We start from the raw sequence: 72,089 nt of genomic DNA on the forward strand, positions 1-72,089 counted from the left end.
CTGGCCTCGCACATTGGTCAGGGTCAGCCTATTCAGTCTTATTAATTTCGTCGGGATACCGAATTCTCTCATGGCCGTGTATAGTTTTACCCTGGCTATGCTATCATAGGCGGCTTTAAAGTCGATGAACAGATGGTGCAACTGTTGTCCATATTCCAACAGTTTTTCCGTCGCCTGATCTGTTGCTGATTTTCCTGGAGTGAAGCCTCTTTGGTATGGGCCAATGATGTTCTGGGCGTATGGGGCTATCCGGCCTAGCAATTCGGCTGTAATTCCATCGGCTCCTGGCGACTTATGATTTTTTAGCCGATGAATTGCACGGACTGTTTCTCCTAAACTTGGTGGTGGCAGTATTTGTCCGTCGTCTTCAGTTGGCGAGACCTCCAACTCGCCGATGTTCTGGTTGTTCAGTAGCTCATCAAAGTACTCAACCCATCGCTCTAATATTCCCATTCTGTCGGAAATCAGATTTCCCTCTTTGTCTCGGTAGGATGAGCATCGAGGTGTATAAGGCTGCATCCTGCTGACTTGTTGGTAAAACTTACGCGCCTGGTGCGGTTGCTCCCTGTACTTTTCTAGTTCACAGACTTGTTGGTTCTCCCAGACTTCCTTTTTCCGTCTGTGAAGTCGCTTCTCCGTTCGACGGAGTTCGTGATAAGTCTCTGCGCGTGCCCGCGTTCTTTGAAAATGCAACATTACTCGGTATGCGGCATTCTTCCGTTCCGTTGCTAGCTTACATTCATCGTCAAACCAGCCGTTCCGACTCCTTTTGCGGCTGGGGCCAAGTATATTTGTGGCCGTATCCATGATAACGTTCTTCAGGTGATTGTGAAGATCATTTGTTGATGCTTCATCTCCAGGTCCTCTGTTGACTGCGATTATTGCGGCATCCATTTCCCTCTTATAGGTGTCGCGGAGGGTTGTGTTGTGGATGGCTTCAGGGTTCACTCTCACCTGATTGTCAGAGGGGATTCTAGGTGGTATTGTTATTCGAGCTCGGAGCACCATGCCAACGAGATAGTGATTCGAGTCTATATTGGGCCCCCTATATGTTCTGACATCCATCAAGGCTGAGAGGTGGCGGCGTTCGATCAACACGTGGTCAATTTGGTTGAAAGTGGTCCCGTCTGGAGAGGCCCACGTATGTTTGTGGACCGCTTTCTGCGCAAACCAGGTACTTCCAACAACCATCTCGTGTGACCCTGCTAATTGAATAGTCCGCAGTCCGTTATCATTTGTTTTTTCGTGTAAGCTATGGGAGCCAACGTATCGCCTGAATACGGGCTCCTTCCCTACTTGGCTGATAAAATCCCCAAGTATGATTTTGATATCATATCTGGGACAGGCTTCGAGGGTTCGTTCTACTGCCTCGTAGAAGGTATCCTTCTCCGACTCTGCAGTCTCCTCTGTAGGGGCATGAACGTTTATGAGGCTTATATTTCTAAACTGCCTGTTTTCAAGGCCGATAACAGCAGGTTTCATTTTTTGGCTGACTAAGAAACCTACTCCGAGCACATGGTTTACTGGATGACCGCTATAATATATGGTGTAGTGGCTCTTCTCCAGGAAACCGGTCCCTGTCCATCGCATCTCATGCAACGCTGTTATATCAGCCCTATATTGGGACAGGGTATCGGCTAGCTGCTTATCAGCTTCATCTCTGTACAGGGAGCGCACGTTCCATGAGAAAATGCGCAAATCGTTGTTCCTTTGTCGTTGCCGGGTCCGTCGTTTTAAAATCCGTCCTATCCGAGGCTCCTGTTTTGGCTTCGTAACAAGTTGTTTTCCGTGTAGAGTTGTCAGCCCTACCCAACCCCCAACCTGGAGGACCAGTTGGTACAATTTGTCCCGTTTTTAGGCGCGGGAGACTCGCTTTCATCCTTCTCCGTCTGCAGCTTTTCGTCAAGAAAGAGCTCCCAGCGGTCACCACGTGGAGGTGGAAATAGGGTTTGGTGGTAGAGCTGTTGGTGTTGGTTCAGCAGGCATTTCCCAGGTTTTATGCTCCATCGTGGGTACCAATCCACGTTTCGCCCCGGGACCTATACTACCCTTTGACCACCAACCAACTTTGTCACCTCTCTCATATGTGACGCTGGCGGTGGATGGCTCTCCTGACCGAGTGATGGCTTCCTTCAAAGTGACGTATTCCCACGACTTCGATGCTAGCGTCCAATCTTCTTTTTGACCACAGGTGGTCTTCGTTAAGCCTTATCAGAGGATTAAGCTTTCTTGAAAATGTTTCGCCCGCCCGCCTGCCTCGCCGAATTTAAATGATTCTGACAACTTTACACTGTTTTATAAAAATATAAGGGGTTTAAGGACCAAGCTGTCGAATTTCAAACTGTCTGCCTAAGCATTCCAACATCACGTCATCTGCATTTCTGAAATCTGGTTGGATGGCAGGATTTTAGAATCCGAGCTCCTCGAAGGTTACACTGTCGTTCGTTGTGACAGAGACTGCGCTGCGCTTGGTAAGACAACCGGCAGAGGTGCCCTAATAACTGTTAAGTCCCCTCTCTGTACCGAAATAATCATTTCTTCCTCCTCCTCTACCTACGATTCTGTCCCCATAGGAGTCATTCCGCCAAACGTATGCCCCTTTGTCATGTCGGGTGTATATTTTCCCTGCTTTCTCTGTACGAGAATTTCTTCGACAGATTATCAGAGGTCCTATTCGTTTTGTTCTCCTCACTTCCTTTCATCCCCTGTGGCGACCATGTTCCCATGTTCTCCTGGCCTTCGCTCTCTCCCTAATAACTGCACTCATCCTTTCCTTCCTTTATCCACTTTCATGTACACCTGTGCTGCTGTCCAATTTAACTTTTCTAGAAACCACTTAGATCGAACTCTTGACCTTTTCCTCTCTAACCTACTTGTGCCTTACCTTTCCCAATCCCCTCGTGCCCCGTCTCACGTTGCCCCTGACGCCCATTATCCTGCTCTCGAGTTCGATGCTCCGATATCCCGACTTCACTCTCCTTTCGCGAACAAGCCTACCAAGGGGAACTTCGAAGGTCTGAAATCAGCCCTGGCGGTAATCAACTGAGTTCCACTCCACTCTCCATTAATCCACTCAACACCTTCTATACCATTTTATCTGATAATCTTCCCTGTTACGCCCCCTCCTCTCTTAAGTGCTTATGCTCTTACCCTGTCTGGTTCACCACTGAAGTCCGCAACAAACTTCGTCAAAAACACACTGCGAGGAAGAACTACCTGTCTGCATAGAACCTATGTTGATTTGTTTTCTTTAAAAACTCTGCGTTCCTCGGTCCAATCTTTAAAACGTAAGTACAGAAGCGAATATTTGACAAGTGTTGAAGACCCACTAGAGCGCGGAAACCTCAAATCTTTCTGGTCCCATATTCGCAACTTCCGCAGTCCTGTCCAGCTAACCCTTCCGTCCATTAAATTCTCTGGCTCTTCAGCTAACTCCCCCCAACTATCTTGTGATTTACTCTGCCGCTATTTTTCTTCAGTCTATGTTCCCCCTTCTTTCTTCGCCTGTACCCTGCCCCACATCGCTTGCCACTCCCTTTCTTACCCCTCTCCTTGATGCCAATGTCGATCCTGGCGACGATGGTCTTTCAAACCTCTTTTTGCTCAAAACTAGTCAGTCCAAGTCTCTTCCCCTATCTCTTATTTTTAACAAAAGCCTCGCAAAGAATCATTTTCCTGGCTTGTGGAAAGAGGCTCTCACCATCCCCATTCACAAAAGTGGCGATTGTACGCTTGCGAAGAATTACCGTCCCATTTCTCTCTTCTCTTCCTTCCTTTCAAAATCTTGGAAAGATATGTCGGTGACTGGTTGTCCGCCCACTTTGACCACCACATAGTGAAAGAGCAACAAGGCTTTGTTAAGAGTAAGTCCACTGCCTCCAACCTGCTTGACTTTACCAACTTTGTCGCCAAATGTCTAAATTTACTTTAAGAAATGCATACAATTTATACTGATTTCGCAAAAGCCTTCAACTCCGTGAATCACAAGATACTTCTATCCAAACTAGCGTACTCATACCACTTGTGTTATGGCTTGCCTCTTACTTTTTGAAGCGATCCTGCCGCGTCTTTTTCGATGGCTGTACTTCTCGCTCCTTCTCTCCCACCTCTGGCGACCCACAGGGACCCTTTGTTATTTTTATTTTCTATCAATGACCTTCCTCCTCTCCCCACTTATCCCTGTTTGCTCTGCGCCCTCGATCTTAAGCTGTTTTCCGTTATATCGTCGCCTATGGACAGTGTTTGCCTTCAATCTAGCCTAGACACTCTGGTTCGCTGGTGCTCGCTAGACGTCAGAAAGTGTCACTGTTATGTGCTGCTCGCTTAAATCCTCAACCAATTCCTTCTCCGAGTCTCTTAACAGACATTCCTTATCTTACTTAAATTCCATTCAAGACCTCGGAGTCACTTTCGACAATAAGCTCCGCTTTGATACCTTCTCGAGGCATCAATCGAGCCGTAAAATTGTCAGGCTTTATACTTCGCTCCTCCTCTGATTTTGGCTCCATTCAACCCTCCTTAACTCTCTTCAATTCCCTCAGGAGGAATACCTTCGAGTACAGCTCCGTGAACTGGTCACCTTCCCTCTTCATTAAGAAAAGCGTCCCTCATGTGGACTGCTCTTCCCGTCTCCGCTTTCTGAACCTCCCCTTCATACAACAGCGTAGATCCTATCGGGATTTATGCACATTTTTTAAACTTTTCTCAGGTCTGATGGAATGCTCCGCCGCTAACGACATCGCCTGCCGTCCTGCGTCTTATAACACACGTAACGCAGACATTTTCAACGTGCTCTTCGCAGAGCTCGAAGTCTACTTCCATTCTCCGACACCTAGTCTTTGCCGAAATGCCCCAATGCGATATTCTTAGCAGAGAGGGGGGGGGGGGGGGGTCCACGGTTTCCTAGGCAATGTCTAGTTTGGCGCCGAACTTAGTGACGAACCGAAGATGCCCCTCTGAAAGATTTTAATCTGCATGGCGAAGATCTGCTTGCATAAAAACAAATTCTTTCACTCCCTGCGCCTCCAAAACTCCGGGATCCCCATGGACAGCTGCATCGTGCTCAAGGCGGAGGAACCCCAGGTGAACAGTTGACCTTTTCTACTTCACTGGAAAGGGAGAGGAGGGACTGGAGAACGTGGGCTACAGAGTGCGATTCGAACTCGAAAACGCAAAGGTCACAGTGCACCGGGAGACAATTTATACTCAGTCGACGGCGCCGACGATCGTTAGAGGAAATGAAGATCGAGGGTCTGTTGAGGACAGTCGAATCTCCCACCGGAGTTTATATGGCTCACGACCGATCAGCTCTCCCAGAAATCTATCATTGAAGCGAGAAAAGCCAACAGGCTGCAATGCCAATGGAGGCGTACGCTTTAGGGCAGTTCAGGAAACAACGAAAGAGATGCAGTACACCAACCCACTTCCCCAGCTCGGGGTGTTGTGATATTTGCGAGGTACCTACTAACTGACGATGGGGCTTTTAGAATGGAGGATTGGAGAGTCTCGGGTCAGAGATTTTTTTCAGATGATAACCAGATACTTATTAGTGCGGATCTCATTGTAGAGGTGCCATACCCTCTCAAAGGTGCAGGTTTGGCGAAGTTATCAAGACCAAACCATTTGGATTATGCGTGTCCGTAAAATCGACTATACGGTGACAGCCCGCAATGTGTGCTTCAAACCCTTTTCCCTATGGCACCTGTTATCGTCTGTCTTTTCACCCACATGACCATCAAGACTGCCTGCAATGATGAAATAGTTATCAGGGGGCACGTCACAGGTTCTTGCATCGAGAAATTCGCAGACGGCATCTTTCTCGACATCAGGTCAACCTGTCTGGGTGCTTACGTGGTGAAGAAGTAAATAATGCGATCAGTTGATATAATGGTGAGCTTCATGAATCGGTCATCAAATCGTTCGATTTCTTTAATGGTGTCACGGATACCCTCTGAGATGACGATGCCAACACCGTATTGAGTGTGTGGGCTACCAAAATGGAGAAGTTTATATCCATTTGTACCGCGTTCGCGTTCTGTGTCGCAGCTTTTGGTACCATACCATCGGGTTTTTTGTAGAGTGCAGACAACAATGCACCCTTTGCGAAGGGCTCTTGCGGTCTTTCCAGTAAGAGTGGCAATATTTAGCGTGCAGACACGTATTTGTTCTACTCGGACTATTGGCTTTGGAATGACGATGTTGAAATGAAGGTCCGTGGAACGAAACGCCTCTATCAAAGGTTTTTTTAACGATAAAACGCGGGCAAATTGATAAGAATGGCAACCGGGAAGGAAAGAAAACGATCGCTGTTACCCGAGCGATCCATTGCAAAAATCTATACGATAAACTAGACACTCGGATGGGGAACTGTAACGAGTTGTTAAAAGCCGACACCAAAGCACACAAGATATCGATCACTTCTGCTGCGTCAATGACAAGAACGGTACCTGATTGCGAGAATATTTCAAGCAAATCTCAATGGAAGAATTTGTTCATTATCCACTTTCTGAAAGATTGCTGACATTTGAATCCATTCCAAGTGTCAGCGCGACTGTGAAATCGGGGAAGGCAACAGGACTTAACATCTGATCTCTAGAAAGCAAAGATCTGGAACCCAACACAACGGCACAGTGAATTCTTCAATCGGATGATTCAGGGAGGTAGAAGGTCATCCAACTGCTGTACTTCGATCCGAAAAGTAAAGTTCGAAGTGTGGTGGGTGTACCGAAACAGCAGTGACTTGCCAAAAATTGGGCATTTCAAATTTCTCGGGTCAATGCTATCAGCCAATAGAGAACTGCATTATGAAATTACTTCACGCATTAACGCAACCTGGATGAAGTAGCGTTCCACTACTGGCGTTCTTGGTGATCGACATATCAACGAACGTCTCAAATCTAGAATTTACGGCAACGTCGTCCGTCCTGCCGCTCTCTATTGTTCTGAATGTGATAATAAACGGCGTCTTGCGGCACCGATCGTGGAAAAACTTTGAGAGGCGTCTTCGATGGTACGGTCACGTAATTCGTACTAACAAGAATTTACTTGCCAAGATTGTTTTGAACATCGAAGTCGATGGTAAGAGACCAAAAGGCCGGTCGAAACAATGGTTACTTGGATACGTTGGATGGTGATTATAGTCGTCGCGGCTACATCCTGATAGGGGCCTTCGAAAATATAAATTTCGCAACTTATCACGACGAGCCGACCCAGGGTTGTAAACGCGACAAAAGCTAAAGAAAAAGAAGAGGATACCAGGCTTTGTGCTTGAACAATGTGCCACCAATGACGAGGTGATAGAAGTTACAGAAATCCACAAACCTTGCAGCATTATCGTTCTGGTCGACAAGACAGTACTTCTCCAACACATGTCCGAGTAAAGGGTTAGATTATTATTATTTATATGAAAGACCAACCTTGACACTTTAAACGTGATCATTTTAGAATTAAATTTTTTGAAAGTGTCTTCGCGGTGGACATTGTTACTAAAAAACTACCAAACCAATTAACACCAAATTTATGCTCTTATTTATAATGATAATAGCTAGCCGCTGAACGACGGATTTTCAATAATATATCTATGAATCACCATACTGGAAAGTTGGTGGAAATCCTGTTATTAACCAAGTTGTAGTAGGTTAGAATTACCCCTTTCTTGTCAAATGACTGCTCCCTAAGTGATAATATGTCAGTATCACATAGGATAGAATACCGGGCATATTCAACGCTCCCCTCTTTCATAAAAAATCCACAAAATCTGTCCCACCTATCTAGCTTCTTTAAAGAATAACTGAAATACAATTTTTTCAAACCCAAAATGTGCATTTATAAAATTTATCTTATGGCCGTTCACTACAAGTTTTGGGTTCGACGGCTTCTCATTCTTGAGGTCAACTATTTCTACTAGAGTCTGCATTTTGAAGAGCTTTACAGATTTAATTATAATATGCAATGAATTAATAGCTCGGAAGCTGACCGAAGTGATCGATGTATCTTGACTTATATTTGCTTGACAAAACAAATAATTTTAACTCGCGGGAAAATTGTTAGCATATCACGGCTCCTAATGCAGCCTCGCTTACTTTTCAGGCAAGTCGGCGGGAACGACATCTGAAGCAGAGTCACTCTGGCGAGGCACAATTTCTTCATCGTTTACCAGACCTTGATCTTCCTCCTTGTCAATGAGAACTTTATCTGATTGCTCATCATGCTTCATGTCAAGTAAATTATCTTCAAGTTCGATAATAGGCGCCTTCCAGTTTTGCTGAATGGAATTCGATACAGCAGCTGTTTGTTCTAGCGGAGGATTCACATTGGGGGAATTAGTGACGGGACCTGGTGCAGTGATCTATGCGAAAAATTTTTAAGGCGACCCATAAATGTATGTCTAAAATTTATCAAAGATTTACCGAGGCTACGCCCATCATTAACATGGCTATGGCGAAAAAAAATGCGGCCATAAGCACAGAGTTGGTTAATAGGATCTTCACAGTTTTCAGGCAGATATAGACTATCCAAAATGGCAATGAAATTATTGAACAAATTACCGAAGCAGCCATTTTTCCACGAAAATTTTTCCGAATATTTAGCCGTACGAGAATTTGTTACTTTTAAAAATAAACGCCTACCCCCTGGAAATTGACATTAAATTTGAACGAATTTCGGAAATTTTCGGCATTTCACCGCGTTTGAATATCAACATGCTCATGGAGTAGTTCGTTTTATTGATCGATTTGACATTATTCGGCCAATGAAAATTCACACTACCATATATGCACATACATATATGAAGCAAAGAAAACGCCAAAATTCACAAATTGGAAAAACTGATGGTTTGCACAGGAAAGTTTTTTACATTAGTAATTCCTTTCCTTTAAACGCGTTGGTGCATTTACATCGGCAGCGTATATTTACGCGTATCAAGCATCATCGGCTGGCTGGCATGCATTCGTTAACCTTGCTCGTCCAAGATAATCATTAACTTCTTTGCTGAACCGAACCAGCTATTGCAACGCAGGCTTCCCACAGACTTCGAAATGGAAATTACAAAAAAGCCGTCTGTCGATTGCATAAATCAATGAGATGAATAAGCATATACAACAATTTAGTCGGAGCAATATCACCATCGCGCAAACAGAGCGCAACGTTGTCTCATTAATGAGGCGAAAGTGTTAAAGAACGATGGAGATTGAGCACCTCGCAATAGACGCACTCGTGCCCAGACATATGTCCGCATATGCAATGCACAAAGGCTGCTGGAGCTGGTTGCCCCGTTTCCCTGACGCAACCTACCCAAAAATTTAATTTCTTCTCAAGATGAATGTAGGTATCCATTCAAGAAAAACTGAGATGAAAGCGACCGCGGCTTTCGAAATTGACCTTGAGTCTACCTTTCGCTGACACAATCTCCATGCTGGCTTTTGGATATACTATACTTACATACTTACGCATTTCTGATACGGTTAACTGGAGATGAAACACGTACGCCTTTTACATGTCTTTTATTTAATTTTACATCTACTCATTTCTACGAAACACATGTGTGTATGTATATCTACGGTAGGTACGCAATAATACGAAAACCATTCTTCCATTTGAATATAACTTCAATTCCTTAAAATTCTTTAATGTAATGTATCTACCTTCATAAGTCATGGATTCTGGTAAGTATTAGTCGCATTGCACTACGAACTACTTTGTCTCATAAATATAAATAATTTGGTAGCAAACTCCTACATACTTGGCATCTAGACTTACATATTTACTTAAGGTTTGCTTATTCCTAGCATTAACTATTGTTAAGGGTATATGAGTATAAATATATCATAGAAACACGTTAATAGTTGTTTGATGCATAACCTAGATCACCCAGAAACTTAAACCTTGAAATATGTTCTGTAGTCCACTTTGGACCTTATCGATCCTCGGTGGCTTGATCGGGCATCGGTACTTCACTTGAGTGATGCCCAAATTCCGGATGAGTTCCATCACCGTATTTTGCAATTGTGCGCCGTACAAGGTCCTTAGAAGGCTGCTTCAAATCGTACGCCCAACCCATTTTGGCAAACAGGTCAATCCACAAAGTCGTGATGTTCAGAGAGTAGTTACCGAGTTCCGCGGCCTTGTAATCCCACGGAAAGACATGATGGTAGTTATGCCAGCCTTCACCCATAGCAACGATGGAAACTGCAATGCTTTCACTTGGTTTTATTCGCCTGAAAGAAATGGAATGGTTTTCTTCAGAAAATCTTGGTATGAATTCGGACATAGTATATACACAGAATTGATGAACTTGCTAGTTAACGAAGTTCTGTGAAGAGAGGTTATGTCACTTTTCGAAACTGATCTTATTTCTAACGTCCTGTGAAGTATAGGGGCCGAATTTGGAAAAAAACACGACGATGCATCTATATGAAATCTAGGCCTCTAAATACACTAAAATCGCTCCAAATCGAATCTTCATTTCCCAGGAAGAAAGAGAATGAAGTAATTAACCAAATTCAAATTCACAGCTCCATGTACGTTCTTCATATATGTATATGTCGATGTACATACATTTAATGCATGTACATAAAATATAATTCGAAGGCTCCTTACTCGAATAGTTAAATGAAAGCAAACAATATATGGTATTTATTAATAACAAAAAATGCCAATCTTGTATGAAAATCTCTACATTTTTAAGATAACCTGTTATTTTTGTCTGAGGAGCTTATTTCTCACTTTTGTCAAAAAAAAAATCTATTCAGTGTTAAGAGTTTGCTACGGTTGTTTTCAAAAGATCTAAGTATCTTCTTAAAGAAACTGTTTTTACTTACATTTTCAGCAGTCGAATTTTAAGACAATATTAAAACAAATATGGCCGGATAGCTGAGTGGTTAGAGCACAAGGCTGCCGTACGGAAGGTCGCGGTGCAAATCTCACTGGTGGCAGTTGGATTTTTATCGTGATTTGACGACGGATACCAGTCGGCTCAGCTGTGAATGAGTACCTGAGTAATCAGGGTAATAATCTCGGGCGGGCGCAGTGCTGACCACATTGCCTTCTAAGGTAGTAATACTGTAATCCACAATGTACCGTTACGGTCTTGATTGAAGTGCTCTAACACACTTCAAGGCCCTGATCCAATATGGATTTATGATTATTATTATTAAAGAAAATATTTTATTTTACGTCAGTCATCCACCGCTTCGTGATTGCTGTACTTAATCCAGGTGGATTTTTTCATAGATCTCACGGCTTCTTTTGATTCGCTATAGCTAACCGCCGCATTTTTTACATAAAATTAACACAAAACCTTTATACCCGAAGCGCGAGCTTCCGGTATTTCGACTTGTTTCTTTTTCTTCAGCCTTTGTCGCGTTCACAAGCGGGGTTGGCTCGTCGTAATCGGTTTCGCCATTTGGCTCTATCAAATGCCTGATCTGGGTGCAATCTCGAGGCTTTTAAATCCCCGTTCAGCGTATCAAGCCACCGTGGTTTCGGCCTGCCTTTTGGTCGTTTACCATCGACTTCGATCTTCAGACCAATCTTGACAAGTGAATTCTCGTTAGCAAAAATTGCATGACCATACCATCGAAGATGCCTCTCTCGCAATTTTTCCATAACGATCGCGGATATTCTCATTTCGGATGTGATCAAAACGCATCACGCCACTAGTCCAACGCATCTTCGTCTCCATTACCACCGCATAGAAAATGTTTTGTGGATTAAACTTCCTCATTATCGTATCTTATTCTGAACATATACCCAGCTAGTGAATTATGGCCAGTCAGAATGCCCAGAATACTTCTGCAAGTCTTCTTGCTTTTCGACAGGATAAACTTTGCAGTATGTTTGTTTGGTTCTGGCAGGAAAAGTTTGGTATGTCTAACAGCATTAAGGCTCAGCCAGCTGTCATTATGGGAAGCTTGTTCCCAGTTTTTGATAGAAACCTTAGCCAATGCTATTGACACCCCAATTGCTGGTTCCGGTACGGGCATGGGAGAAATTGAAACCTCTTTTGCTAAAGCATTCGAGATTTCATTTCCCTCTACACCACAATGACCGGTATCCAGAGTAATTCCACCGTATTGAATTTAGAAACGAACGATTTTTGAAGTGATCAAAGTACTACTCAAAGCTCTCAATGTAGCTTGACTATCGCTACAGATTGCGATACGCCTGCCCTTCAACCGCTCGTCAATCATCCAGGTTTGCCGCTCTTAGGATCATATACACTTCATTCTGAAAGACCGTTGCATATTGCCCCAAGGGAAAATCCCACTTCTCGTTTTTATTCAAGAGGTAGAATCCGCCTCCAGAACCCTGTTCTCTTTTTGAGTTATCGGTGTAGAAAACGTTAGTATATTCTGACAGGCATTCTTCTGGTTCGTCACAGTTTTCTCTTTGTTCCATGATAACGTCATATCTTCTATCAAACAGATGTATGGGGACCCGAGAATCAGAAGGCATTGCGAAAACTGGATTCAGTTCTCCCAATGACTCTTCCAATGCTCTGTGTCCCCAAGTATATTGTTTCCCCATAGACCTAATCGAATTATTCTATGAGCTGCTCTCATGGCAGTGCTCTGAATAAATAAATCCAAGGGTTGCAAATTGAGTAATGCATTCAGAGCTGCGCCGGATGTGGTGCTCATGGCGCCAGTGATACCCAGAAACACAGTTCTTTGCAGTGTGGCGAGTTTATAGCAGAAACTCTTTTGTTTCACGTTAACCCACGACACTGCGGATGCATAAGCGAACATACCTGACGCCTAAGTCCCCATGTCGAGGTAAAGATCCGCCTATACAGCCCATAAGCTGTGAGAGCTCATTTCATCTTTATCTCAACATGTTTGTTCCAAAGAAGCTTCTTGTCTAGAATAACTCCCAGATATTTCACTTGTTCGGAAAGTTGAAGGATTGTACCCCTCATCTCTGGAAGGCAAAGACCATTCAGTTTCCTCCTTTTTGGTAAATAATGCCATTGTGGTTTTATTTGGATTTACTGAAAGTCCATGCCTGAGACACCAACTGTCAATCAACGTTGTGTATTTCTACATATCATTCAACCAACAGCCACCACAGCCACGTCATCTGCATAAGCTGGAATATGTATTGGAAATTTTTGCAGTTCGCATAGTAGTGAGTTGATCAGTATACTCCACGAAAGTGGCGATAGCATACCTCCTTGAGGGCAGCCTTTCATCGCTTCTCTTGTTAAGTAGCGATCAACACTCCCTTCAGCACAGAGCAATCTCCACGTCAGTAAAACGGAGATTCACTTTATTAAAGTATCGTCAACACCATGCTCTCTGGTGGCATCACGGAGCTTTTGGAAGGGCGCACAGTCAAAAGCCCCTTCAATGTCCACGTACACCACCATCGCGTACTCGCCTTTCAGAATTGTGTCCTCTATCTTTGAAACCAAAGAATAAGAGAGAGAGGGGGAAATAGGTGCTAAGGAGAATTGACATTTAGTACCAGGTTTTCTCAGTCTCTCGTAATCTTGTAGAATAGCCTTTTTCGTCTTCCCGTTCAACAGCGGGGCGACTCGTCTTTATCGGTTTCACTATTTTGCTCGGCCACCTGGATGCAGTCGCGAGGCCTTCAAATTACCATCGAACGTTTCGACCGACCTTTTGGTTCCTTTTCATCGACTTCTATGTTCAGATCAATCTCGGCAACAGAATTCTTGTTAGCGCGAATTACATAAAAATCCCATCGAAAGCGCATTTTTTACACGATTAGTGCAATCCCATATCATTCGCCGATGTCCTCATTTCGGATGTGATCGACGCCATTAGCCCAGCGCAACATCTCTGTCTGCATTACCACGAAATGCTGTTAATTGCGTTTTATAGTCGGCCAATACTTAGAACCAGAAGGCAACACGGGGCACAACAGTGCGGTGAATTTTCAATTTGAGACGTTCACTGAGAGACCGCTTGCTTGATGAGCACCCAAAGAAACATAAAGCGGTTTTAATATATGTCCGCCTAACTCTGAACTTTATTTTTCAGATCATAGTGAAGCAATTTAACCCAGCACACGAGTGCTTCTGGCATTAGGTCACGGTCAAATACCTCCTCTAGGTCCAGAAATGCTATATAAAAAGAGCGACGCCTTTCACGGTGTTTCTCCATGAGTAACCGCACAGCGTGTATTGCGTCAGTGTTGTTCCACAGTTCTTTACAAACCCGGTTTGACTGATGGTTATTTGAACGATGTCGCAAAGACGATTGGGTTTAAAAATCTTGAGACAGCAACCGGGCCAGCCAGTAATTTTTAGAAAAAGACAATGTTTTCAAATCCCGAAAAACTAAGATGGAGATATTGTACGTAGGTATTCAGGATAAAAACACTCAAAATATTATAGACAGACATGCAAACAATTTCATATGCGAAGCGATCCAGAACCGTAGAGAGAAAATCCGGGCCCGAGGTGAAAATCATCCATAGAAGCTTTGCCAGCAGCGAAAATTCTGCTAATAGGTTAATATATAAAAAGCTAGAGATTTAAGTAAAATAAATTAGTATAGAGCCTGCACTGAAGAAGGGCACATGTTGTGTTCGAAACACGTGTTTGCAATTTTCAAGAAATATATCCATAGTATAATCGGAAACTCCTTTTAATAGTTCTATTTTAACGAACTATAGAAAACAAGTCGGAATACCGGAAGCTCGGTGCTTCAGGTATAAAGGTTTTGTGTTCATCTTCTGTGACCAACTCTCTATGGACGTTTTTCTATTCATACTAAGTATGTAGAGTGCAAAATATTCCATCATATATTGCGCAAAAATTGATCTAACGCATTTCTACTAGGCATGGGCGTTTCTGTTGTTTTTGAAAAACGTTAATTAACAGTTTTTTCAAGAAAAATAACAGTTAAAAACAACAGTTGGAAAATAACAGTTGAAAAATAACGACTAGCTAATCGTTTCGATGCGATGCGTTTTTAGTTTTAACAGAAAACGTTTCTTTCCACTCGTTATCGTTAACAGTTGATTTTGTCATACGTTAAATGTTATACGTTACCGCTTCATTTTCATGTTTTATTTAGGCAGAAAAATGTACCTGTTGTTTTAAAATTGAAAAAACGATTAATTCGTTTTTGATGAAGAAACTGTTATTTTTAACAGTTTGGTTATTTTTTGCCCATCTCTAATTTCTACGTTATTCTCTGCACATTTCCATCTAATTGGACACCACCCGGAAATTTTATTGGCATATACGTATACACACACATGGGTGTCTCTAATAATTGATACTGATATTCAAATAACTAAAAAAAAAAACCAAAGAAGAAAAGCCAAAGTGTCTCCATGGACCCCGCCTTTCATATAAGTTTATTCAATGCATATGACGATGACGTCATACACGTCCTAGAATGCAATAAATTTACATGAAATGCAACAATTTGACTTCCGATAACTTTGTTAATAATAGTTCGATTGCGTTCAAACTTTCCACAATTGTGTCTTATATTATCAGCTACACTGTTGCCATTTTATACTTCTAGGATGAACTTAAGGAGGGCTTTCGAATAAATTTTTAAAACACGGTAATATACTATTATTATTATATCTCATAGGTGGGTGGGTACGTCCTGAGAATGGGACATGTTTCACTTTTTGGAGTACACATTTTGACCCCTCATTCCACTATGTTTCATTTAATATCAGAAATAAGATCAGAGTACTAATCGAGCCCTTTCAATTGATACCCCACATGACTATACTCTGAAAAAAAATTTACACCCCCCTTTCGCCCCCTTCAAACTTACCACAAAATGGCACCACTGACTCCTTGTATGTTGTAAGTGTGTAAGTGAGGCAATATTTTGAATATGCACTTATGTATAAATGGAAGACTATACACCCAAATTTCTTTACGTAAGAAAAATATAAAACCTTTTAAACGCGATGCGTCCAGCGTCCGAATTTTTGATTTGTTTAGCTAATAAGTTCGATGTGACAAATTCAAGCAATAAAATTCGTTTCCACATATATATGGCTGCCATTCATCTTTTAGTGTGGCGTAGCGCGTCAACCACGCCTACACGCCATCGAACACGGTTCGCTGAAATGTGCTTCAATCCCTTCCTTGATTTCGCTACGTGCAGTGCTCTTAGAGCAACCCACTCGTCGGCCAATTTGGGAGAATAGGCGGCTCCACTACATGGCGTAGACAGTAATAAAATTGTCGGCACTTTTGCCTTCTGATCACAACGTTGACGGGTAATTGGCCTATGACCTGACCAAGTTCTTTGTTCGAAATGTATGGTGGGTGTATGAGAGTGCCGCCATATATAGCAGCGAAGGCTTGAATCTTTTGAATGACAGTGGTAGCCACTTTCCATATGCAACCCCCATATACATAGTAACACAGGAAGGACATAGCACATGACGGACACAACCAAATCTTGTGTGTTGAGATAACTGCACTTGTAAATTTTAGGCATTTAGGCGAATTTTGTTGGTGTTTATCGTCAGTCTGACGCTGCTTGCCTCTCTTTCCAAATGCAAATTTATTTGGCCAAGGTGGAATGTCACTAGCGTAGTCGAAGTGTTTGACAAAGCAACATGAAGAACAGCACCGACAATAAAAAGAAATAATATCGGCGTCAAACTGCAACCCTGGCGGACTTCGTTTTCGCTCTGAGTTTGTACCTCGATGCAGCAGAAGTAACTCATCAGACGTTGCCTCACCTCTGCCTTGGGAGCAGCGTGACCGAAAATGGCGACATCATAAACTGTTTTTAATAGCCAAAGGTCTTAGTTGTAAGGTTAGTCCCTATCCGAGGCGTTGGCGTATGGTCATCTGGCGTATGAAACCATCACGGTTCCAATCGGGCTTTGGGTCGTTGCCGGTCGATTTCAATGGTCAGACTAATCTTACCTAGTGAGTTCTTTACACGGTTGCCGTAAATCCCCATTTGGAGCACAGTTCACTTACACGCCACGACTACGCGTCTTCGTAATCGGTTCCTGGCCATGTGCTTCTCGTCAGCGCGATTTACATAACCATGACATCGGAGACGTTTCTCTCGCAGATTTCCATGACGAGTGCAACCCCATATTAATATAGGATGTCTTCAAACGTGATCATCCCGTGTTACGAGACACATTCACGCAATATCTCCATCTCCATTATAACGAGGCGACATTCATTGTTTCTGGTAATTGGCTAGCACTTAGAATTACAGAGGGTGAACTATACTGCGCCAGATTTTGAATTTGAGATATTCATTGACGCGTCGATCGTAAAGTTGTGGAGCACCACTTGCTTTAATCGTTCGGTGCTGGGCTAGTCGTTGTCACTAACAGTGATAGTGTCAGTTTCATTGAGGCCGGTCATCAAAATCTTCCTTTATTTAAGATTCACCCGCAAGCCGAGCTGTAGGAGGTGATCATTTCACTTTTGGGTTTTACCCGAGATCAGCTCAGATCAGAAAAATATGATCCGCATAAAGTAATATGTAGGGTGCTGGGTGCTGAATGTCATGGAATTTGATGTACCTTTCACACTTTTTTTGTCTCCAATTTATCCTAGCGCACGAGCAAACCTCGCACCTTGTCAGAATGTGTTAACTCTGGAACCGCAAAACATCCGTAACGATTTGTCTGCTTCATTAAAAAAATCGATGGCAGTACGTACTCCGAAGGTGACGAATATCTTTGCTTTCCACTGTTACTTCAGTATAGAATTGAACAACATAAGCTTTAAAAAACATAGTATTATATGATTATTAGTATGGCTTGGTGGTCAAAGGGTAGTATAGTTCCCAGGGCGAAACGTGGATTGGTATCCACGTTGGAGCATAAAACCTGGGAAATGTCTGCTCAATCAACACCAGCAGCTCTACTACCAAACCCTATCTCCAGCTCCACGTGGTGATCGCTAGGAGCTCTTTCTTAACGAAAAGCTGCAGACGGAGAAGGACGAAAGCGACTCTCCCGCGCATAAAAACGGGGTAAATTGTACCAACTGGTCCTCCAGTTAGAGGTTGGATAGGGCTGACAACCCTACACAGAAAACCAACGTTACGTAACCACAACAGGAGCCTCGGACTGGACGGATAACACAACGACAAATCCGCCAACGACAACGGAATAACGATTTGCGCATTTTCTTATGGAACGTGCGCTCTCTGTACAAAGATGGAGCTGCCAAGCAACTAGCCGATATCCTGTCTCAAAATAGGGCTGATATAACAGCGTTACAGGAGATGCGTTCGACAGGGACCGGTTTCCTGGAGAAGAGTCGCTACACCACATTATAGCGGCCATTCAGCAAATCATGTGCTCGGGGTAGGTTTCTTAGTCAGCCAAAAAATAAAACCTGCCGTTAACGGCTTTGAAAACATAAGGGAACGAGGCAGTAGAACGAACTCCCGAAGCCTGTCCCAGATATGATATCAAAATCATACTTGGGGATTTTAACAGCCAAATAGGAACGAAGCCCGTATTCAGGCGATACGTTGGTTCCCAGAGCTTACATCAAAATACAAATGATAATGGACTCCGGATTATCTAATTAGCAGTGTCACACGAAATGGTTGTTGGAAGTACCTGATTTGCGCGGAAAGCGGTCCACAAACATACGTGGGCCTCTCCAGACGGGACCACTTTCAGCCAAATTGACCATGATGAATGTGAGAACATATAGGGGGGCCAATATGGAGTCGGATCACTATCTCGTTGGCATAGCGCTACGAGCTCCAATAACAACACCAGCCGGAATTCTCTCTGACAATCAGGTGAGAGTTAACACTGAAGCCATCCACAATACAGCCCTCCGCAACACCTATAAGAGGGAAATGGATACCGCAATAACCGCAGTCAGCAGAGATGCAGGAGATGAAGCATCAACAAATGATCTTTACAACCACCTGAAGAACGTCATCATAAATACGGTCACAAACATACTGGGCCCCAGCCGCAAAAAGAGTCGGAAAGGCTGGTGTGACGATGAATGTAAGCTAGCAACGGAACGGAAGAATGCTGCATACCGAGTAATGTTGCATTCTCGACGGATGCGGGCACGGGCGGTGACTTATCACGAACTCCGGCGAGCGGAGTAGCGACTTCACAGACGGAAAAAGGAAACCTGGGAAAACCAACAGGTCTGTGAACTCGAAAAGTACAGGGAGCAACCGCACCAGGCGCAGAAGTTTTACCAACAAGTCAGGAAGATGAAGCCTTACAGCCCTCGATGTTCATCCTATCGAGACGAAAAGGGAAGTCTGATTTCCGACGGAATTGGAGCGATGGGTTGAGTATTTTAATGAACTACTGAACAACCAGAACATCGATGGGTTGGAGGACCCGCCAACTAATGACGACCGACAAACACTGCCACCACCAAGTATGGAAGGAACAGTCCGTGCAATTCATCGGCTTAAAAACCATAAGTTGCCAGGAGCCGATGGAATTACAGCCGAATTGGTTAAATATGGAGGCGACCAATTATACAAAGTGGTTCATCAACTTGTGCTCAAGGTATAGGGCAGCGAATCAATGCCTGACGACTGGCAAAGAGGCATTATCTGCCTCATACATAGAAAGGGAGATATCTCACAGTGCAGCAATTATAGAGGTATCACGTTGCTGAGTTCCATCTACAAAATATTCTCTGCTATCTTGCTAGGCTGGATAGCCCCATACGCTCAGAACATCATTGGCCCATACCAAAGATGCTCACTCCAGGTAAATCAGCAACAGATCAGATTTTCTCTCTGCGGCAAACGATGGAAAAACTGTTGCACCATCCTATGATAACATAGCCAGGGTAAAACTGTACACGGCCATGAGAGAATCGGTATCCCAATGAAATTGATAAGACTGACTAGGCTGACCCTGACCAATGTGCTTGGTCTGATAAAAGCAGCAGGATCACTTTCAAGACCATTCGATGTCAACAACGGTCTAAAAACATCATGGGAAGAACGACCCGAGACATACAAACTGCCTTCATCCAGATCGAACAGGCCGCGCGAGATCTTGCGCTGCACATCAATGGAGGCAAGATAGAATATATGGTGGCAACGTCAGGCGCCAAAAACCAACGAACCAATAACATCAAACCGCACTGTTCAAACGGGAAGAATAAAGATAGGAGACTACAGCTTTGAGATCGTTGATAATTTCTCCTATCTAGGGTTGAAAATCACAACCGATAACAGCTATAACGATCAAATCTGGGCACGGTTGTTGGAAGCCAACAGAGCCTATTTCAGCTTACAAAAACTGTTTCGCTCGATATGTCCCACTATATGGTCAAAGCTCTTACTGTACAAGACTATGATCTTGCCAGTCCTTATGTATTCCTCGGAGACTTGGGCTCTTAGTAAGAAAAATTGCGAACTTTTGGCCGCGTTCGAGAGAAGAATCCTTTTAGGGATATAGAATTGGTGGATCTCGGCACAAAACCGGGGTGTCTAGAGTTCCTTGTTAAGGCAGGCATAGGCCGGATACCGGTTGTTGCGCCGTTGATGATGATGATTGCACGCCTAGCTTATCCTATACGCCAATACTTTTGAGGCGTGCCAAAAAGAAAGAATATTTTGTTTCCAGTGGAAAAAACAGCAGTTACATGGCTTCACAAACCCAGAAAACCGTTTGACTACACAGCATCATATCGCTGGATCTGGTCACTCATCGTCGAAACTGGCAATGTCCTGCAGAAGCGCTAATATAGGTTTTGGCGCGTCTACTTCAGGGCGGGTGGGGGTGAACCTGGCATACTAGGTTTTGATGTGTGTTGTGCTCTGTTGGTGTTGACTGTCAAAAATACATGCAACTTTGCAAACTGGAATCGAATTAAAGATGAATTGGCTAAAATATATAGATATTCCTGAATGAAAAAGAACGCTCTGGCATAGGATGGATGGGGATCCAAGAGAGTACACCTTCGCCACTGAACCTTCTACTGCAGAAATTGAAATATAACACAGTGCTTGTGCTTCTCGCAATTGCTGCATTGTTGGGTAGGGCCGGGCTATACAGAAATACTTTATAAACATGATCCATAGAAAAAATCATCGTGAAAGTGGAAGGCAGTAGACATGGTGATATCTCAACCGGCTTTCAAATACCTGACAATGACCTGAATGAAGAGTATTCTTGCAAAAAGGCAGCCAATACCAATGTGGCACTTGCAATATTGTTGTCGAGTGTCCGCTGACGGAAGTACAGTGGGCGATTACGCAAATAGGTGGGTTCGCCTACCGTCTGGTGGCTCTGAGGCTACTGGCGGCAAGCATAATTCTTTACGCGAAAAATGAGTTTGCTGCAGATGGTGCATATTTGAACCGCTTTGAATTGGATGATTCCTTGAATTATTATGGTACATATTTAAAAAAATTGGCAGGCGAAAGGAGAAGTCTAAAACGAAGTGATGAAAATCAACCCAGAGAATGTAACTGAGAAGTTCTTCGGCTCGAAGGAGAACTAGTTATTGTAAAGGTTCAAGACGAGCTGTTGATGTACACATAAAGGCGTACTGGCAACCGACCGCACAAAATAACACCTAAACGAACTGCTGAAAGTTGCTCCACTTTGAATAATATATCATATATTTATGTATGTACATAATTATAATGCTTATATTAATAAGTACACTATTTTCAAATTTAAATTCAAATAACAACCAGTAAACTCATTTGAAATCACATTAACATTTCGACAACAATTTGATTACAATTGATCTGACCACAATTTGAAATATAAGTTGCCTATTCATGGAGAAACAAAAGGTAAATCACGTGTCCGTTTTACCGCTACTGTACAATCTGTACATTTTACAATTATTGTTAGAGCTGTTAAGTCCTATTTTCACTGCTAGAATTGATATTTTTATAGCTCTAATAAATCCAATGAGTAAATTTTTTTCGTGCTAATAATTGCTCCACCATTTCCAATATTAACTTATTGAGATACTTCAAACCAGGCGGTGTTACTCGCGTGTGAACATTATTTTGCTCTGTCGAGAATAGCATGGGGGCCGTAGAGAAAAAACCCCGCCCGAAGTGAAAACTGTGTGGGCTCCGGATTAAAATTATACGTGTGATTTCCACCAACTTAGCAGGATCATGCTCTATATCATAGCCTATAGAACTGCACAATTTCATGACTCTAGGATGGACTTAAGGGGGGTTCTGCAGTCAGTTACTAAAAATCATAGTTATATACTATTATTAACTTTATTTGAGTAGTTATCAGTATGAAGGGTATTTCGGAGCCTAAGCGCCATTACGTGGCACCATCCTGATTATTTTCATTTCAGCCACATGTGAAAAAAAATGTTAGCTCCCATAATCGAAAGCCACAAAGGCCGCGTATTGGAGTCCCTGCAGTGGGCATAATGTATGATGGAATGCTTAGCTTTCGCATGCCAAAAGAAGCAGGAAAAACAATACTGTCAAAATTCGGATCGATGCGATAATTAGATACATGACGGTAGTGATCGTCGCCAAGCTGAGCTTCAAGGGGCATTTGAAGAAAGGTGAGTTCGGCATACGGGCAAATCATCCTGAGCGTATGCAGTGCATATGGGAAGTTTCAGGCAATATGTATCATTGCAGGAATAATTCCCTTAGATCTTCTAGCAAGTGAGGCGCACTGCCTCTACTAGAGAAGGAGGGAAATGTGACTGCAAGCTTCCAAAAAGCCATAAAGACGGAGCTGTATGTGTGGAAAAGTCCTGTGGATCCATCCAATGATTCCATGCGTCAAGAGATGGGTCGAGCCAAAATACAGAAAACTGAATTACTATCTAACATAGTTCCTTCCTCTTCAATCGCTTGCGAGTGAAAAATTTTGCGCATTTACTATGGTGTTAGTGTCGAGTATGTGATGCTTGGGATGGGAAAACATATATAGGAAAATCAGTTAGACGTCATCGACGCTCGCGTCAGTTAGCTACCTTGTATTACATGCAAAAAGGTAGAAGTTGGGGAGTTAAACAGTGGAGCCAAAGTCAACACTGGCCTACTGGAAAGACCGCAACGAACAGACATCCTTTCTGAACAAGCAGGGATCAGCAAAAGTTGAGCTGAGATCAGTATATTAGACGTCAAAAAACACACAGTCCTCAGTGACGCAGGTGCTAAATGGTATCATCAGCATTATCTGAAGGAAGGCCTGAAAGCAGAAGAGGCCTCCAACAAGGCTCCGGACAGCGGAGATTAGCCCACATGAGGAGGACGCTCTCAAAACATCCAAACTTGAACCCAAGAAGAGCAGGAACACTGCGGAATAACTTAGAACTATATTCCTTAAATTACCAGGCTAAAAAGGAGCCGAATTGCTATGGGCTACTTCCCAGGAAATGCCATCGGGACCCTACCGAAGCTAGTCTCTAAACTGGTGAAGTTTTGTACAAGAAGGAGTTAGCGCTTCTCCTCGACTGCGATGCCGAAGGCCAGCACGAAGTCTGGCAAACAGCGAGATCAATCGAAGAGGCGATTACCTTCTTCAATTTATTCTTAGCAATGAGTTAGAAATATATAATATAGGGCCACTCCAACAATCGTGACCAGCAATAGACAAGAGGCACTAGACATAACTCTAGAGAATATTCGGAATGGTCAAGAATTGAAAGGTGTCCGATGAGCCCTCTATATCAGAACACAGCATAATCAGATTCGACATTACCCTCAATGTCGAAATAAAAAGAACAAAATGAGAGGTTAGATATTGTCTTCTATTTGTAGTGAATAAAATAAAATTGTATTTTGGTGTAAGCTACTGGTCTATCAATAATAAGAGATCCCAGGCGAACGGATTGGAATTCCTATGCAGAGTACCTGATCAAAAAAATGGCTCATGTACAAATGGACGGTGAGGAGGAGGAGAATCCTAGCTAGAATGAGGAGTAGAACAAACCACAGAAACAACTAGGCTATATACAAAGCTTTAGCCAAAAACAGGGCAATATTTGCTGTCTGTCTAAAGAAGGAAGATGGGACATTTACCGAGAATGAGGCGGACAGGGTATATCTGCTTTTCCGATTTCATTTCCCGGGACTCTACCCTACAACGGAAGGCGACAACATTCTTTCTGGCACCCCAACAGCCAACAGAAGGGAGCTGCTAACTTGTAAACCAGGAATGCTGGAGTGAATGTCATCTTCACAGCACTACTCCAGACATGCTTACAAATCATCTTAGGGTAAGGGGCAGCATAGCCTTGACATACATACGATGGAGCCGGCAAAAGTGTTCCTCATTCCAAAAGCAGATAAAAAAGATCATTTTCGGCCTAAATTTTTCAGACCGATTTGCTTAACATTGCTCCTACTCAAAACGGTGGAGACGGCCAACGGACAACTATATTCGATCTAGCGCTCTAGTATCCAATCCCGTACATTGTGTCATTAGGCTTACCGGGCAGGACGGTCAATCGAAACTGCCGTGTATTAACTGACCGATGTATTACGGTATGCTATAGAAACAACAAATAACAAGAAAGTAGGCAGATAGAGATAACGACAGGTACAAATTCCATTGTCATGAATACTCCTCAAGATTTTCCACAGAGTGGGGTGTTACCACCATTTATGTAGAGCATGCTAGCGGATGAACTCCTAGGAGGGCTAATAAATACTGGAATACAAGTCCAGGGTTCCGCTGACGACATTGTTTCAATTTGTATAGGCGAATATGAGGATACCCTATGTGATAGAATCCAAACTGGACTAAAAATTACTAGTAGTAAATAGGATTGTACCCTGCACTACTTACTGCAATAATAAGGCCAACGATTACGTATTGGGCGGTAAACTGGGTAGAAAGAACTGAACTCAACACAGCAGCCAGGGAGTGTGAACACGCTCGGTTCGCCCGATAATGTCTGATTACTCTGGGTCCCAGGCCATGTTGGGTTAGAAGACAATGAGACGGAGGATAAACTTCCCAGGAAGGGCGCAAGGACGCCTCTACATGGACCAGACCCTCTGTGGAATCGCATATGACTTTGAAAAATTAACAGGCACGACTGAGGGAAATATGTCGTGTATATAAAAGAGGTTGTTTGGGCTCTTGGAATTCGATTTATCGATAGTTGGAATGAAAGTCATTGTGCGAGTATCAAGTAATGGTCTTTTTGAGGCTGATCCCAGCAAGATTTTACTATATTATAAGCTTTCATAAGAAGACTCATCAAAATTACCAGGCAAATGTTTGAGCTATAAATAATATGAAAAATCAGGTATGTATATCCCTGTTAAAATACATTGAGTTGAAAAGAAAGTCAGGTAACTATTATAGAAGCCCGATGCTTCACGTATGGCACGTTTTTGATTTTCTTATGTGAAAACCTTAAATGAAACTTGTTCATAATTGAAAATTTATTCGTGCGCTATATTTGAATAACTATTTAAACAACAAATTTGTTCTGGAAAGTAATTTTTGACAATAGTCCACTTCCGTTAGTATCTACTTCATAGTGAAAGTTAAACAGTATTTAGCAATAGTGCAGAAAACTGGGTGCTCGACGCTTCAGGTATCAGAGGTTTTGTGCATTTCTTAATTAAGAATATTTGCGTTTGTATCGGTTTAGAAGTACTGAGACTGAGACCTTTTAATTGATATCCCACATGACGATATTTAATGAAAAGAATTCTTATACTCGTCCTTCAACTGAACTTTACACATTTCCAACCTTCACACAAAATTTTGGCGCGGAGTAGGTAAGGAAAGTGCAGTGACTTCGTGTCCCCCCATTACTCCCTAAGGAAGGTACCACTACACTTGGGAACTAGGTATAAAATGCAAACCGATAACTGGCGGGAGCCGTCTGATTTGGTGACTGAATCGGGATCCCCTAATGGGCAGCCCGGCGTCGAAACCGCTAATCGTGGGGTGGTTCGATTTCTAGGTGCCATGGTGACTAGCAGCATGGCTCCGTCCGCTGTGCCGGTTTCGCCACAATCTGTGGCGATCACTTCAGCAGGTTGGCTTAGGCAGCGTATGAAATGGACTGAGGACTGGTTGCACTAGGGATTCGTCGAGCGTTTCCCGCAATACGCCCATGCGAATTTACTTCATTACTCGCAGCGACACAATCCCGGTCATCATCAGCGAGCGTGTTCGGACCAGAAACTGGTGACCAAGAGTCGATATGGCAGAGGCGCTGGGATCAACAAATAACACCTCACTGCGGGCAACAGTTTCAGCACACTCTTTTCACCATCCGGCTGAAATTTCCGCTGAAGTTCGGGACGAATTCCGAAGAGCGTGTATAGAAATACTGAACATGGATCCTTTGGATATACCTGGAATTTCGAGGCTTTATGCCTCTCCAGCAATTACGAGAATTTTACCTTCAATTATTGATGAGATTCCATCTCAAATGTGTCGTTGATGCAACTACAATCACACGCAGTTGCGGCTGTCAGACCGTGCAGGTCTGAAGATTCGTTTTCGCGTTATTGGTTTAAGTGATCGAAGAGATCCACAATGGGAAATTCTTCTAGAGCGTCGAGGTGACTCACTGTGGCAGGACATTGCTAGGCTGACCAAATTAGCACAGGTGAATAATAAAGTCTAGAGGGTTTACCGGAACTGAAGTTCTGAACACATTAAAGCAGAAATTTTCTGTCTGCAGTCAGATACGACGGTATGGTGAAAGTCACTCCGGACGTATTCGGAATGCAACGTATGTGAGGAATCAGCGGGGTTTTTTTAGATCACTCATGTGATCAACATGTTAAGTGGATTACTGCTGAAGGTCGATGCATTATGTCGGGTATGAATTTTGCGGATGGGTTCGACGAACCATAAACAGCTCGAAGAACTGGAGGGGTCGTGGTCAAATTCATAACGTTCATTATCAGTGCAAGGGTCAATGCGCACGCCCAGGTCAACAACATTCTATCCGAGGAACAGGAGGGCTGCTGAATCGGATCAATGGGTTGCAAGGATCAACTCATTATCGACTCGGTAGTTGTAGGATAGGCAACTAGAAGCCAAAGAAATTTCACAGTCTGGTTCAAATCATGCAGTATATGTGTTCGATGTCCAGGAGGAGTTCTTGACGGATTCCCCACAAGCTTACTACCGGCCGGCCACCACCATTTTGGGCCTTGAAGTGTTCACTATAAAAGTACGGAACCTTATAGGTGCCAATGTGGTTAGCAGTCTAAACACTATTAATTTATTGCTAAAAGCTTGTAGGAGGGGCTAAGAACGTCTACGACGGAAACGAGTTCTGAACCATATTCAGGTTCAAAGTCAAACCCTAGGCTGAATGTTTTGAGTTCCTTGAAAATACGGAGGGGTTAGTAATTGAACGTTGTAAGTATAAGCATTCCCCGACCCGGTTGAGAAACCGTCATGGTGGAATGATATAAGTTTGCTTAAACTGGTTAAACTTACTTCTGTTGACAATCGAGATAGCTGCTTGTGCGAAATAAAAGAAAAGACGAACAAGCAAACATCCTCACCAATTTAAACAAGTTGGGATACCAGAAGTGTAAGAATGTACATACATTATACATATATTGCCATTCACTCTAAAAATATTCTTTTTCTAACCATGCGTGGGGCTGATTAACAAGAAAATTATATAAAGCTAAATAATTTACAATTTGTTAGATTACTTATTGTGACAATGTAAATTTCGATTTGCTATAACTTTGCTGCTAACAGCACGATTCCAATCAAACTTTCTATTATTGTTTATACACATGTTAAATTTCGTACTTTCACGGCGTACCTACGTTTTCCTGTGAATTTCCAAAATATGGTAATCGAGCATTATTAACTTTACTTAGCAGGGGGGATTACTTTGATGACTAAATTTTATAAACAGTACAGATGAAAAAGGAAACAAGTGATTTTCCAAATATGCCAATCAAATCCAAAATACATACTTGCGGAAAAGGAAGAACCGTGTAATTATTTCAACTAATTTAATCGCTAACAACACCGCAAGAACACAGCACTATAATGGTTTTTTTCAGATTTTTCGATTGGATAGGTTCCGAGAACGAAACTTACTTCACTTTATGGTAAGTATATTTTGAGCCCTAGCTTCTCTATTTCTAAACCAATGTTAATACCCCACATGGCCATATTCTGAGAAAAAAAAGTTATCCACCCCTGTTTTGCATGCATGCGGAGCCCCCACTTAAACTCAACGCAAAGTCGTGCCATTTGTTGTTGCACCCAAAGGACTTCACAGACTGCAAATTCCCATCAAATTCCGTGCCAATAGCTTCGGCCGTTCTCGAGTAACTGGCTGTAGCAGACAGACGGACAAAGAGACAGACAGACAATTGAAATTCAAATTCTACCATTTCTCAACTATAACTTACTTGTCGTATGGTCTTGTTCCCCACATATGCGCTGCACTGTTAACAGACCATGTAAAATTCAAGCTGAATGTGTACCGCAAAACCATCTCAGTCATCATCGCCCAATACCAAGAATCATTGAAGAAGTATACTGGAACTATGACTGGTAACACGAAGCAAAACAGCAATTTCAGGGGTATGAAGTATTTTTGATGAAATTGCACAACAGGGTCACTCAAAATGTCGCTCATGTCCAATTGCCGACCACGCCGGAGAACTTCCGGATGTTTATGCATCATCAACCACCCAACATGCGCAAAGAAAAATCCCCGTTTCGAGTTGTGTGGATCAGCGTCTGTCTCGGAGAACTTGTGATGGACACGATGGTCTCGAACCCATTCGTAGAGTGTATTCTGTAAAAGATGAAAAATGTAGTATATTATACACATTATTACGTAATTTTTTCAGGAGAGAGGTACATATAATTTAGAAATGAAGTACGGAGAGTGCAGTCAGAAAAAGGAAAGATAGAAATGTACTCATGTTTAGGTATTAACCCCAATTTCGATTGAAAACTGAAATTTCGCATTGGAGATTACGTTGACAGAATGAAAGTTATCGGTTCTGGAATAAATCAGCCAAAATAAATAGTTATTTTCACCTGACCAGCGGCACAAAAACATAACATCAGTATAACTCGCAAGGGAAGCTTGGCTTTGTACGATCGATGACTCCATAGCCTGTGAGCTCCAGCCGTCACGCCGAATCCTGCGCATCCGCCCATAAACAAAGCTGCAAATAAGAATAAAAGGAAAAACATAAATAAATCAATTTTAATTTCTATATCCATGTAGAATATGACGGAATTATGTGCACTAGTTTCAGAGAAATAAGTAGGACCATCCCAATATCTACCCAAACAGATTTGATAACATGATTTCACTTACTCGATAGTCATAGCCAGCATCCGGACGGACGCGGTTCAAATCTTACTGGTTTGTCACCAGTGTAGTTTGTATTGTGACTGGATTAAAATTATTCTACGTACATATAATTTCCTAACAACATAAACTAAAAATAATTCACTATTATTTCATATCTGCCTAATTGTATTGTTAGCAAAAAGGAGATGAATAAACAGTACATATATGGAGTCGGAGTCGGAGCTGGAAAAAAAATGAGAATTAAATTATCCGGTCCTATATCTAACTACTAGTCGTTCCCAGGCGTACTTAACTTCGGTGATCGGATGACCATCTAACTGGAAAGACCGAGGAGCTCGCAAGAACCCTTCGGAAAAGGCGTATTGATATCTGCGCTCTGCAAGAAACCCGATGGTCTGGTGTCAAAAGCTGCGACATTGAACGACATTGAATTTTATAGTGGGAAGAGTAAAACGCAAATCGACTATATTCTCATAAGACGCCGACGTTTTACCACTGTCACTGATTGCAAAGCCGTTCCCTATGAAACCATCGCACGTCAACATCGGCCATTGATTGCCGTCCGGCGAATTAATAATAATAATCGTTGGCGCAACAATCCATATTGGATCAGGGCCCTGAAGTGTGTTAGAGCACTTCATTCAAGACCGCAACGGTACACCACAGTAAACTGTAGGAGGCAATGTGGTCAGCATTGCGCTCGTCCGAGATTATTACCCTGATTTGACTCAGGTACTCATTCACAGCTGAGTCGACTAGTATCCGACGTCAAGTCACGATACAAATCCCACTGCCACCAGTGAGATTTGAACCGCGACCTTCTGTACGACAGCCTTGTGCTCTAACCACTTAGCTATCCAAACAGGGGGAATTAAGCCACCGATAAAACAGCGTGAGGAACGTACTGGCTCGCGGCACATTAAATGGTGGCGATTTCGGGAGACGAAAGAAGAAATGATTTCACTCACACGATTACCGGCCATTACGAATGTGGAAGAATCGTGAAACCAAATTAAAGACACGATCCACATATCGGCCTCTGCAACCCTCGGGGTCACCAAGCCGGGTAAGCGGTACAGCAACCGAAATACTTGGCTTTGGAGTGACGATGTTGAAATGAGGGTCCGTGAAAAGAAACGCCTCTACCACAAATTTCTCGACGATAAAATACTGGCCAATTGGCAAATTTATAAGAATGCCAACGGGGAAGCAAAGAAAGCAGTCGTTGTCACCCGAGCGAACCATTTAAAAAATGTTTACGATAAATTGGATACTCGAGATGGCGAGACAGATCTGTATCGACTTGCTAAAGGTCGCAACGAACGTACATAGGACATAGAAAACTTATGTTGCGTTAAGGACAAGAACGGTACTTTGCTTGCCAACCGTCGAGCCGCAACGGATAGATGGCGAGAATACTTCGAACAGGTTTCAACTGAAGAATTTGCTCATCCTCCACATTGCCGACATTTGGATTAGTTCCACCTGTCAGCGCAACTGAAGTCGAGGAGGCAATAAAACGAACGAAATCGGGGAAAGCCACAGGACCTGAAGACATCGCATCTGAGCTCTGGAAAGCGAGGAGCTGGGACCCATCACTGTGGCTCAATGAATTCTTTAATCGGATTATTCAGGAAGGAAGAATACCACCTGACTGGCAAGAAAATACCACTGTTCCAATATGGAAAAAGAAAGGTAGTCCAGCAGAATGTTAAAATGACCGTCCGATCCGATTACTTTCCCATACCATGAGGATTTTTGAACGCATTCTTGAAAACCGTAATCGGGAAATCGTTGAAATAACCGTGAATCAAGCCGGATTTGCACAAAAACTGTGGAACTACTGACCCAATACACGCTGCGCGGGTACTCATGGAGAAACACCGTGAGAAGCATCGCCCTCCTTACATTGCATTTCTGGATCTAGAGAAAGCATTTGACTTTGTACCACACGAACTCATCTGTTATGCTTTACGACAACACTTTTTCAATTGCTCTACCACGATCCGCAAAGTAAAGTTCGAAGTATGGCGGGTGTATCAAAACTGCTTCGTGTCTCTGTTGTTGTTCATCAATTAAGCGCCCTCTCACCACTCCTCTTTGTTCTTGTCATGGACACCGTCACACGGGATATCCAACGTCCAGCGACCTACACGCTGCTTTATGCAGATGATGTTTTCCTAGCATCTGATAGCAAAAATGATATCGAGCAGCTTGTCCAAAAATGAAATGATCGACTCATGCAACACGGTCTCAGATTGAATCTAAACAAAACTTATTTTTTTACGACTGATCCCCATGAAGCAGGCACAATCACTGCCAGCGGCAGTGATCTGCCCAGAACTGAGCGATTTAAATACCTCGGGTCAACGCTATCAGCCAATGGAGAATTACTTTATGAAATTGCTTCACGCATTAACGCAACCTGGATGAAGTGGCCTTCCACAACTGGTGCTCTTTGTGATCGACGTATCAACGAAAGTCTCAAATCTAAAATTTATCGCAATGTCGTCCGTCCTGTCGTCCTGTCGTCCTCTCTATGGTCCTGAGTTTTGGCTGATGATGAACGGCGTCTTGCGGTAATGGAGACGAAGATGTTGCGTTAGACTAGTGACGTGACACGTTTTGATCACATCCGAAATGAGGATATCTGCGATCGTTATGGTGTTGCCTCGATCGTGGAAAAATTGCTAGAGGCGTCTTCGAAGGTATTGTCACGCATTTTGTGCTAACGAGAATTCACTTGTCAAGATTGGTCTGAACATCGAAGTCGATGGTAAACGACCGTAAGGCAGGCTGAAACAACGGTGGCTTGATATGCTGAATGGGGATTTATTATAAAAGCCTCGAGATTGCACCCAGATCACACATTCGATTGAGCCAAATGACGAAACCGATCACGACGAGCCGAACGCGCTTGTGAACGGGACAAAGGCTGAAGAAAAATAAGAGGTAATGTAAAGTAAGCCAGCATAATATTACGTCAATTGTGCCTGTAATTGGTAATTACGATATTACTCAATAAATTAATTTTGCTTAGAGCCTTGAGCAATCCTCTAGTAGCTGACTGCTGCTAAGAATACTCTTGGCTTATATATGAACCCTTGCAGAGTTGGACATTTTTCTATTCGTAAATACGAATGCGAATATATTCCTATAATTATTTTCTATGAATATGAATACGAATGTAATCTTATCCGTATAAGTCAATATTTTCGTATTCACACAAGTGACGAATACGGCTCTATCCGAGAGTGAATACAAATGTATTCGTATTTACGAGTGTGAATACGATTTCTGTTGGATTCATATTTGCACGGTTCCACGAATTTCAAATATTTGTACTGTACAAATTCTAAAGAGTGGCTTTGGTCACTTTGCGGAGCCAGTACGATGGCGAGCTATTGTGAGAGTAGGTTAGTGAGAGATATAAGATTTTGCTGGAAAGAGATTCGGGATTCACGATGAATGGACATATTATCAATGTAAACAAGTTATAGCTAACATTAAATGTAAACATTAAAATACAAGATATGCTGTCGAACGTATTGATAAACCTACTGGACGCCAAATTCATTTCGAAAATTGAAACAAATTTGCCTTTTACAGAACTAAAAGGCTGAACTGCTGTAATCTCGACTGATTGAGTTTTACCTCATAAGTACCAAGTAGTGAAGTTTTGATGGTCCTACTCATTTGTAGATAATAGGCGGTGCATGGTGATAGGTTACTAGGAAGGTCTGCGGAGGGTTCTCTATAACGTCCAAAATACTTTAAGAATGGTGTACTTCTGCATGGTTTTAACCAGACTATGTACGAATTCTAGGACATCTATGGGAAGGAAAGCCGCAAGGATTTTACGTACAATACAGCTTATAGCTGACAATATAATGGGAACTACCGCCATCTCTTTGAGATGCCATTTTTTTATTTCCCAAATCCAATTAGTTACCCATAATTCAGCTTTTCCTCCTTTTATGAAAAACAGAAATATCAATACTGTACGAGGCGCGACTTGAGTTGTGAGCTATCAGAACGTCAGGCTTATTGTTCGAATACAGGTCCTCAGCATAATTATTGAGTACTGTTTGCGATTTATATCGATAAACCGGTATAATTCCGTGATAAACCCATGTTTAGGTGTAAGCTTCTGGTGAATCACATACAACATTGTGTCTGTCCGTGCAATGTACCGGTGCCATAAAACGGCAGCCAAAGATCAGATCATCCAAACTTTTTTGCATTGGTCGTTCTTCACTTCGTTTATATACGCGTGGATAGCAACCACCTTGTTGATGCACATAAATCCCTCCGCCCCAGCAAAGAGATCCCCGGCATAGAGCCTCCTGTTCGACAAATGTTAATGAGGGCTGCTGCGATATTGACGTCAACTTCTATTCATCGATACGCTTCTGGTCAGCTTTTAGATTCAAAGACCGATCCTTCAAGTTAAGTTACAAAAAATCGCATGTAAAGATTTACCAGCGCCTAGCTATACACATAGACACGTCAATTTTTCGGTGATATTGTGCCGCAATGTCGGCTGCGTCTCTGCCCCTGGTGCCAAGAGGCAAGTTTATTCACTCCACGGCAAAATGAGAATGGAGCATTCTCAATTTGTACATAGTAGTATATCCATCTGCGTTCACCTCTATGTTCCGAATGTATAGGCCAGTAAAAGAGTAGGAAACATATTCAATGTTCTCTCACTGAGAGATGCGTGTTGAGATTTAGAAGCTTTAGCCATTTGGACACTGAGTATCTTTCAAATTACCAACTTCAGCATGGGCTCCTTAGAGAAGTTTTCGGTGCATAGCATGCCTCTAGTGGTAACCATTTCCGACGGTTTTTAATTCGACACTTGCTTTAACCAAATTCCATTCTCGTCAGGCAGAATGTTATTAGTCTTTCGATGCGAAATGATCCTTTTAATAGCAAGGGGAATCATGAATTTGTAGAATGTTGGGAAACAAATAATCGGTCTTGTGCCTGCGGGACCCCGTTCTATGTCTCTCCTAAGAAGCAAGTAGATAATCCCAGTAGCGGGGGAAAACTCTTCCGACGACTAATGCCCTGATTCCTTCCGTTCCAGACCGTGTTTCTACCAGAAATTCTGCATCCAACTTAGGCCAGGACTTCTTAAGTTCTGAAGGAGTTCTTAAGTTTGTTTACAGTCCATAAAGCTTTTTCTTTATTAACATCCACAAATTACAGCATGGATTCGGGCGACATATACAATCAACATTCTAATGTGTGATTTATATAATCTAGGATGGGTTCTGGAAATTGAACTATTAAAACAAAAATAGAATCGTGACAATCAACATCTTTGCCATTCCCGTTCTTGTATACACTTTTGGAGTGATAAATGAGAGTAATGTGGATTTAGACTATATCAACAGATGGGTAAGAATGATGCTTACAAGAAACAACGTGCATAATTGAGCTGCCGAAAAATTGAGGATCACTATCCCACGTATATAATCGGGGAAAAAGAGGTGGCAATGAGTTGAAAGCATTGCACCGCAATCTTCTTGGGCGTTGCTAAGAAAAACGATCTTCCAGCCAATTATATCAGGCTAACTTCATAGCAGATAATTAATTGTCTCCTTTCAATCCAGCAGAAAATCATCAAACAAACCTCAGACAAATTGATGACCAATTAGGAAGTACTCAACGAAGTCAACCCTCTCGAAACATGAAAGTGTATATGCTTCATAATTCCTCAATTACCAACTTCAGTACCGGTGCCAACAACAGCAGCCGACATAACTATACCTGAAATATTCCGCACCAAAACCTTGCGTTGAAGTATGGGTTAGTAGCATATAAAGTTTACTTCATCGAGAACCTTGGAGAATGATATTACTGTTTCCATGTATGCTAAATCTCAGAAGAGTTTGAACTCCAAGCGAAGTCCGCAATGAGTGATTTACTTTAATAGCTTCGAATTTGCATAAGGTTACAAGTAGGATCGGGCTAAAGTAAATACTTGTTGGGTCACCGTGTTCTTCGTTCCATTCTAAATTCACAATCACCATTTGGATTTAGCTGCCTCAACATTAGTATCAAATTGAGATTGCTCCACGTCTATGTTTCCCCGTGCTATTGCATGAGAGAACCACGTTGAGAATAACTACCATTAGTACCTCAACGCCCCAAGCTTTTGCCGAAGATCTAGAATATTATAGCTTTGCAGCCAGCCTCGGGTTACATGGAATTTCTGCACTTTCTGTAATAAAATCAGCGATAATTATTCTTTCTTCTTGGTTAGAGCGCAAGGCTCGTACGGAAGATCGCGGTTCAAATCTCACTGGTGACAGTGGAACTTGACGTCGGATACCAGTCGACTCAGCTGTGAATGAGTACCTGAGCCAAATCAGGGTAATAATCTCGGGCGGATGCAGTGCTGACCACATTGCCTCCTATAGGGTAATGTAATTCAATAGTGTACCGTTACGGTCTTGAATGAAGTGCTCTAACACACTTCAAGGCCCTGATCCAATATGGACTGTTGTGCCAACGATTATTTTTATTGGACATCAAGCCATTCTCTTCGTCCTTTAAATCTGTATGAGGAACCCTTCCGCTTAAAGGGTAGTAAATTGTAGCTAATTAACTACTACTATTGATTAAAAGTCAGTAGCTCAAAAACGTATTTTTAATGGAAAGTTATTCATCCAAAATAACAGAAAAAGGGTATCGCGATGTTTGGCTGCAAACTTTAAACAGGAAAACTATAAATTCGATCATACTTAATGTTGGCAGCATTCAGCTGGGTGCTTTGTCACTAACATCCTTCACTAATAGTAATAACAACGAACTCTAGAAGCTCTCAAAATTGATATTCCTATGAATATTAAATATTGATTGCGTTTCTATCAATGACTGTCGATCAGATCTTTCAGTGCGTGTCTGTGTTACAAAAAAAAGGTTATTTATGCATCAATAATAGGATTATTTCTATATTCACCCAACTGATAAATGAGACGACCATTTCCAGCTTTCCACTATGGGCGGCGAAGCAACTGATCTTGCGTGACATTGAACTCTTCAGTCAATGAAAACTATCAGATTCACATGAATGTGCAATAGAAATTATGCAATTAAAAGCTTTGGATGAGATAGCAATCGTCATGTGGACCCGTGAGCCGTTGCTTCAACAGACTTTTGAAATAATTTTTGATATTAGTACCGGTTGCGGTATAAAAGTGAATTAGGAAACCGGTTTCTATTCACTTTCTGGGATCTCCATGCCAAGATATGGTACGAAGTTCAGCTTGATTTTGAGATTGTCTTACAGAGCTAGTCGATTAAGACGATGTATATTACATAAACGTACGGGGTCATGTCACACCGCGAAGAGGTGACAATGCAGAACTCGAGATTGGACTTGGTAAACTTTTTGCCTGTTATGCAAAGAGTGCATGAGTAGTGCTAGGAGAAGATGTAGCTTATATTTGTTATGTAGTGTACATTTAAATTGCGTACCTGGCTTTAAAAATAGATCACGAAAAACTTTGATTGGGAAACATAATTCCGAAAATAGATTTGGTAACATCATCCTCTGTCCGCTATGGTGTATCAGTTTTTATCAAGAGGCCCGAGATCAGTGTATAAAATTACTGGCGAATATCTGATTGAACGAAGCAAATGTTGCGTTTTTGGAGAAACAAAAAAATGAGGTCGAATTCGATTAGGTATGATCAAGAGTATTTTGCCTGGCAGGTTATACTACGTGCTGAAAGTCAACTTTGCCTCTATTGCTAAATAGTCTAGTGTGTTACTTCATTTCGCACTCAATGGCGGTGGTTGCCGAACAGTCAACTGATGGAAGTTTAAAATCAAAAATCATGTAGGGACATCATCTAAGTCATGATTTATAATTACATATCGTAAAATAAAATTCAAGTGTAGTTTGAAAACCTTTGGTTTCCGCAATTTAAGCCGCTGCTCCATTCATCCGTGGTAACCTTTAAACAGTTTGCAGTTTGTCGACTGGAATCCTAGTTCGGAATTTCTAGGCAGGAAAATTAGACACAAGATGAGGAACAGTATACCACTTTGGGGGATTCTTGCTTTTAAATGATGGTATTGAAACGTAAACAGTTTGTACTTTATTCAGAACCTGAGTGGGGGAAACAAATATTGGAAAATGCAATGCATTTCTCCAGGCAGAAAATTTTAACTTTATACATATATTGGGCCTTCCGGCAATAACTTGCCGAATATGTGTGCGATGCCGACAAAAGCATATGATGATTTGTCAACCATACCTATGACTTATCGTTGCCGATATGTTTGCATGCACTGTTCTGTGCTTGCAGCTCTAAAGCGACCGACTCGTCGGCTCCTATGACATCTGTTTGACATTTCCTATGCTCAATTCGGTTGTTACCGAATTTTCAGGGGAAATTTAACAAAACAATCGGAGGGGAACATTTGACGACGTACGCCCAATATAGACAGTCATATTCAATACTCATTAAGAGATTTCAAGTACGTCGCCGCATACATATGCTTATTGTAGTTTCGAGTATAGGCCGGAATTTTTTTCATTTGGTATAGTCTTAGGCCAGAGTATCCCGATGAAACGATGCTTTTCGCATATAGCAACATAGAAAGAACATTAAGAACATGGAATAGTCCCAGCTTGATGTTGGCGGTGAGATAACCTCATTTCTAAATTTTGAACAAATCGACAAAGACGGATTATTGTATTGATAACATGTTGAGCGACACTGTTGCAGTGGCAGAAACAACGTTTCCTAGATATCCAAACGGTTCGACTAAGAACCTTGGTTATGTTGGTTTTTATCTTCGGACCGGCCTTACTTGCCTACTAAACTAAATTCAGAACTATTCGTCCAAGATTCATGATCGAGTGAGAGAGCAAGAAGTTGTTATCCGCTCAGGGTAGCTTTTCAAAAAATGACGTAATGCATCGAATCTCTTCATAATTTTCAGTCAAGGCAGCATGAAAGACGCCAACAATAACAAGAAAACAAGTCGGGAAACCGGAAGCTTGACGCTTCAGGTATAAAAGGTATTGTGTTTCCCTATGTGAGGAGCATAACGTAGTTCTCCATTGGCTTATAGCATTGACCCGAGATATTGAAATCGCTCAGTTCTGGGCAGGTTACTGTCATTGAATGAACTGAGCGATTTAAATATCTCGAGGGGCCGGTTACTGCCATTGCCAGAACTCAACGACTTAAATATCACGAGTCAATGCTATCAGCCAATGGAGAACTGCGTAATGAAATTGTTTCACGCATTAACGCCACCTGGATGAAGTGGCATTCCACAACTGGTGTTCTTTGTGATCGACGTATCAGCGCACGTCCCAAATCTAAAATTTACTGCAATGTCGTCCATCTGCCGCTCTTTATAATAGTGTTGGCCGAATATAAAGGACAATGAATGGCATCTCGCGGTAATGGGGACGAAGATGTTGCATTGCACTGGTGGCGTGACACGTTTTGATCAAGTGTCAAATGAGAATGTCCGCGGTCGATATGGGTTTTCGATGGTGTGGTCATGTAATTCACGCTAACGAAAATTCAATAACCAGTATTGGTCAAAACATCGAAGTCAATGGTAAGCAACCAAAAAGCCGGCCAAAACAATGGTGGCTTGATACACTGGATGGGGATTTAAAGGTCTCACGATTACATCCTGATCAGGCATTTGATAAAATAAAATGACAAAACCGATCACGACGAGTCGACCCCGCCCTTCAGTTCAGTTCTTCAAAAAGATGTGAGGAGTGACGAGTGCGCGACAGCTCGGTGTCACATAGCTAAAAATTCCATTGCCCTTTATTTTCTAGAAAGCGATTTAAATAAATCATTTTATGGAAAGCCCTGCATTGATAATAGTCAACCTCATACGCTTCACGCTCTGAGTTTAATATTATTAGGAAATGCCAAGAATCTAACCAACATCAAATATAAACAAGTCGGAATACGGAAGCTCGCGCTTCGGGTATAAAGGTTTTGTGTTCATCTTATGTAAGAAATTTCAACGCACATTTTTCTATCCGCATATAGCTACAAATCCAACATAATCCTTCATATTGTTCCAAACCACGAGATATACGTACATATTACAGCCATAGATATTAAACAAACATCAAATATTGAACCAATTTCGAAACGTACTAATTGAGCCCTTTCATTTGATATCCCACATCCCACATTCTGTGAAAAAAAATTTGCACCCTCCCTTCACATGTATGGGGAGCCTCCCCTTAAACTTAACATAAGATGGCGCCACTTACTGCATGTAAAGGGAACACCAGATTACATACTCTCACCAATTTTCGTGACAATCAGTCTAGCCGTTTCCGAATAAATCGGGTGTGACAGACAGACAGACGGACAGACAGATGGACAGACAGACACCGTCTCGATTCTAATAAGGTTTTGTTTCACACAAAACCTTAAAAAGGGCTAGGGTGATCATAAGGATGGGCTGAAGGCCCGCCTCACAGCGATGATGGGTTTCAACGCAAAGTGTGTGCGACCATGCGAAAATGTATTGCTACATGTGCGATTATTATAAACACTTCAGGCAATGACGCGGTGGTTATAATCTGCAGAGACATAGATTTTAAATTAAAGACGGTACGAATCGAGACTGAAACCTACTAGGTCAGACTATTACAAAGGTTGCATGGATTGGCGTTTTTCGCATCTCCATGTATAGCCCGGCCCTCCATGTAGGATCCCGTCGCTGGAATGACCACTGGGACTATTTCGATCATTTGTAGTATCCAAGTCTGCTTCATATTGTTCGCGAAAGGGCCGCAGCTCCGAATATTCTCTTGCTGTTTTCAACAGTGTTCAGGTCCAACGGTACGGCTACATTGATTATGAAGCACGCTCGTTCTTCCGTGAGAAGCAGAACTAGATCGGGTCTGTTGTGATTAACACTGTGGTCGGTGACGGTAGTGTGATCCCACAGTAGCTTGCTCCGATTGTTTTCTAAGATTCTCTGCGGAGTATACTTATAATAAGGATGGTAGGTTGCCACGAAGTTATACTTCAAAGCAGGAAGATGGAGATATCTACGGACACTAGGTTTTGTGCGGAGTGGGATGAAACCTCTATACACGTCCTGGGACAGTGTCCGGCACTTGTGCAAAGTAGGGTGAGGCATCTGGGAGAACACTTAATACACTTGATACAAATCAACCTCAACCACTGCGAGGCGGCGCAGGATCTACTCGCGCAAACCATCCGCGAGAAAAACATCGATGTGGCCATACTAAGTGAACCATACCGAAACCGCGGTGGTAGCGTTTGGGTCAGGGACCAAACGGGCCAAGCAGCGCTGTGGACTTGTGGAGAACAAGCCTTCCAGGAAATAATGGAGCACCCGGAGGAGGGCTTCATCAGAGCGAAGGTGAAGGGCATCCACATCTACAGCTGCTATGCTCCACCCAGCGCTACACTCGTCGAGTATGAGCGGATGCTTGCTGCTCTTGTTTTGGATGCAAGAGGACGTTGGCCGATCATAACAGGAGGCAATTTCAATGCGTGGGCTCTTGAATGGGGCAGCCGGATAACTAATGTGAGGGGACGTGTTCTCCTCGAAGCATTCGCGGAGCTGGACGTGGTACTGGCGAATGTTAGGTCTTCGTACACTTTCCGGGGAAGGGGCTTGGGGTCTATAGTGGATCTGACATACGTGAGTGCCACTTTAGCCAGTAGAATCGCTTGGCATGTCAGTGAGGACTATACTCACAGCGACCACCAGGCAATCTGCATAGAGATCAAGGGCGTTGGCTGACATAGGTGTCCCCGGATACTTAGCGAATTTGGTGGAAAACTACCTCTCAGAGAGGACTCTCTGGTACGGGACGGATGAGGGCCCCAAAGAGTACATTGTCACAGGGGGGGGGGGTACCACAGGGATCGGTACTTGGTCCCCTGTTGTGGAATATCATGTATAATGGGGTGCTTGCTCTTCCCGTCCCAGAGCGGACTACGATTGTCGGCTTTGCTGATGACCTAGCTGTGGTTGTTGCAGCAAAACACCCAGAAGATGTGGAGGTTTACGCAACGGAAACAGTGAGAGCGGTAAAGTCCTGGCTAGAAAAGGCCGGGCTGACCTTGGCGGACGCGAAAACGGAAGCGGTCTTGATAACGAAACGCAGGAAAAATAATACTGTAAAAGTGGAGGTCGGTGGACATACGGTCGTATCAAAGCCGGCTATCAAATACCTGGGGGTAATAATTGACACCAAATTGAGTTTTAGGGAGCACCTAGAGTATGCATGCCAAAAGGCAGCCAGTGCCACCACGGCACTTGCAAAAATGTTGCCAAATATTGGTGGGCCGAAACATTGCCGGAGGTTGGTGCTAGTCGGAGTGGTGCGCTCCATCCTGCTCTACTCGTCGCCTGTGTGGGCAGAGGCGCTTGCAAGCTCTCAGAGACGGAAGCAGGTGAACTCGGTTTACCGGCGGATGGCTTTGAGGGTTTGCAGTGCTTTTAGAACCACATCAGATGAGGCAGTATTGGTGGTGGCAGGCATGATTCCGGTTGACATTCTGGCCAAAGAAATGAGTGTCCTGTACAATGCAAGACATGCACAGCGCAGAAATGCGGCAAGGTCAGAGTCGCTTGATCTCTGGCAACGCAGATGGGACGAGTCTGCGAAAGGTCGGTGGATGCACAGGCTCATTCCCAACATTATGGTGTGGCTTGAGCGAAAACATGGGGATACCAACTACCACATTACCTAGTTCCTCACGGGACATGGTGGTTGCTACAGGCAGTATCTGCACCGCTTTGGGTTGGATGATTTTCCGAACTGTCCCAGATGCGATGGCATGCCGGAGGATCCAGAGCATGTGATGTTTCACTGCCCACGATTTGCGATGGAGAGAAGGAGCTTAAACCAGGTGCTGGGCAGGAGCGGTACCCCGGAGAGCTTGGTTACTGAGATGCTGGAGTCCGAGGAGAAGTGGCTTGCGGTTAGCTCCGCAATCATCCAAATGCAGGAGGAGTTGCTGAAAGAACAAAGTAGGAGGAAAGCTGCAAATAGGAGAAGGATGAGTGCCTAAGAGCAAACCTACCCCGCGAAGTAATACCTCAATGGTGGTCCCGCGGGGCTGGGGCTGGAGAGACCGGGGGTGGTTTTTAGTGGGTGTGAATCCCACACGCGCCCGCTGTTGTTCCGCCGTTCGGGCGGCGGAGCTGCGGCGGACGTGTCTTTCTAAGATTTTCTACCTCCGTGTACGCACAAAAAAAAAAAGATGTTATGTGCTTGATGGTGTCTGCGCAGTTGCATAACCTACAGTTGGAGTTGGTGATTGAGGAGTCGTGAAGAATGTACAGTCTATAATTTTTGGATGGGAGCGAAGTATGCTGAATTGAAGTGAGGAATGCTTAGGTCTCATAGAAAAAGAAATTTCGTATATATGATAAATGAAGCATTGCTTTTGGGCGAAAAAATACTGTTGAAACCAAGGTTTGGCTTAATAAATACTATTCGGACTTTGCACTAGAAAAATCAACTATTGAGAAGTGATTTGCTAAATTTATAAGTCGCGAAATGAGCACCGAGGACGATGCACGCAGTGGACACCTGGAGGCTGTTACCAACGGAAACATCAAAAAACTTCACAAAACAATTTTGGATGACCGCAAAATTGATCGAGAAAGCTGAGTCTCTAAAGATATCAAAGGAATACGTTGGACATATCGGACATGAATGTTTGGGTATGCGAAAGCTATGTCCAAAATCGACCAAAAACAATAACGAATTGACAATGCAAGGCTATGGCATCAGTATTTTGGGATGCGCATATTATGATATGTCGGCAATTTGGAAAAGGGGAAAACCATCAATAACGACTATTACATAGCATTACTGGAGCGTTTGAAGATGAAATCGCGGAAAAACGGTCCCGTTTGAGGAAAAAGAAAGTACTGTTTCATTAAGACAATGTACCGTGTCACAAATCAATGAAAGCGATCGCAAAGTTGAATAAATTCGGCTTCGAATTGCTTCCGAGTCCACCGTATTCTCCAGATCTGCTCTGCTGCAGCTCTCGAAGAGAACTACATTGAATAGTAAAAACAAAATTTATAAAAAAAAATGTTTTTCCATGTTAAAATACGAACTGTTCAGCCCAAGTGTCATGTTATGTATATATTGCATAATTAATGCTGTTGGGTGTTATTCATCAGAAAGTAGCATCCAGAAAAGTGGACGGGGGAAGTGGTGATATTTATGTTTGTAAATGGACTAATACTTGCCATGGTAGTGGCCAATATACAAATTTCTCAGTATCACAAAAGAAAAGTGGTTCATCATTAAAGTCGACAATTGCACTGATTTAAGTGCCCGTAGAATCTTTCTGTTCTTTTCAAGAACATTTTGCAAATGACCTAGATTTTACTAAAGCCACGATGCAATGGAGTCAAGTTCAATTGACATAAACATTTTGCAAGGTAGGTGAAACATGATATCAGAGCACTTTATAATATATACTGCCTTATGTGGGTTTGGACAGCATGGTACTAGTTTCTCATGTGTTGCACAGTTTTCTTTAATTCATGATAACCCATGAAAGTGAAAATAAAATCTGCTGATGTTGCTTTCTTAGTAAAACAAACTTGCTCAGCTTAGTTTGAAAGAGTAGAACGTTAGGTCCTTAAAAGTGAATGCTTACATAATTGTGCACAATAATTTTTAAACAAATATAAGTTGCCTGTCAGCAAAAGAAATTATTCTGTTATCAATCCCCGGAAGACAATATTAGCTAAATATTTATTCAATGAAAAAGTATTCAGAATCATCAAATGGAATAGCCAAAAGCCGAAGAATTTAAAAAACTTTTATTAGATTAGTAAATTACTTACACCATAGAGTGCCCAGGATCCTCTTCCTGAACGAGTATTGAAGTCCTCCATATAAAAATGTGAAGTGTAGCAAACTAATCATAATGATTTTGTCCCATTTCAGCGGTGCCAGAAACTGAACTCCAAGAATTTTAGGTCCAATGAATGTCGACACTGGTGGGTCATTTAGTTCGGTTTTCCCCACTTTTCCGTTTTCACTGATGCAAGCAGTCAAGGATCCGGCTTTCACGTCATTATTATTCACATCCATATCGATTTTCCCGTCGACACTGTTATCAAGCTTTAACTTTCCATTCTTATCACTAAAAATCACTTGGGTTACTTGGCCGTTGTTGCAGATTACTTTCGCGGCGTCAACCCGTTCCGATGTGGATAAATGCCCCATTGTTGGAACTAAGTTACACTAAAAGCAATGTGAAGATATCTTAGCAATTTGTTGGAAAATCTTAATTTTCAAATCTTGTGGATTTCGAAGTGGGAAAACTCCTAGAGCCAACACAAACAATATTTCATAGTTTGATTTTACTCGACACTAACCGACACTGACTAAAAGCATATTTCAACCCGCAAGGCAAACTACGAATGTTTCTTGTGCGTCTGCTCACGAACACCAACCGTTACGATGCGCAATCTGTGAATGAAACTGACCTGATCAAAGAAGGTCCTACGTGAGCGGACTTTCTCGAACTATCTCATATATTTTGCTAGATGGTTTTATTCCGAACCAGCGGTTACTTTCACTATAAGACAGTCACAATCTTCACGACTTGATGTAAGACGGTGGATTGTTTAATTTCGGAGTGGAAGCCAGTTCAAAGGCTGGGTGATTTCCAGTTTATTTAGCAATTTTTCTGGGAAATGGCGACATTCGACCCTAAAATGGAAATGCGATGCATAAGCGCAAATGCAATTTTTTATCGCGAATGGTCTCTCGACCTTATGACTAGTAAAGAAATTATTGAAGACTTAAACTTTAACCGTGGGACACGTTCGCATTTATACAAATGTGGCGGCTTTCCCACTCCGCGGAGCCCTTAGAGGCAGCCAGGTTAATTGGCTCATGGCGCGATTGAGTTTAAAGCTTATGGTTGGTTGCTTTAATTAGTTCACGATGATCATAAGTGGCTTGGACTCTGCTAGGAAGCCTGTAAGCCAGGCATTTTTCTCGAAAATGAAGAGGTGACAATAAATTACATATCAAGTGGTTATGTAACTTACGAGTAACTGAACAGCTTTAATGATAGCTTCGTAATATTTTTTTCGCAAATTTTATGAAATATCAAGTATGTAGCACGTGCGATCATGTAACGCTTGCAGTCTTCACGGTCAAAGCACCACAATATTTAACTACCCGAGGAGCAGAAGTATAGTAGCAGCCAATTTCCAAAAATGTGAGCCAGAACAAGCAAGCAGGACACATTAGTAATTGAGAAATAATAGGCTCTGCGCCGATAGTGGCAAGATATGATCCCCGAATTACACAGAAAATCGAGGAAAGGAAGTGCCTAATAATTCACGGGCCAGTGATGTTCCTTGGGTAATGTACATCTACATATATTTTTCGACTTGCAATTTTTTCATGTCCCATTTTTACCAACGAAGTATTGATTCTGTAAGCCATAGCGGCTTCCTCAATTAGTATCTGAATCATGATCATGGGTTAATTTACATTCGGTGCCAAATAAATGTGTTCTTAAATAATACGACAATTTATATAGAGTGAGGAGTATTATTTTAATTATTTTATAAAAAGCGTCTCATGTTAAAAAAGCAAAGACCACTGGTATTGCTTTTAATGAAATTTGCTAACGCGATTTTTAATGAAGTCTATCAAGCGGCTTTCCATGTTTTTCATTGGAATATTGAATTGAATATTAACAGGGCTTTAACTTTTCTATGACCAATGTTGCTAATAGCGAATACAATTGTAGTAAACTCACATTGTGGTAGTATTAAAAAAAATTCTGCTAGATAAGGCAAAGCGTTATTATTTTGCTTCTATTTTTGGTAGCGCAAGTGGATTTGCTATTAATATCTTGGCAGCTTTATGTTAAAATAAAAACATCGCAGATTTTTGTTATGATACAATTTAGAATGGCGTAACTCCTAGTTGAAAAAACGTTAGTATCCTACTGGGCGATTACGATTGTCGAAGAAAGTTGGAATCATGTTGGGTGGGATTGATGATGTTCAAATAAATGTCCGTGAGATCTTCTCGTCGATTAAGTGCTGCTGCTACCTAATCAACGAGCCATGAGGGGCAGATGGTGAGAATAATTGGGAAAGATTTCAACGGAAAAAATGCTCAACCAAAACATGCGCATTCACTGCCGATATTTGAAGCAATTTCACCTTCCAGTACCACAGAAGTTGAAGGCACAATTAAACGAAATTAGGAAAAGCAGCAGGACCTGATGACATTGCAGCTAAGCTCTAGAAAATGATGAGCTAGGTCTTAAGACTTTGGCTCAATGATGAATGTTCTGCTCATCCTAAACAAACCAAAATTCCCTATTGCCGCAAACCAATGCATGTATACAATGAGTAAAATTGAAATAAATAAGTGTTCAGAAAGGGGGTAAAAGGAGTTATATGTGTTTTGTTTATACAATGGAAATCAACGAAAAAGGATAAAAGAAGTGGGTAAACCGTAAGCTGGATGCTTCACGTATGAAAGGTTTTGTGACTTTCAAAGTCTTAGAATGCATGAAATTCTCACAAAAGTAACATCTTCGGCCTATTATAATATTGCTAGTAGTAATAAGCTTGGCCGTATCATGCTCTATAGTATAGTCTACATTACTACAAAAGTTAATGATTCTAGGATGGGGGGTTCCAGTCGATTTCTAGGAAGCATATTTATAATAAATATGGTAATCTACTATTATTAAGTTAATTTATACCGGCATTGGTATGGAGAGTATTTTGAGGCTTAGGAATCATGTACGTGGACCACCACATTTTTTCAGATCTTTGCGTTCGGTAGTTTCTGAGAACGGTTCATTGAAGTAACATACCCCTTTCAGACCCCGCACTCCTCCCCTTTCTAACCAATATCCAAACTAATGCTTCGTAAAGTATTAATCAAGGCCTTTCATTTGATACCCCACACGACTACACTCGTTTATGAGAAACCTGAACCGATCTTAACCGAATACCCCCCTCCCCCCTTATTGGCGAAACACAAATAAAAAAAAAACAAGTCGGGAAACCGGAAGCTAGACGTTTCAGGTATCAAAGGTTTTGTGTATTTCTTTTATAAAAAGATTTGATTGTTCATTTGTCTCATTAGCATGTAGCACGTAAAATATGCATATATTATGTGAAAATTTCCACTTTCAAGTGATATTGACATTCATAGTCTTGAATTTGCAGAGAAGCGACAGTTTTGACGTAGTATAACTTTGTTAGTGATGGTGTGATTTTCACCAAATTTGGCACGATCATGCTCTATGCCGTAACCTACATTACCATAAAATTGTGTGAACCTAGGGTGCACTTAAGGGGGGTTCTCCTGTCAATTACTGAAAACTATAGTAATGTACTATTATTAACTTTATTTGAACAGGTATCGATATGAAGGGTATTTCGGAGCCTAAGCACCATATAGTGGCAGCCCTCTGATTTTTTTCAGATTTTTCGGTTAAGTAGTTTCTGAGAATGGGTTCGTTGAAAAAATGATCACTTTCAACCCCCCGCACTCCCCACCTTTTCAACAAATGCCAAAACTAAGACCGGCTTCGAAAAGTACTAATCGAGCCCTTTAATTTGATATGATTATATTTGGTTAAAAAAAAATTTACACCCCCCCTTTGCATGTATGGGGGCCTCCCTTAAATTCGTCGTAAAAGGATGTAACTCACTATACGCGTGAGCGTTCACAGTTCCCACCTTTCTACGAAATTTGGTGCCAATCGCTACAACCGTCTCCGAGAAAAATGCGTGTGACGGACAGATAGACAGACAGACAGACAGTAAACCGATTTTAATAAGGTTCCCCTTACTCCCCTTTTTTAGGGCAACCAAAACTAATATTTACATACCTTTTTGAGAAAGTACTAATCGAGGCCTGAAATTTGATACTCCACGCCACTAGATTTGAAAAAGAGATTCACACCCCCCTGGATATATTAGGAGCCTCCTTTTAAGCTGCTTGCAGAATCATTGCATTCACTGGATAAGTGGTATTTCGCGGCTTCCGTATGTTCACCAAATTTCGTTCCAATTGAGGCAGCCGTTTGTACGAAGTCTGCAAGCAGGCACACAAACAGAAATCACACACATGGATATGTAAAAAGGAAGCCGTTTCTAATAAGCTGTTTTTTATACAAAACCTCAAAAGTAACAAATTTTTGGATTGTTTGTGTCCAAACTTTAAAAGGTTAAGCAATACAACTACATTCATTTAAATATGGTGTACGTAATTCACCAACTTTGGGTTTTAGTGGAATAAGTAGTATTGGGGTCACAGTATATCTAATAGTTAGTAAATGGACCGCACTTGTGAAAGTATTAGCGAACTTTATCCGTACACATCAGAGACCCTCAACATCTAGCAGTATATACATGTGGTTTAGTGCCTATGATGCGTACGGATAAGCTCCATCCATTGAGTTTGGATACTACTTATTAGATGTACTGTGTATGTATTGCAGGTATAGCATAAAACCATTGGTTAAGTGATCATTTGAGCCTGTAGGTATATGATCCTCCTGGATACCTATTAAAACAGACCAAAGTGAAATGATCACGGTCACATGTCTGCAAAATCTATAGGTATCACAAACATTACTTTTGTTGTTTTTGGGTGATAATATAACCTCGCGATGTTATCATATTTATATAGCATTCTGATAACAAGTCCAGATAAAGGAGGAGGGTTTGCGGTAAGGTACTTTGTACTATTCTCAGTAAAACAATAAACAATAATACTGCGATCATAGAAAGAGGTGAACAAAGTATAGTTGGAGTTACTCCACTTTCTGCTCAAGCGGAAAATGGGTGTGCATTTGTTCTCCGATTATAGCCGTGTGGGGTATTAAACGAAAGGTTCGTTTAGTACTTTACGAAACAGACTTTACATTTGACATTGGTTGCAACGTAGAGGAGTGAGTGGTCAGAAGTATAACTTTCAACTAAGGGCGGACTTATTCTAATGAAAAATGTCTTCTCAATACTAGATTAGAATAGCTTTAAATGTTAGTGGAAAGCCCTCCTTCATTATTCATTCAATTCATCCCAGCATTACAAAATTCTGCAGATACGTGAAGCGCGACATAGGACATGATATCGGAATGTGATTTCGTTAAGGTTTTCCACCCACTCGACCATTCCAATTGAGGACGGTACTTAACGGCCCAGTCCTAGTGCTGCTGACATTCAGTCTCACCTGCTGTCAAGTATTGACCAGGGACAAAAACTGTCTCCGGGCAAACAAAATTTCCGTGTTGTACGAATTTGTCAAGGTAGATAGAAGGGACTTGTATGGTGCCACCAATCGATTGGGTTGTGCTAGTAAGTGAACAGGTCAGGTTAAAACGTTTCTTAGTTATGAGGATATTATGTTCGCGAGCACCGAAAACGAACCAGCCAACAACATGAAACCGCACTGGTCAAACAGGAAGAATAAGGATAGGAGAATACAACTTTGAGACCGTTGATAATTTCTCCTATGTAGGCTCGAAAATCATAACCGATAACAGCTACGATGAGGAAATCCGCGCACGGTTGTTGCCAGCTAACAGAGCCTATTTCAGCTTACAAAAACTGTTCCGCTCGAAACGTCTCACCATAGGGTCAAAGCTCTTACTGTACAAGACAATGACCTTGCCAGTCCTCATGTATCCCTTCGAGACTTGGGTTCTTAGCAAGAAGAATTGTGAACTCTTGGCAGCGTTCGAGAGAAGTATCCTCCGGAGAATTTTTGACCCCCTACATGAGGATGGACGATTCCGTAGCCTACAACGACGAAATCTATGAGCGATACCATGACCGTTCGGTTGTGGATAAAATCCGGGTCAATAGGTTACGGTGGGCGGATCACTTAATCCTTATGGATGAGGATGATCCAGCCCGGAACATCTATAAGGGCAATATTTATGGTAGAAAAGGAAGACGAGGCAGACCCTGCCTAGGATGGAGCGATGTAGACCAGGACGCCAAACAGCTTTTAGGGATATCGAGTTGGTGGATCTCGGCGCAAAACTGGGATGTCTGGAGTTCCTTATTAAGGCCCGCCTAGACCGGATACCGGTTGTTGCGCCGTTGGTGATGATGATGATGATCGCGAAACGTTTAACTTCGCTTTAAGTTGGCGACGATATTTGAGGGTGTGCTTCACTGAACTGCCATCGTTCAGCAAGTGCTTTCTCTGGTTTACTGAACAACGCTTAAAAAACAACATAACCTTGAATCATCTCTGACAATCGATTCATAAGAAAATCTTCCCTGGCACCTATAAGGAGGAAACGGAGTAACTGCGGCTAAAGGATGCCCTGGAGATGAAGCTTTGATAAATAATCTTCATAACCATACGTGCTTCATTGTTAGAACCACAAACATATTTGGCTTTAGTCGTAAAAAGTAGAAATGACTGGTTCGATTATATGTAATTATAAGTTAGTAAGTGGACAAGCAACGCATCAATCTCACACAATACAGACACTGCGTGTTGCACTTATCACGAACTGCGTCAAACAGGGACACGACTTCACAGCCCGATAACGGAAAACCAACAGGTCTGCGAACTGGAGAAGTAGACGGTTGCTGCGCGAAAGTATTACTAATAAGTCAGCAAAATGCAATATAAATAAAAAATCTAAAAACAATTTCGTTTTATTTTATAAAAAAATTATTTATTAATTAGCAAATATGCTTGCACTACCTGTCGCCTTCTTCAGTGCTTAGGTTTGGTTTCCAAAGTAAAAGGAAACTGTTTTGGATTTTCTATCTATGTATATTAACACAACTTTACTCACATGCATGGAGGTTTTGTTAATAATCATTGCAAAATGAAGCCACATACACTTCGGTGCTCATTCTGCCAAAAACAAAGAGGGACATTTGATTTCCGCCCGTGTGGGCACATTGAAACGATGAGGCGAGTATTTTGATGAACTGCTCATCAACCAGATTTTTGGCGAGTTAAATGTCCTCCAACTGACGACGGAGGACAACTGTGGACAACCGGCTTGAAATCTTCTCGTGCTAGAGTGACCTCAATGCTCATTAAGTATCAGTTATGTGCCTATTTATCAATGCGCGATGTAAGCATGTTTTTATCCCAACCAATTTAGCGTAGGCACGTGGAAAAAGAAGGTTTAGGGCTGCAAGGAGGGTGCATCCACTCATTTCCGAGAAATTTGATGGGGAAATTCGTCTTGAATTTGTCGTTTGCTTTCCATACAATGCCCTAATGCTTAGTTTAAATAGAAGGGACCTAGAGTCAACTGAATGGTGGACATTACTAATTATTAAATTGGTGTGGTGAAATGATAGTAAGAAAGACAGATCAGAATGGGGCAAAGAATCGAGACGAGCCGACCCCGCTTCTGAAAAGGACAAAGGCTTTAGATTTTATTTATTATTGATATCGCAGTTCAGCAGATCCCCATGGAGAAAACCCCAGAATCTTGGGACTGCATCTAGAAGTTCCAATTCTGCAGCATGCAGTTTTCTTAGCAACGATTGCACCTACTGACACTGAATTCGGTAGAAAGGGTGAAACTAGAAAGCGATCACTTATTTCACATTCACAGAAACTGTTAACCCAAAAAATCTGAAAAAATCACAAAACTGCCTTAATGCGATACCTCAAAATACCCACCATACCGATACCTGGTCAAGTAAAGTTAATAATAGTATAGTATTATAATTTTGCTGATGAAGCAAAATGAAAGCGGGCTTTCAACGGAGAGTAATCTCGCAGAAAAGTAAATTCATTGAAAGGATGAAAAAGGTAGGGGACAAATGGAAATGAAGATGTGCGGGCTAAAATAGATCCACTTGAATGTTAGCAGAATTTGAAAGTGTGTTTTGAGCCATGTTCATTGAATTTTGCAGAAGTTGTTAACTTGATCTCCACCAGTGCATACTCATTATAATAATGGAACCACCACCACGATGGAAATCAACATATTTGAGTGGACATTTGCCATATTCGTACCTAGCTCGTAGTGTATATATATGTATTATGTCAGACTCTTCACTTTAGTGTGATATGGACATTCAAAGTCTAAGTGCAGTAAATTTGCAGGAAATGGACTACTATGACCTATTATAACTTTGCTAGGAATAGTGCGATTTCCACCAACTTACGCTCTATATTTCTTCTCTTCTCAGGAAGTGCGAAGTTTGGAGGGGGTCATCGAATTCATCGGCGTTCTAACTTGCGAATGCATTGATAGAAGATAGAGAGTTCTTCATCTTACTTCCCATAGACGGGAATACTAACTCGCTAACCCTTGAATTTTCCCTGAAGTTGAAGAAAAAGAATCCACACTTTCAAAAGATCTACTTTTGCTTGCACACTACACGAAGGTCGCAACTGGTAAGCCCGTGCATATCCGAAGGTTTTACAGACATAACCAATTTCGACATTTACGGGTTCCTTCAAACACTAAATCACTTCGATGTCATAATTACCTAAAATATCTTTAAACTAAGGAAATAAACTTCATTGTAAAGCAAACACGCTGATTATTCTTTCAAGAAACAAAGGAGACATTTTTGTTCAAGGGTGCTTTTTATATGTACATATGGAGGCAATAATACTACATATATAATGTCAATCAACATGATATTGTTAATCGAATATCAAATTTTAATAATAGAATATTATCTAATGGTTCATTATCAAAACATTTATGAAAGGCTTTGGTGTTTGAAATATGTAATTTCATATTCTTGGTCTGCTTTATAAATAAATCATCTTCACAACGAAACCAATCATAAACAATGCGATAATTGCATTCCAACCCACAAGGAGACAAATAATAATGAATAATGTTTTATGCTATTCGCCTTTAAGCTATTTGTGGTATTGCCATCAAGTTGTAGGTTTTTGATTAAAAAACTTTGGGAGACTCTTATACTTTGAGAACTCTCAATACCATAGTGGTCTGCGATTAGTACCATTGCAACTTTCGTAGATTAACGCTAAGATTTCGCTATAGTTTATGCTAACCACTTAGTTATGTACATATTGGCCACTTGAAAATTTAAGACTCAACTTTAGTATGAAAATATTGACTTTGAAGCGTGACCTTAAGAAAGTAAATTTACGGACAAACAACTAAAATTCGAAATCTAGGCTCACGGGAAACCTCTTCAAGACCACATGTATGTTTGGAGTTGATTTTTTGATTGACATATCTATATTTCTCAATTTTTATTGCGATTGAAAAATCAATTTTCTTGGCATTTCAAATTTTTCCACAATTAATAATTAATGGAATAGATCCAAGAGGGCCTTTATACTTAAACACACACATTTAACACCGAATGAATAACCGCTAAAATGCTGAAATCTTTGGTTGCCACTAAGTAAGACCTAAATATGAGAAGATTACTGTGAATTTCCCAAAATGCAAAGGTAACTAGAATCCACGAGTAAACGCCTATTGCAAATGAAAGAACTCTGGATCCGGATTCTGAAAAAAATATTTCACTGGTTTAAGGTAACTATATTTAGATATGGGATTACTAAAGAAATGATAGCGGGCTCTAAGATTTTTACAACCGGTTCCAGACAAATGCTTCCTTGAACCACAAACTACGAATAGAGGATGTTCGCCGTTAGTAGCTGCCAAGTAAGCTTTGGATCCCTTTGGCGGTTCGTTTTCTGTCTTTTTGGATTCATTTAGGAATTCTGCAGTATTTACTTTAGATTTTCAAAAGTATTAATTTGCATCAATTGCATTTGCAGTTCAAACTCCAATGGATTCTTAATGATTCTTCAATGCTTTCCCATAGTATTTCATGGAAGTCAGCAAATATTGCACTTTTGTGCAACGTCTAGGTATGTGCACTTGAAGATATACAGATGGGTATGTTTACATTTTGGTCACTCTTGACTACTGCGTCGCTAGTTAGAAGATAGTTTGCTTGCATCAAAAGATAAACAGCGCGGTGCAGGCTTATAATAGGTGCAACTGCAAAAACTTTTCTAAAAAGTACAGTCATTTGCATAATGCATTTGCATATATGCATATACATACATGCATGCTTACCTATGTTATACTTGAGAAGATTCATTTTGTATTTGAAAAGTTAGTAACTTGAACTTATGGCTTTCAGTGAATACTGGACTCAGCAAATGCTTTTAGTTTACATTTTTAAGGTCCCTTCATGGTCACACCAAGATAATTCTACTAATTCTTCACTTTTGATACCTTGGGTTATTGCCACAACCAGTAAATTCCAAATATTAGACAAACCTAGTGTGAATGTAAACATTCTTGTTGATTTTCGTACTTTATGATGGGCAACAGATGACGAAAACTTGGAAATGCTCTTAGTTGAAAGCGATAACTTTTGCATGCTTTTCCATCAGCGGTTTAACGTTGAAAGTAGTCGGGCGGCCCTTGATGTGTACGTACAATTTAAGGTTTTGCCGTGGAAAGCAATGTGCTAAGGTCTAATTTTTGGATGGTGGTTTGAAAAAAAGTCAGGACTTCATAATAAAAATGTAAATCTCTTATCATATTTCGTCTCCCTCTCTTTGGAATCAACTTGTGAGACGTTGCAACATGATCTCCTTCTTCAAAATGCTTTACACATGAGACGTTTTCTTTGCAGCAATCATCGCTGACAAATTGGCTCGATGGTTAGAGGGTGTCCCATGGAGTGATTTTCAAATAATTTGCAGTTTATTTGCAAGCCGTTGTCCGAAATTGCTTGAGCTGCTTGAACATGTACATGTACAGTGTGGCAAAAAAGGTTTCGTCTGCTTACCTTTTCCGTGATTAACTTAGGATTTTCTTAACTAAATAACAAATCGGGGAATCGGGAGCTAGACGCTTCAGATACGAAAGGTTTTGGGTATTTCTTTTATAAAGAGTTTCTAATTGTGCATTTGTCCCATTAGTAGCATGTAATATATGCATAAATTATGTGAAAATATCTACTTTCAAACGATATTGACATTCATAGTCTTGAATTTGCATAGAAGCGACCTAAATTCCTGCCAAATTTCGTGATGCTAGGGTGAACTTAAGGGGGGTTTCCCTGTCAATTACTAAAAATGATAGTAATGTACTATTATTAACTTTATTTGAACAGGTTTCGGTATGGAGGGTGTTTCGGAGCCTATGCACGATATAGTGGTAGCCTCCTAATTTTTTGAGATTTTTCGGTTGGGTTTCTGAGAATGGGTTCGTTAAAGGAATGATCATTTTCAACCCCCCGCACTCCCGACCTTTCCAACAAATGCCAAAACTAAGACCGGCTTCGAGAAGTACTAACCGTGGCGTTTAATTTGATTTGATTTTTGAAAAAAATGTACATCCCCCTTTTGCATGTATGGGTACCCCCACTTAAATTCGACGTGGAAGGACACCACATGCGTGAGCGTTCATAGTCCCTACCTTTCTACCAAATTTGGTGTCAATCGCTACAACCGTCTCCGAGAAAAATGCGTGTGACGGACAGACAGACAGACAAACAGTAAACCGATTTTAATAAGATTTTGTGTTTACACAAAACTTTAAAAAAGACAATGTTCAGTTCATGTCTTCAAAGGCCAGTATTAAACAGCAAAACAAAAATTCGTCTCTAAACATTTTCTCTTGAAATATTACCAGATAGCGGTACTTACCAAAACATTTTGATGTGTAGTGTGTCGGCATTGCGTTGTAGTCTATTTACTGTTTCATGTTAAAGTGATAGATTTCAAGCGTCGTAATTTAATAATTAAGGAACTGCAATATGGGACGAAAGGACCGACGAACAACTGTGGAAGAACGAAAAATTGTAAATAATTTATGTAAGGGGGTCATCCTGTGTGTCGAATTCGCGGAATCGATTTTTTTTGGCATCAATTGTATCTAGATATAGTGTAGAATATATAGGCAAAGTGATTTTTGATATTCGGACACATTCGGAAATTATAGTGTTAAACACGTGATAAGTCACATGCCAGATTTATGTAGATCGCCGTAATAAAGCTCGTATTTATCGGTCCGAATGACGTTCGAATGACTTCGCTAAAAGAACGAAAATTGAAGCCAAGGCCGTACACGTGTTTCTTGAAGAAACCTAAGGTTTATGGACGATTAATGATCAGTTAAGGTTTTAGGGCTAAAAATCGCATTCTACTTTTTAAATGCGTTTTTCTCGAAACCGCATGTTGAAAATCGGATGCCACCATAGCCCCAAATCTATCCAATGGAATTCTTTGAAATTTTCATGACTTATTCAGAATATATTTCTACGGTCCGCAACTAGGATAATTGCGATGCATTCAGTAGTTTTTTTATTCATTGAAGAAGCCGTAAAAAGACACCAAAATTCAAAAAAAAAGTTTAACACCGCACCAAAAATTTAGTTTTGAATATTTTTTAATAATCCTAGTTTGTGGACTGTAGTTAAATTTGTACGTTAAAATGCCGTTTATTTTTTTTTCTTTAAGGTGATCGCAGCGTCCTCTAGCGTGGCAGCAGAAAAACACCTTTCTTTGGAGATGGGTGTATAAATTGATCTGTACTTCAATAACGAACTATGCGATCGGACTGGAAAAATTGCTATCCACGCTCAAGATATTAATAAATCTATGGTGAAAAATTTGTATTTGCATCTTTCTCCAGTTCTTTACAAAAAATTTCTAAAAAAAGCCAAAAAACGGCCTTCACACGGGATGACCCCCTTAAACAAAGAAATAGGTGAAAGTGCTAACAGGCCAGTTACAACTATTAAACCCATTGTCTACAGGCATCTGAAAAAAGGAAAACGCAAAAACGCACGAAGATGCCGATCATAAAAATTAACCGGATGTGAATAACAGCAAATGGTGCGAAAAATTAAGAAAAATCCTAGCTAATTGCGCTAAAAATAGCTGCTGAACTGAAGAAAGAGGTAGCAAAAATCGTATCGGTTCAAATTGTGCAGAATCTTCTCCGGGGGTACAGCTCGCTGGAAATCATACATCAGCGAAATTAATAAGGACAAGCGGCTTGATATTCGTCGTCGTCTTCACTGATGAAAGCAAATTCAATATATTTAAATCGGACGATAAAATGAAAATACCGAGCAAGCAAAACTGCGAATGGACGTAAAACACGGAGGGGATCAATGCTGGTATGGGGTTGTATGAGCGTTAATGAAGTGGGTGACTTGCAGTTTTTCGATGCACCACAAAGCGATGGACCACAAAGCCTTTATTAATATTTCCATATGCCATCTTCACAGAAGCCTGGAAAGTATGAGCCTATCCCCAGATTACATGTTAAGATGATGACAGCACTAAGTGCAAAATTGTGGCTACTCTATAACACTCCAAAAAGTTCGAAACCCCACCACAGTCTGCAGATTGGAAAATAAAATGTGGAACAGATATATTTCAAACAAAAATGACTTACGAATTTCTCTTCAGGAAGAATGGAGAATCGTTTCAAGAGGTACAACATTGCCAAGCCGGTTACGAGCTATTATTAACAACAAAAATAGACTACAACGTAATGCCGAATCATTACGCACCGAAATGTTGTAGTAAGTACTGTTATCTGGTAATATTTTAATACAAAATGTATAGAGACGAATACTTTTTAATATGTAACACTGGCGTTTATTTTGTGTTTTTGTTTTTTCTTTACAAAAATGGGCCTATTTTTCATGCTATTTCTAAAAAATAGATAGTAGAGAAAAATTGAAGAGATGAACAGAACATTGTCTTTTTTATTTAGTTACGAAAATCCTAAGTTAATAACGGAAAAGGTAAGCAGACGAACACTTTTTTGACACAATATGTGTAATATAACAAAAGTGATATCACTTTAAAGCGTAAAATTACATTACCATCACCGGTACAACAACACCTAACATTACCGCTCTTTGTAGTACAAGTTGCGGCGGAAGTTGTCGATACCAGTTTTAGTTTAATTTACTAGAGGGAGCCACAACGCCGACCACTCAGGCCAATGTTAGGTCCATTGTACTATCCCCGCAAATCGCCTATTCAATGGCTTCCCACCTACGGCGTTCACAGGCTTTAGCGAATCTGAGAACATTCCCCAGAGGCAGGGAGTGTGCAGATACTTCATTGAAGAAAACCTTACCAAGGTGTCTTCGTTTGAAAAAGGTGCAGTCGCCGAAACCACCACCCTAATCGTTTCCATATGGTAGTTTAAGGAGCAGTGTCCCGTTAAAAACCCGACTAGGGTTTTTATGCCCCACTTCTTAAGAGAGTTCAAATTTTTCCACTCCGCTGCGTGAATCCTTGCAATATCACTCTTCAGAGCAGACTTGACAGTGGATGGCCGGATTCCCAAAGCTGGTTTTGATCCCACCATTGTGCATCCAGACCATCGGCGAACCAGTATATCAGCCTCCTCATTACCAGCGATGTTTGAGTGCCTCGGCACCCACATCAGGAATGTTTCGTTTAGTCGGTCGAGTTTCAGCAGCACTTGATGACAATTCCACACCAATGATACGCCAGTTTCGTGCCAGCTTTGGGCTAGCCCTAGGGCTGCTTTCGGGTTGGCTTTGGCTAGGGATGCATATTCTTGGTCTTAAGTTGCTGATTTGTAATTTTACGGATGGGAATGAATGTCGCCTGTTGGTGTATTGTGGTTGGTCTATGCACATAATACATATAACTTAGTAGAAGTAGCCGAGGCGACTATCGAGTGCAGATACAACTATCGGTGGTGAATCTGTTCTCTACTTTAAGGTGGAAATGTCATTTGGGTTTTGTGCGTGAAAGGCAAATTTTAAGCATGCCATGCAAAGATAACATTTAAGCGAAATAATGCTCGTTCCACGCACGGTTGTTGTCAGCCAACAGAGCCTATTTCAGCTTACAAAAACTGTTCCGCTCGAAACGTTTCACCATAGGGTCAAAGCTCTTACTGTACAAGACTATGATCTTGCCAGTCCTCATGTATTCCTCGGAAACTTGGGTTCTTAGCAAGAAGAATTGCGAACTCCTGGCCGCGTTCGAGAGAAGAATCCTCCGAAGAATTTTAGGCCCCCTACATGAGGATGGACGATTCCGTAGCCTACATAACGACGAAATCTTTGAGCGATACCATGACAGTCCGGTTGTGGATAAAATCCGGGTCAATAGGTTACGGTGGGCGGGTCACTTAACCCGTATGGATGGGGATGATCCCACCCGGAAAGTCTATAAGGGCAATATCTATGGTAGAAAAAGAAGACGAGGCGGACCCTGCTTAAGGTGGAGTGATGGCGTACGCCAGGACGCCAGACAGCTTTTAGGGATATCGAATTGGTGGAACTCGGCTTAAAACCGGGATGTCTGGAGTTCCTTATTAAGGCAGGCCACGACCGGATACCGGTTGTTGCGCCGTTGATGATGATGATGAATGCTCGTTTCCAAAAAACATGATTCCATGTTCTTTGCATGTGAAAATATTGCACTATTATCATATATCTTAGGGGGTACATGTGCCTGCGATCGACAGGTTTTATCAGCCAGCCAACACTAAGAACTATGAGCAAGGGCTCTACTAGAATCACTTTATGTCGATGCCCAGTCGTATCTATGTAATTAACACCCGAATCGATAAAAACATCTCGTGTGCCACCGCTCTGAAACGTGTTTCCAGAAAAGCGTGGAGAAACACTGTGAGAAGCATCGATCTCTTTACATTGCATTTCTAAATCTAGAAAAGACTGTTGCCAAGGGGATTAAATATGGTTGTTCATGCACACGATATCTAGGCCTCAAAATACTCTCCATACACATTCCTGTTTAAATAAGGTTAATAATAGTATATTATCATATTTATTACCTCTCTTATCTTTATTCTAGAATCATCAACTATCGCAATAATATAAGCTATAGATCATAACACTACCAACTTTGGTTGAAAGCGCACTATTACTAATAGAGTTATAATAGGTCAAAGTTGTCACTACTGTTCAAATTTCTTGCATTCTAAGACTTCGAATGCCAGTATAATACCAAAGTGAATGGTTTGACAAACAAAATGAATAGACATTACGAGCTAGGTACAAATGCGACTATTGCTCACTTAAATATGCTTATATAAGAAATATACAAAACCTTTGATACTTGAAGCACTTAATTTCCGGTTTCCTGACTTGATTTTCATTTAACATACTTTAATAGATAATACGTCAAACAACACAACTTTTCTTTTAATCCAATTCTTTTTATATACAGTAGCGGTCAAAACAGGAGAAGGCAATTTGCATCAATTTGATCAGTATTCGCAGATCAAGTGATTAACAACATTCGGTGCTATGCATCATCAGGAGAGTCTAGTGCACTAATCTGACAGTGGAATTTCAAGGGAGACGAGTGACCGTAAGGATAGGAATTTGTTCTCAATTTTCCTGCTCAATTTTTTTAAAACTAGTTTAACTCTGGCGAAAGCGTGTAGCGGAGCGATTGGAAGGAGTAAGCGTGTGAAGTAGACCTTACCGGCTCAGTTGACATTTCTGGAAAAATTTTAAATTAATTGGTGAGAATCCATTCGGGGAGTAAAGGCTCCTCCCTTGATATGATATTTAATTTAAGTGTTTATTGAAATGTTTTTCACGTTGTAAAATAAAAATAAAGCTTGAAATCGAATTGAATTAAAATCTAAATAAATAATTAATTATCAAAAAGATAAAGTGTTATTTTATCTGGAAGTGCATTGTATCAAGTAATTTTAAGGAGACATTCATTTTCTAAAAAACAAGTCATTTTTTTTTTTTATTTCATCAATATGTCCTTAAACATCGCAGAAATAAACTTCCAAAGCCGTTTCGAGAAATTCCATATATAAAACTAGTTAAAGAGGCAATTGCAGCCGTACCCTAGAACTAGTTACGGGGACGTCCAGTACGCTTTTTATGTGTGCATGCAGAACACATATTTCTTTTTTACATATATTCTACAGTTTCTTTGTAACATTCAACGAGAAGCAGGCACTATAATTTATTAAGTTTTGAACAAAAATTAAATCCACGCTCCGAAGAGCTGATTTGCTGCTAGACAAATTGTAGAAATAGCATCGTGGATAGCTGCCTGTGCCTTCAAGGGGGTCATCCCGTGCATTAAGTTCGAAGAATCAATTTTTTTGGCATCAATTGTATCCAGATATAGTCTAGAATATTTGGGCAAGGAAATTTTTCAATTTTCCGAGTCGTTCCGAAATTACAGTCTGAAACAGGTAATGTGCCAAATGTCAACCAGACATTTGTCGATCGCGATAATGAAGTGAGAATTTACCGGCCCGAATAACCTTCGAGCGATCCACAAGCACACATGGGTCTCTCCAGATGGGACTACTTTCAACCAAATTGACCACGTGTTGATCGAACGCTGCCACCTCTTAGCCTTGATGATTGTTATAACTAATAGGGGCCAATATAGACTCGGATCACTATCTAGTTGGTATGGTTCACTGGGCTCGAATAAGAACACCACATAGAATCCCCTCTAACAACCAGGTGAGAGTAAACACTGATCCCATCCACAACACAGCCTTCCGCAACACATATAAGGGCGAAATGGATACCGCAATAGCGGCAGTCAACAGAGGTCCTGGAGATGAAGCATTAGCAAATAATCTTCATAACCACCTGAAGAACGTTTATTTATTTATTTATTTATTTATTTAATGAGGACAATACACAGAAAGCAAATTTCTTATTACATATTGTCCTCAGAGGGAGGAGCAAGTAAATGGCATATTTTGCGCTTAAAGCTAGAGAGGGACATAGAGTCAAATGAACCAAGCTGTAGGGCATTGTAGGACCGACAAAACCTCGGGATCGGAGAGTGAAAGTAAATCTCGAGCTCGGCGAAGGGCACATCAAAAATGTCCGCATTACGTGTGTCATGAGACGAGGCGATACGGAGAGTAATATCCGAGTTGGCGGAGCAGTCCATCAGACCATTGCAGAGTTTGAAAAGAGTACACATATCAAGGAAAATACGGCGTTGCTGTAGGGAGGGGAGATTGAGGGTGCGGAGTCGTGACGGATAATCAACCCGTGGAAGGTTCTTTTTGTAAAAGAGGGTCCGGGTGAATTTGCGTTGTACAGCTTCAAGAGCGCGGCCGTCACGGATGCGGTAGGGGGACCAGACTACAGAGCAGTATTCAAGGATGTTTTTGACAAGGGAATTGAAGAGTGTTAAGGAGGGCTGGATTGAGGTAAAGTCGGACGAGGAACGTAGGATAAAACCAGACATTTTGGAAGCTCTATTGATGATGTCAACGAAGTGGGAATTGAAACGAAGTTTATCGTCAAATAACGAAACGAAGTTTATCGTTATCATAGATACGGTCACAAACATACTTGGCTTCAGTCGCAAAAAGGTCGGAACGGGTGGTTCGACGATGAAAGTAAGCTTGCAACTGAACGAAAGAACGCGGGCACGGGCAGAGATTTATCACGCAGTCCGGCCAGCGTAGAAGCAACTTCACAGACGAAAAACGAAGCCAGGGGGAACCAACAAATCTGTGAACTTGGAAAGTACAGGGAGCAACTGCACCAAGCGCGCAAGTTTTACCAATAAGTCAGCAGGATGAAGGCTTACACATCTGCTCATTCTGCCGAGACAAAAAGGGAAATCTGATTTTCGATAGAATGGACATATTGGAACGATGGGTTGAGTATTTTGATGAACTGCTCAACAAACAAAATATCGGCGAGTTGGAGCTCCCGCAAACTGAAGACGACCAATAAATGCTGCCAGCATCCAGCAATTCATCGTCTTCAAAGTCATAAGCTTCCAGGAGCCGGTGGATATGGAGGCGACCAACTACAGGAAGCAGTTCATCAACTTATGCTCAAAGTGTGGGACAGCGAATCAATGGCTGACGACTGGCAAAGAGGCATTATCTGTCCCATACATAAAAAGGTGGATATCATGTAATGCAGTAATTTTAATTAATTAATTAATTAATTAATTTTTGCTGAGTACCATCTATAAGATATTCTCCGCTATCTTACTAGGTCGGATAATTCCATGCGCCCAGAATATCATCATCCCATACCAAAAAGCTTCACTCAAGGCAAATCAGCAACAGGTCAGATTTTCTCACTGCGGCAAGCGATGGAAAAACTATTGTAATCTGGACATCAGTTGTATCATCTATTCATCGGCTTTAAAGCCGCCTATGACAGCATAGCGTACACGGGTACAGGGCTGAAAATACTGTTGTTGGCAGCCAACAGAGCCTATCCCATTTACAAGAACTGCTCCGCTTGAAACGTCTCACCATAGGGTCAAAGCTCTTACTGTACAAGACTATGATCTTGCCAGTCCTCATGTATTCCTCGGAAACTTGGGTTCTTAGCAAGAAAAATTGCGAACTCTTGGCCGCGTTCGAGAGAAGAATCCTCCGAAGAATTTTTAACCCATACATGAAGATGGACGATTCCATAGCCTTCATAACGACGAAATCTATGAGCGACCATCTGGTTGTAGATAAAATCCGGCTCAATAGGTTGGGATGAACGTTTCACTTAATCCGTCTAGATGAGGATGATCCCACCCGGAAAGTCTATAAGGGCAATATCTATGGTAGAAAAAGGAGACAAGGCAGATCCTGTTTGAGATGGAGCGATGGCGTAAGTAGGCACGCCAGACAGCTTTTAGGGATATCGAATTGGTGGACTCCCGTGCAAAACCGGGGATGCCTGGAGTTCGTTATTAAGGCAGGCCTAGACTGGATACCGGTTGTTGCGCCGTTGATGATGATGATTTTAAAAAAAATATGAATAAGGTGACGAAAAAAAGATGTTGGTGTACCCGCTATAATTAAGTCTAAGGAACATAATTAATTTTGTATTTTGACTTATGTAAAACAAAACCTTATTAAACCAGTTTACTGTCTGTCTGTCTGTCCGTTTGTTTGTCATACGGATTTTTCTCGGAGATGGTTGCAGCGATTCACGCCAAATTTGTGGTGGAAAAGTGAACTGTGAACGCTCACGCATACAGTGAGTTACATCATTCTACATAGTTTTTAGGGGATCCCGATACATGGAAAAGGGGGGTGTAAATTTGTTTTCATCAAATCTAGTCATGTGGGGTATCAAATGAAAGGTCTCGGTTAGTACTTTCTGAAACCGGTCTTAGTTTTGACATTTGTTGGAAAGGTGGGGAGTGCGGAGTGTTCGAAAATGATCATTTTTTAACGAACCCATTCTCAAAAACTACCCAACCCAAAAATTTGAAAAAATGGAGAGGTTGCCACTATATGGTGCCTAGGCTCCGAAATACCATCAATACCGTTGCCTGGTCAAATAAAGTTAATAATAGTACTCTTAAGTTCCTCCTATATTTACGAAATGTTGCAATGATGTAGGGTATAACATAAAGCATGATCCTGCCAAGTTTGGTGAAAATCGCACAATTACTAACAAAGTTGGTAATAGTGAGATTTTCACCAGTTGTCGCTTCTTTGCAAATTCAAGAAATGTGAATATTCTCACATAGCGTATGCATATTTTACGTGCTACTTACCAATGGAACAATGCACACTCAAATGTCTTTATAAAAGAAATACACAAAACCTTTCATATCTGAAGCGTCCAGCTTCCTGTTTCCCGACTTGTTATAGTTTCTACATAAGCTGCCTAATTCGTAGTGCCTTTCAGCAATTTTTTTTCCGATTTCAGGACTTGTAATTACTTCTCCAGACCATAACGTGTGGAGAATGGTTTATAGTACTGTGTACTCATTCATCACTATATCGTCCATTATTTATACGCTGCACCACGACCCCTAAATCTGAAAAAACTTAGGGTTATTTTGTTTTCGTCGGAGGAAATTGACCTATTTTTCCTGTTTTTGCACCAACTTAGGCGATCTCCACACCAAGCAGTTTTAAGACGATTGCACGGGGTTATTCGGAACGAATTCCTGTTCTCACGCTTGCTAGTCTGCCTTGAAAGTCAATGTCAGACTGGAGCACTGAACTCTCCGTTTTCAAATGGTTCACCCAAATCTTCTTACTGGTGATTTATTGCACCTGATGTTTCTAGATATAGCAAAATATGTCCTGTTTATAGGCATAAGTTTACAACTAATCCCCTGTTATAAGTAATTACATATAACATTTTCATTACAGATTAACTTTTCTTTTAACTTTCGTCAATCGATCTGCCAATACTGATCAAATTGATTCACTTTTGCCCTTTAATGCCAATAATCCCAAAACAAATTAAGAAAAGCTCATGAGGTTTCTTATCGAAAAACTTTGATACCACTTATTAACGAAAAAGATGCCCTCGGTTTTTTTTAACCGCTACTTTACTTATGGCATAATTAACTACTACACGCACATACAATTAAACCATTATATAAAATTTTAGAAATTTGGGAGCCCTTTTTCAATAACAAATACGGAAAATCGGTTACGCTATGTTCAAAATTTGTCAAACTGCCCAAACTGCCAAAATTCAAAATTTATGGACAAATTTATTATATTTTTATTCAATATTATATTTTATTATATTATTTTTTATTATTTATTACATCCAATATTATATTTTATTATATTTTTATTCAATTGATTACACTTCGCTTAGAAAGTCTGGGCACTGTTCCGCGGATTTTTACCTCTTTGTGTTCTCACTCGATGTTGGGGTTTCCATTTAGTTTTTTCCTTTTTTTAACCATGGAATTTTCATCTTAAGGATTCAACAAAAAAATTTGTAGGTCGGTAGCTTTTATATTTTCTTTTTTATGGCATTTTCAAAATGACGCCGTGTTTCACAACCACATGTACAGACTTCATATATATGTATGTATAATCTCTAAATTTTTAAGGTAAACTGTTATTTTTGGCTGAGTCGCTTGTTTCCGTTTTTGTCAGACAAATTTTCTTTTCTGTGTAAAGACTGTGACATCACCCAGTACATTAGGCATGTCAAAATTATTTTCAAATTAGCGGTTGATTGGTTAATTTTTTCTCTATCAAGTATTTTTATTATAGCGTCATTTTCATCAGCATCATCATTCCCACCGTGGTTCTCGTTTCTTGCAATATTGCGCAAGTTTTCTAGAATTTGATCGTCGTCAATCTATAGTCGCTGTTATCCCACTCAAATGTATATATGGTAGGCAGTTATGCATACTGGTATCCGGTCTAGGCCTGCCTTAATAAGGAACTCCAGGCATCCCGGTTTTGTGCCGAGGTCCACCAATTCGATATCCCTAAAAGCTGTCTGGCGTCCTGATCTACGCCATCGCTCCATCTTAGGCAGGGTCTGCCTCGTCTCCTTTTTCTACCATAGATATTGCCCTTATAGACTTTCCGTGCTGGATCATCCTTATCCATACGGAATTAGTGACCCACCCACCGTAACCTATTGAGCCGGATTTTATCCACAACCGGACGGTCATGGTATCGCTCATATATTTCGTCGTTATGTAGGCTACGGAATCGTCCATCCACATGTAGGGGGCCAAAAATTCTTCGGAGGATTCTTCTCTCGAACGCGGCCAAGAGTTCGCAATTCTTCTTGCTAAGAACCCAAGTCTCCGAGGAATACATGAGGACTGGCAAGATCATTGTCTTGTGCAGTAAGAGCTTTGACCCTATGGTGAAACGTTTCGAGCGGAACATTTTTTGTAAGCTGAAATAGGCTCTGTTAGCTGACAACAACCGTGCGCGGATTTCCTCATCGTAGCTGTTATCGGTTGTGATTTTCGACCTTGAATATCCTACTCTTCCTGTTTGATCAGTGTGGTTTGATGGTGTTGGTTGGTTGGTTTTCGGTGCTGACTTTGCCACCATATACTTTGTCTTGCCTTCATTGATATGCAGCCCAAGATCTCGCGCCGCCAGCTCGATCTGGATGAAGACAGTTTGTACGTCTCGGGTGGTTCTTCCCATGATGTCGATATCGTCAGCATAGACCAGTAGTTGGGTGGACTTAAAGGGGATCGTACCTCTTGCATTTACCTCAGCATCACGGATCATTTTCTCGAGGGCCAGGTTAAAGGGGACGCATGATAGGGCATCCCCTTGTCTTAGACCGTTGTTGATGTCGAATGGTCGTGAGAGTGATCCTACTGCCTCGCACATTGGTCACGGTCAGCCTAGTAAGTCTTATCGATTTCGTCGGGATACCGAATTCTCTCATGGCCGTGTACAGTTTTACCCTGGTTATGCTATCATAGGTGGCTTTGAACCACTTGGTGTAACTGGCCGCCTCCATATTTAACCAATTCGGCTGTAATTCCATCGGCTCCTGGCTACTTACGATTTTTAGGCCGATGAATTGCACGGACTGTTTCTCCTATACTTGGTGGTGGCAGTATTTGTCCGTCGTCTTCAGCTGGCGGGACCTCCTACTTGCCGATGCTCTGGTTGTTCAGTAGCTCATTAAAGTACTCAACCCATCGCTCCAATATGCCCATTCCGTTGGAAATCAGATTTCTCTCTTTGTCTCGGCAGGATGAGCATCGAGGTGTATAAGGCTTCATCCTGCTGACTTGATGGTAAAACTTGCGCACCTGGTGCGGTTGCTCCCTGTACTTTTCGAGTTCACAGATTTGTTGGTTCTCCTAGGCTTCCTTTTTCCGTCTGTGAAGTCGGTTCTCCGCTCGACGGAGTTCGTGATAAGTCTCTGCGCGTGCCCGCGTTCTTTGAGAATGCAACATTACTCGGTATGCAGCAAACCAGCCGTTCCGACTTTTTTTGGGGCTGAGGCCAAGTATCTTTGTGGCCGTATCAATGATAGCGTTCTTCAGGTGGTTGTGAAGATCATTTGTTGATGCTTCATCTCTAGGACCTCTGTTGACTGTGGTTATTGCGGCATCCATTCCCCTCTTATAGGTGTCGCGGAGGACTGTGTTGTGGATGGCTTCAGTATTCACTCTCATCTGATTGTCAGAGGGGATTGTAGGTGGTGTTGTAATTCGAGCTCAGGGCACCATGCCAACGAGATAGTGGTCCGAGTCTATCCCCTACTTGACTATTGAAATTTCCAAGTATGATTTTGATCTCATACTTGGGACAGGCTTCGAGGGTCCGCTCAACTGCCTGGTAGAAGGTATCCTTCTCCGACTCTGCAGCCTCCTCTGTAGGGGCGTGAACGTTTATCAGGCTTGCATTTCTAAACTTGCCTCGCAAGCGCGGAGTGCATAGCCTTTGGCTTATATTTTCAAAGCCGATAACAGCAGGTTTCATTTTTTTGCTGACTAAGAAACCTACTCCGAGCACATGGTTTACTGGATAACCGCTATAATATATGGTGTAGCGGCTCTTCTCCAGGAAACCGGTCCCTGTCCATCGCATCTCTTGTAGCTCTGTTATATCAGCCCTATATTGGGACAGGGTATCGGCTCGCTGCTCAGCAGCATTCGGTCTGTACAAGCAACGCACGTTCCATGAGAAAATGCGCACATCGTTAATCCGTTGTCGTTGCGGGTTCGTCGTTGTAAGACCCATCCTGTACGAGGCTCCTTTCGTGGCTTCGTAGGGATAGGGATAGGGTTTGGTAGTAGGGCTGTTGGTGTTGGTTCAGCAGGCGTTTCCCAGGTTTTTGCTCCATCGTGGGTACCAATCCACGTTTCGCCCTGGGACCTACACTACCCTTTGACCGCTTTTGGCTTTCCAAAAGTTACTACTAACCTACATTTCTGATAGTGCATTAAAAAGTTCTGATGATTCCCATGACTCTTTGATTGAATTTCACCCATCATATTCTTCCCCTTACTGATCAACCAACTTGTAAAAAGATAATCAACAGGGAGGTAATTTATTCGTTCAAAGCAAAGAGATTTGTTACTTCTCTTTATTATAGAAATTGTTTGACCCAGCCATGTTGGCTGTAATCAGCTTTCTTTGCTATGATTTCTATCATCTCCTATCTCCTTTTAGCACTAAAGTCCCGTTGGTAAGCACTTGTAAAAAAGACTGTTTTCGTTTACATCTTCAGCAGTTGGATTAGAGGACAAGTGAAGGTGTGTTTTGAGTCGGTCGTCTATCCTTCTTGATTGCTGCACATTCTCCAGATATAATTTTCTTCGCCTGTGGGTTGTTGCCTCTCATTAAACTAAACCATTCGAAAACAGCTTCATCCGCTGTTTAGTATTTGGATGCTCTGTTACTTTTAACACTTCTACAAGAACTAGTCCTTTGTCCCTCATTTGGGAGGGGTGGATTTGCAATTTAACAGTATCAGCATCCTCTCAGTCAGACGTATTTTTGTGGAAAGATCCAAAGTTTTTGAATACCGAAAAATTTTATGGTGGGCGTGTATGTAGGTACTTTGCATAAAATTACTTTAAAGATTTGTGATTTTCATCGCGGAATCGATCCTCCGATGTCGATTTAAAGGAATGGTAATGTAAAAAACATTTTGCCAAAAGTTAAGAAAAATACTTCGACTAAGAGGAGTATTCGACTTAGAGAAATTTGGATTGAATTTTATGTAGGAAATTGACGGGAACGACAATAAAAGCCAAGGTTCGACTGTATATGTACACATGCATACATCTACGAAGTAATTAAATCTAAATAGATTCTAAATCGAAATTCCTTATTTAAAATCCAAAGCGAAGCAATCGATTCCAGACAAAAATCCCATGGTTGGTATTTAGGTAGTTATCAGTGGCCGTTCTAAGGAGCCAAATTAGCGGTGCTTTGTATGGTGCGCCGTTTTCATGCCACAAACTTCTGGGATCATGACTGCAGTGATAAGAGCAAAGGGGCAAAGTCCAGCCGGTTCAAATCTTCAGAGCCGGACTGTAGCATTCACGAAGGAAAGCAGCTCTCCTCCTTCTTAGGTCCTTAAAGAATGGTTTACCCTGTGTCCATAGCCTGGCTGTAGTTAGAGCTGGGCACTCACAAGGGAATTGCCTGAGAGTTTCTCTCTCTTCTCCGCAGGTTTGGCAATGCGAATTGTAGAGTACGCCGAATCTGGCGGCAGAGTCACCTTTAGGCCAATGCGCCGGGTAGACCGCCGTAATTTTGTATGCATTTACATACAAACGTCTAAGAGCTCTCGCGATGGGGTTTTATTATAGGCGGACCAAATCCTCCTTGACTTGGCACGCATTGTGAGTCATCGCCATCTCAGCTCCGCGCTGGTAAGTAATATGAGTAGATTCCATCCTTAACAGTCGCTAGTGGAACACAGTCTGTGTCCACCAAAGGATTGCTAAACTCCCGAATCGTCTCCACAGACCATTTTTGGTCTGTCAGTGAAGAACACTGTATCATAGCTTTGCAACATGCCGCCGGTTTTCTACACTGATCTGGTTGGAAAGTCCGCCTCAAAGTTTCTCGTGAAGTTCGGCTTGTGTATGACAAAGTCCGTGGGAAATGCCCAGAGTTCCGCAGGGAATTTGTCTAGGATGATACTATGACGCTAGGGCTTCGCTGTACAGAATGTAGACTCACGTAGTTTGATAGTACTGAGAATTTAATGTGGAGGTTTAGAAGGAGTAGTAGCAGTAGGAGTACAGTGAGAGTACCTGCCGGGCAGGACTGCAGAGCTGCGGCAGAACCTGCGTACGTTCGTCCGTGCATGCTGTTCACCCGTGCATATTGCAACATTTCCATTTTCCGCATGTTGAATTTCCATTTTCCGGTTTTTTTAATCCTATTACATACGTTAGGATGGGACGTACCACCGTTGTGTGCATCCAGAGAACCATCCCCGTCCGGGACAGTATTTCCTTGTAAAGGTCACCTTACAGGCACACAACGCAATACCGGCTGCTGACGCAATACATGCTGCGCGGTTACTCATGGAGAAACACCGTGAGAAGCATCGCCCTCCTTACATTGCATTTCTGAATCTAGAGAAAGCATTTGACCGTGTGTCATACGAATTCATCTGGCATGCTCTACAACAACATTTAGTGCAAGAAGAACTCGTGCGCTGGGTTCAATTGTTCTACCACGATCCGAAAAGTAAAGTTCGAAGTATCGCGAGTGTATCAAAATGGCTTCGTGTCTTTGTTGTGGTTCATCAATTAAGCGCCCTCTCACCACTCCTCTTTGTTCTTGTTATGGACACCGTCACACGGGGCATCGAACGTCTAGCGCCTTGCTTTATGCAGACAATGTTTTCCCAGCATTAACAAAACTAATCTCAAGTAACTTGTCCAAAAATGGAATGGTCGCTTCATGTAACACGGTCTCAGATTGAATCTAAATAAAACTGAATATTTGACGATCCCAAAGAAGCAGACACAATCACTGTCAGTGGCAGTGACTTGCCCAGAACTGAGCGATTTAAATATCTCGGGTCTATGATATCAACCAATGGGAAACTGCGTTGTCAAATTACTTCACGAATTTACGCAACTCATCCAGGTTGCGTTTCACAACAAGTTTTCTTTGTGATCGACATATCAACGAACGTCTCAAATTAAAAATTTTCCGCAATGTCATCCGTCCTGTCGCTCTCTGTGGTTCTGAATGGCCTACTATAAAAGACAATGAACTGCGTCTTGCGGTAATAGAGACGAAGATATAGCGTTGGACTAGTGGCGTGATACGTTTTGATCACATCCGAAATGAGAATATCCGCGAGCGATATGGAATTGCACCCACGGTGAAAAAATTGTGAGAGAGGCATCTTCGATGGCATGGTCACGTATAGTGACCGCGGCTGCGCGACGGGAGCGTAAGCTCATTCGGCTCTTTCTTAATTAATTTGCTTAAACAATGCATTTAATAGTGTGCAATTGCCTTAATGTTCGCCGCAGATTGCATATTATTGAATGCATTCGAGCGAATTGATCTTGACAAGAGGCGAATGATTTGCCGCATCCGCAGGCGCATGCGCATGTTGCCGCAACATTGCCTAGGAG

At 41.7% G+C, this 72,089-nt stretch overlaps 2 protein-coding genes across 3 annotated transcripts; both read right to left on the bottom strand.

The window, feature by feature from the left end:
- Nucleotides 1-7,914: 7,914 nt before the first annotated feature.
- On the bottom strand, nt 7,915-8,706 carry LOC119652288. Its single transcript, XM_038056285.1, has 2 exons — nt 8,409-8,706; nt 7,915-8,347 (listed from the first exon to the last, which is right to left on the bottom strand). Exons 1-2 carry the CDS (start codon nt 8,556-8,558, stop codon nt 8,078-8,080), a joined length of 420 nt encoding a protein of 139 aa, XP_037912213.1. The 5' UTR covers nt 8,559-8,706; the 3' UTR covers nt 7,915-8,077.
- A 779-nt stretch (nt 8,707-9,485) lies between these two features.
- Nucleotides 9,486-53,848, bottom strand: LOC119653014 (acyl-CoA Delta(11) desaturase). 2 transcript variants are annotated; one of them, XM_038057451.1, is made up of 5 exons: nt 53,808-53,848; nt 44,105-44,735; nt 28,945-29,075; nt 28,305-28,696; nt 9,486-10,214 (listed from the first exon to the last, which is right to left on the bottom strand). In XM_038057451.1, the coding sequence occupies exons 2-5, from the start codon at nt 44,487-44,489 to the stop codon at nt 9,914-9,916; spliced, it is 1,209 nt and encodes a 402-aa protein (XP_037913379.1). In that variant the 5' UTR covers nt 44,490-44,735; nt 53,808-53,848; the 3' UTR covers nt 9,486-9,913. The 2 variants fall into 2 exon arrangements, with proteins under 2 accessions (XP_037913379.1, XP_037913378.1); XM_038057450.1 differs by lacking the exon at nt 53,808-53,848 and having other exon boundaries at nt 44,105-45,057.
- Nucleotides 53,849-72,089: the final 18,241 nt, after the last annotated feature.

The sequence above is a fragment of the Hermetia illucens genome, chromosome 3 (assembly GCF_905115235.1).
Source record: "Hermetia illucens chromosome 3, iHerIll2.2.curated.20191125, whole genome shotgun sequence".
NCBI lineage: Eukaryota > Metazoa > Arthropoda > Insecta > Diptera > Stratiomyidae > Hermetia > Hermetia illucens.

Bases quoted from the DNA above. Each gene is read 5' to 3' on its own strand.
- LOC119653014 (XM_038057451.1), bottom strand. From the start codon at position 44,489: ATGGGGCATTTATCCACATCGGAACGGGTTGACGCCGCGAAAGTAATC. The intron at 29,076-44,104 runs GTAAGTAATTTA...TCTTATTTGCAG, and splicing joins GATCCTGGGCACTCTATGGT to CTTTGTTTATGGGCGGATGC. The intron at 10,215-28,304 runs GTAAGTTATAGT...CATTTCTTTCAG, and splicing joins GGAACAAGACCATACGACAA to GCGAATAAAACCAAGTGAAA.
- LOC119652288 (XM_038056285.1), bottom strand. From the start codon at position 8,558: ATGGCTGCTTCGGTAATTTGTTCAATAATTTCATTGCCATTTTGGATA. The intron at 8,348-8,408 runs GTAAATCTTTGA...TTTTTCGCATAG, and splicing joins TAATGATGGGCGTAGCCTCG to ATCACTGCACCAGGTCCCGT.